General features: G+C 40.0%; 1 protein-coding gene across 1 annotated transcript; it reads right to left on the reverse strand.

Moving 5' to 3' along the window:
* Positions 1-17250: 17250 nt before the first annotated feature.
* On the reverse strand, positions 17251-52536 carry LOC148019987 (alpha/beta-Hydrolases superfamily protein). The gene is made up of 9 exons (XM_087700231.1): positions 51990-52536; positions 35303-35542; positions 35154-35200; positions 20190-20308; positions 19868-20028; positions 18483-18592; positions 18303-18402; positions 17875-17998; positions 17251-17749 (listed from the first exon to the last, which is right to left on the reverse strand). Exons 1-9 carry the CDS (start codon positions 52184-52186, stop codon positions 17615-17617), a joined length of 1233 nt encoding a protein of 410 aa, XP_087556357.1. The 5' UTR covers positions 52187-52536; the 3' UTR covers positions 17251-17614.
* Positions 52537-72089: the final 19553 nt, after the last annotated feature.

A 72089-nucleotide genomic window follows, 5' to 3' on the forward strand; every position in this document is an offset into this window, starting at 1 on the left:
GCATTTTGGATGTAAACATGGATACCTGGATGGCATTTTGTAACACCCTACCCTTCGAAAGGAATAACCTGACTTTCATGTCATATCCAAGAAGGGCAAGAGTGGATTTTAGTACAAGCATCCAAACCACGGCATATATGAGTTTCCATGGATCTATGATGCGAATGCTACTAAGCCCGAAGCAGCCCTAGTCTTCACGCCAGAGGACCTATATGCCTCAATAGTCTGCTTCATTGATGAATTCTCTTCTTGCCCCGATCCTGCCATCATTATCACGTGTAACTATCTTAGATTGCTTAGGATACTACTAAGGCATGACCTAACACCAGAAGAGCACTGCCTCCCAGCACTCTTTTTTGATTCAAATGGCATAGAGAGCTGTGCTATGGCTAGATTAATGATGCGAGCTACTCTACTCCCTTCTTTTTACTTAGCCCTCCTAGAAGATATGAATGATAGCTGCTTCACCTGCTGCAATCATCCATTTCTTTCCACCACCACTCTCCAAGTACATCTGAACCTCAAGGGGTACATGCAGAGCTGGAAATTCCTTGAAAAATCTCTTAAGCCCCTAGAACCACCCTCTCACGACTCTCAAATGATGAAGACTAGCTTCTTGTCATATTTATGTAACTCAAAAAAAAAAGAGAAAAAGAAAAAGGAAATAAAATAAAAATAAAATAAAAGAAGAAAAGAAAGAAAAAGAAAGAAAAGGAAAAGACTAAGTTAGTGAAATCATTCAAGTGCCACAATCACTACACCTAGATTTTTTTACCTAGCCCCAACCCCCACTTCATGCTTCAGGCACCTCAAGGGTAGGACTTCTAGACTTGTCTCCCTTAGCTGCACCCACTGCATCGCCCTTACACACGAACTAGGTCCTCAAGTGTGGGACAACATCGTAGGCTTGACCCAACTCCCAGTTCCACTGGCACCTGCACCATGCACTACACTGAGAGATAGATACACCCCTTAGGAAGTGCACAACTTTGTCTTGTAGGTTAAGATCACATCGTATCGACCTCGGAGGGCACGAGGAGGGATCCATAGTCCAATACCTACACCATGCACTACATAGAGAGGTAGGCACACCCCTTCGGAAGTGCACAAATTTGTCTTGTAGGTTAAGATCACATCATATTAACCTAGGAGGGCACGAGGAAGGATCCACCATCCAACACCATCTTCAATTTCAAGGACAGATCTGTCCATTCGCCATTCTCCAAGAAGGATCTGTCCAGCACCATCTTCAATTTCAAAGAACAAATCCACCCACTGTCAGCGTCAGGGAGAGATCCATCCAACACCATATTCAAATTCAAAGGATAGATCCATCCAACACCATCCTCAGCTTTCTACCCATCAGTGCCATGGGACTGATGGGGGTAATGTTAACCTTAGCATAAGAAAAAGTGGAAAAAGTGGAAAAGCACAAGTCGGGAGCTGAAAGAGGCAGCCCAGAAGGGAATCAGACCTAGAAGCACCCAAAAGTGTAGGCATGGCCCACAAGAAGTCCAAAGCGCAGCCATTGGAGGTTAAAAAGTGCTAAAAAAGAGAAGGCATACCTTTGAATGTAAAGGTGCAACCAAAATCCTTGTAAAAGAGCGCCAAGCTCCCCCATGTGCAAATTGTAAAGGTAGACGGGTGGTAGAAAGGAAGCTAGGAAGATAGGAGGACAATAGGAAAGAGGGCCTAGTGGCCATGTAAAAAAGGGGATGACTGCCTAAAAGGGATTTAGGGTTTTTTATAAAAGGAAAAAAGTGAATGAAGAAGCTCATTCTTTGGTGTGTGGCTAAAGTGGACTCTTCTTCTTCTCTTCTTTTCTCCTTCTTGCTTGCTTGTATGTGCTTGAGAGAGGGAGTGAGAGTGTGAAGGTGAGGGATCTTGGAGAAGAAGTTCTCCATCATCTCCTCTTTTCTTCTTCTCTTCTTCTTCTCTTCTCTTCTCTTGCGCGTGGCTATGGAGAACGGAGCTTGAAGGTGGAGGCTTGAGGATGCTTGAGCTTGCATCATGAATTGTAGAGCTACTTGCTTGCTTGAGGGAGGAGGCTACTCATTCAAGCATCAAGGTAAGCTCATTACACCCCGGTAGGATTGAATGTGCATCGACTAGGTGAGAGATAGCCATTTGTGCTTACTTGAAATGCTTGAAGCAATAAGCGATCCATCAGTCTTGGTGGTTGAGCGTGAGCTCCCTCTACATCTAGAGGCAGAGAAGTCTAGAGATAGAGAAGTCCAAGGAAGAGGAGAAGCCAAATAGAGAAGTCTAGAGAGAAGAGGTAGGACATATAGAGACATGAAGTCTTGAGAGAGACAGGTCTATGTCTAGAGAGAAGTATAGAGAAGTAGAGCCAATATCTAGAGACCTTAGAGTGGTGGAGAAGGTTATGGTGAAAGAGAGAAAAGGGAAAATAGATGGTGGGTAGGTGATGAGGGTGGAAGTAGGTGGTAGAATGATCACATGAGGAGTAATGAAAGAAGTTGTGCTAGTGTGGGCCTTCTTTGCATGTTTGGACTTCTTCTCATAAGGACTTTAGGGCGATACTTGGACATTTTGGCTTTAGAAAAAGAGGGGTTAGAGACATATGGTAGTAGGGAAGAGGGGCGTTGAATAAGGCAAGTTAAAGAGCAAATAGAAGAAAAAGTAAATTTGGAGTTACTTTTCTTATTTATGTAGCTTGTTTGAGTATCTCTTGGAGTGACCATGTGAGAAAAGCTACCCAAGAATAGGTTTTGGCTATTGAAAGATGAATAAAGGCTTCTCGAGCTTGGGCACCTCTAAAGGGTGTGGGAGGAGAAGGTGTGGGATGAAGATACAAGTAGTAGCGAAAGAAGGGGTAGAGCTTAAGAGTGGAAGATGCGATTTTCAAGGAGATTTTGTACATGGCTATGAATGGCTGGATTGATGATATTGATGTGAAGAAGATGATTAGCAGCTAATGGTTCCTTGGGAAGGATGAGGATGGTGATGATGGTGTTAGAATCAAGCATCTTACCTTTGGGGAGTTGAAGATGCTTATGTGTGTAGTTTTTGCAAGGATTTTTATCACGCCAGGGAATTTTAGAGATGAGAGTATCAAGTTGTGTAAGAAAAAAAGAAGAAGTATAGCAAGGATGGATGGAGGAGAGAATAGGAGGGGATGATCTACAAATGTGTAGATGGGATTTGATTGAGGAGAGGGTGTTCAGCATACTTGCTAGTAGAGGGGGGTTTCCTAGGAGTTTGTAAAAGCTAATTGGTGAGATGGTCGATATGTTTTGTTGTTAGTGTCATCGCCTCTACCTGTAGAAGTGTCTGTGGAGGAGCTAATCTCATTATCATCTTGGTGAGATGAAGAACCATGAGGATGATGAAGTTTGGGGAGGGATTTGTGAGAGGGAACCCAATAGATTTTCTATCAGGCCAATTAGATGAGGCAGGAGGAATATTAGATAAGCAAGAGCAAGGTATGTGATGGGTTGAGTAGAGCATGCTTGCGAAACAAACACACTTAACTATGGTGCATGTGCGTAGAGAAGCAGTGAAGACCATGTGATGTTTGGGAGAGCTAGGATGTGCCACCAAAATTGTAGGTTGAGGAGGTGTCAACTGGCTTGAAGAGACTACTAGCGGTGTCATAGATGACATGGGAACTACATGGAGGTTGATTGCCTCAAATGGCTCCATGGATGATGCAATGGGGCTTATCGGGTTGGGTTGGGGGGAAGGGTAAGGAGGGTAGGTATAAGATGAGTGGGGAGCCGGGTGGACCTGAGTAGGAGAGAGGGTAGGGGAGAAGGTGAGTAGTATGGCGAGGGGTGGGGCCAATGGGGAGGTGGGGTGGGCCTAAGTAAGGGGCAAATCGAGGAAAGCAAGAGGGCAGGGCTGAGTGGGGTCGGGTAGGGGTAGGCCAGGTTGGTTTCGAGTAGGGGTAGCTTTTGAGTCGCGGTAGTGGGATGCATGGACCAAAGGCAAATCCGTTTTTTCCATTTTTTAAAAAAAATTGGTTATTTTCTTTAAAAATCCATCTTTTTTATTTTCCTTTTCTTTTTTGATTTTTTTCTTTTTCTTTTTTCCTTTTTAAATTCTTTTATTTTTTAAATTTCTTTTTAAATACAAATAAATAAAATTGAGATACATGCACATGCTCATATGGGTTATCAAGGCAAAGTGATAGGCATACCCCCAAAAGTGAATAGGGAGAGAGATGGTAGATGCTTCAACATATGGTATGGCAAGGTAATTGTTTTGAGAGAGAGAGAGAGAGAGAGAGAGAGAGAGAGAGAGAGAGAGAGAGAGAGAGAGAGAGAGAACACAATGAGAGTCATAATTTTATGGCACAAGAGAATACTTATTTACTTGAGATCCAAACACTAGTGGTAAGGTCATGCCATCAAGTGTTTGTAGTGCCACTTCTCCATTGAAAAGTATATCAATGAGTTTACATATGGACTTTCCCATCCTAGAATTGACTTGGGCTTTATGGCAAGGTAGTTAGCATTGTACAAACAAGACTAAGTCTCTAATGTGAAAAATTGGCTTTCGAAGGTGTCAATCATGCTAGGCATTCTATTGTTGTTTGTGGGAGCTTCCACTCAACTGCCAAGACCCACGGACCGCTTATTGATTCAAGCATTCCAAGCCGAGCACTAATGGTTACCTCTCACATAGCCGACACGCAATGCATACCTTACGGGTGTAGTGAGCTTACCTTGATGCCGTTCGAGTTACTGTGAGATAGAGTAGTCCATGAGATCTATCATGTGTAATGCGCATACCAAGTATATGAGAGGCCTGTCCCAGATCTTTCATCTCAAATCTCTTCTTGAGCTGAGCCTTAAGAGCATCTAGCTCCTCATAAGTTGTCCCTACTAAAAGCATGTCATTCGCATAGAGTACCAAAATCAGTAAAGAACCGTCACGGGCTTTCTTCATGTATAAGCACGGATCCATAGCACTGCGGCTGTAGCCCTATGACTGCATGAATGCATTAAACTTATGGTACCATTCCCTAGCTGCCTGCTTCAAGCCATATAGACTCTTCTTTAGCTTGCACACTAGGTGTTCCCTGCCAGGGTCTGCAAAGCCCTTAGGTTGCTCCATGTAAATCTCATCATGCAAGTCCCCATGTAAAAAAGCCGTCTTCACATCCATCTGGTACAAGTCCAAGTCAAACTGTGCAATCAAGGCTAAGACTAAGCGTAAGATGGTCATCTTGACCATAGGAGAAAAGACTTCATCAAAGTCAACACCGTGCTCCTGCTTAAAACCCTTAGCAACCAATCGAGCCTTGTATGCCACCTTGGGGTATCTAGGGGTAGTTTTCAGCTTGTACATCCACTTGCATGGCAAAGCCTTCTTACCCTAAGGCAAGGAAACCAAATCCCAAGCTTGATTCTTATGCAATGATTCAAGCTCAGAATGCATAGCCCTCTCCCAAGAGTGACAATCACCCCTATGCATAGCCTCATCATAAGTAAGAGGCTCTCCTACATTTGTAACCAGTACATAATCCATAGAGGGCGCAAAATGATTAGGAGGTCATCTCTCTTGTAGAACGCCTCAACCCAGGCTCTGCTACCTAACCGACATCATGTCTAATATCTGGGCCATGAGTATCAGGTGATGCTTGCATGCTGTCTAGCTGGCCGTGGAGCGGGCTGAATGAGAGCAAGTGTCTCCTCTTGAAAGATAACTATGTGTACCTCAACCACTTTCTCAGGTTGCATATGCATTTTGTCCTCATGAAAGATGACATCATGGCTGGGGATCACTTTCGCGCATGCGGATCCCATAGACGGTAACCCATCTCTCCTGCATCTCCATAGCCAATGAAAATGCATTTGACACTTTTAGGATCCAGCTTATTGCATTTGTCCTTGGGCACATGGCAGAATGCCTCACATCCAAAGGCACGCAAATGATCATAAGAGGGGGGCTTGCCTGCCCATACCTCCTCTACAACCTAAAAGTCAATGCCACTACTAGGCGACATGTTAATGAGATGCACTGCAGTAGTAACTACCTCAGCCCAAAAGTGTTGCGGTAAACAAGCATGGCTAAGCATGATATGGACCCTTTCCTGAATGGTCAGATAGATTTATGGTTTGGTTACTCTATTTGGATATATATATATATATATATATATATATATATATATATATATATATATATATATATATATATATAGAGAGAGAGAGAGAGAGAGAGAGAGAGAGGTGTGAGGTCTTTTAAACCTAAATATAAATTATCTCATAAGGTGCATAGAATTTGAGGCATTTGACATTTATGTCATCATTAAGCATTCGTTAAGTACATTAGTTAACGTTGTTAATTATGTGAGAAGTATTGTTTAGTACAATTGATGATTTGCTATAGATAATATGATAAGTTAATCTTAATTTAGTTTTTGTTGCAATGATTGCGATGTAATATGAAAAAAATCTTTATAAATCGTGATTAAGGTTTGTGTTTTAGTGTTCTTAATTACATACCCTTAAGTTTCTTGAATTTTACATTTGGTTTGACTAAAGACAAGGACCAATTATGCTCAAGTCCAATGCCATTAGGAGAAATATAGACTAAAAAATGATGATTTACCTTACAAGTTGTTTAGTGGCTTTCTTAATAGCAAGAGTTTTTAGAAGAAATAAACTATGTGGCCACATGGCCCTTGCCCCATAATTGGAACTTGTAGCTTTCTTTAGCCGTAATAAAGCCAATCAACAACCATAGGAATGGGCATTAGACCTGTTGGGAGTAAAGGCGCCTCCGCCTAGCCGCCGGTGTATTACTACACTGACAGTACCTACCACTGCACACTGCAAGTGGCGGGCGCTCGTCACAGTCACTTATTCTTTATTCTTTTAGTGACAGCTTGAATAAAGGAAGGCCGGCCACACATTGTGGTTGTCTCTCTCCCTTGGCTCTTGCTCTCCATCTGTCATAGCTCTCACCGCCAAGCTTCTTCCTCCTGGGTTCCACTTCCCATTCAACTGGTATCAGAGCAAATGCATTGGAGCTTACCCAGCATTCTCTTCAGCCCGGATTTGAAGAGCTTCAATGGTAGCCATGGCACCTTCATTTGCAGGTATGTTTTGATCTCCCGCCTCCTCCTCGAGCTTCCGAACCTTCATTGGCTTCTTCCTAGGTTGCATTGGAGTCCCCTCGACATTGCCAAGTGTCCTCAAGGACTGTTGAAGACCCCCCAGCCCCGAGGAACAACCAACACAAATTTCGGCGCATTTTTAGGGGGCTGGGCTGACTTGCTCCTAGCATTTCCCTGCTCTTCCTCGGCTTCCCGACACTCTTGGCAACCTTCCCGATCATTGTTTGACTCCCCGACATTAGTGCTTGGCTCCCGACGATCGATTCGAGTGCTTCTCCCTTCAACCATTGCTGGATACACAGTCCAGGACTGTCAAAACAGGGCAGCACTTGCCATTTACTGTTTGACGCTTCTTGGCATTGCCTGTTGGATGCTTATTGATGCCTGGTGATGCCCAGATGTTATTGGATGCTATGTCTATGCTTTGGGACTGATTTGGAGCAGATTTGAGCACCGTTTGAGCTTCATTTAACAATAAATTGCTTGCTGTAATACAGTGGGTTGAAGCTCATTTACTTGGTGTATGCATTGGTTCATGGATACGAGGTACGCACTAGAGGTTTGAATGATCATAGTGATGTATTTGGAGGTTGTCACACGCTTCTTCTTGGTTCCGGAATGCTTTTGAGCTTGGATTGGGCTTTGACTTGGTCGTTCTTCATTGGTATTTGGCTTTAGTTAGCATGCTTTGGACCGGTTTATGCTTATTGTCACTGGTCGACATTTAGGCTTCTTGCATTTATGCTTTGGTCAGATATGGATGCCACTTGGTTTGCCCATGCTTGACAGTTATTTGGAGCTTCTTCTTCAGATGTATTTGAGCATTTTGGATCTACTGGTCATTACATTTGGTTGTCAGTTACATGCTCTTTGAATGCTTTCAGGCTTATGCTTTACGGGTCTGAGATAGCTTGGGATTTATGCTCCGGATGTACCCTACTGGGATTTGGCATGTCTGATGCTATGTATTTGATGTATTAGAGTCTCTTGGCATATTCGGATGTACACAGAGTCTTATTTACACTTGAGCTTGAGCTTGTGGGACAATTGCATGCATTTGCTCTCTTGAGAGCTTTATGTCTGCAGTTAGTCTGTAGTGGGCTGATTTGATATGCCTATTGGGACTGGCACCTATCTCTGTCACAGGTTTGTCAGTTTTGTATGCATCTTGGATGGTTATGCATTAAGCTTCTTGCTCTATCAGTTGTGCTTGTGCTTGGTCTCTTCTCTTAACCCGAGACCCATTACATGCATGACTTTTAGACCTATGAGATGTCTCTTGCCTGACAGGTTATTGGTTTGACAGTTCTTGGTACCTTCTTGCTCCTGGACACTCACTATTGGATGTATCTTGCTATCTGGCAGTTGCAGTGACATATGTATCAGTGATTGCTTCATTTTGGGGCAATTTTACATACTGCTGGCATTTATTACAAAGCTGAAATCTGCAAATTTGGAGCACTTCTATGAGGGTAATGCTTACTATTTGATGTTATCTTGGTCATATTTGGTGGACAAGTGCTTCTCTTGGTGATATCCACTCTTTCAGCCAGTTTTAGTGCATTTTTTGCTAATTACAATAACCTGGAATTTTTCTTTTTTGCTTTGATTTGGGACAATATGGCTGGTCATCTGAAAGACAGCTCTCTTTAACATTGCCAAGCTGGATGGTACCAACTATGGGTATTGAAAGTCCCATATCTGGATTCCTGACTATTTTAGTATTTATGGCAGGTTTGGATGCAGAAATTGTAGATTGAACCCTTGCGTTTCAAGGGTGTTAAACACAAGGATATGGATGATGATGTTTGGATGGAAGTTGATGAGTTATGCAAGTCTACCATTATTTTGTCACTCTCAGAAGAGGTCCATCATAATGTTGTTGAAGATGAAAATCAGAGTGCATGGGATTTATTGGAGAATATTTAGGAGCTCTATGCGCAGCAGAGTCCTACATCACAGATGTATTGGCTGAAGCAGTTAGTGGACCTTCACATGAAGGAGGGGACCTCCCTTTCATCTCATTTCATTCAGTTTCATGCTATTCATGAAGAGTCTGTTGTCACATGGTATTGAGTTCAAAGACAAGTTGCACCCGTTGTTTCTTCTTGGCACCTTGCCTGAATCATGGGATGTCTTCTATACTGCCATATGCACGAACAAGCTTGATGGGCTGAAAATCAAAGATGTTGAGAGTGATTTATTGACTGAGGAAATCAATAGGAGAAATAATGATGCTTCCCGCTCTTCACATGCATTGACCGTTAGAGGTGGCAGACATGGCATGCATGATAATGGTCATAAGGGCAGGGACTCTCAAAAATCTAGGTCCAAGTCACATGGTCGCAGTAAGTCCTGTGAATGGAAGTTTGATCTTACATGTCATTATTGGGGAAAAGCAGGACATATTAGGCCGCAATGCCATAAAATGCACGATGATAAGCGCAAGGAAAAGGGAAAAGAAAAAGTGCAGGAAAAGTCTTTTGAGCGCAATATTGTACCCTTGTAAAGTCCAGTGTGAAGATAGAAGAGGTTAATGTCATGCAGGCCACTGATTTAGATGATGATTACATACTTACAGCTTCTTTGTGCGATGCATTACAGGCTTCTGAGATACATTCTATGTATGCGCAGTGCTAGCTCTTGGATTTAGGTGCGTCCTTTCATGTGACACCTTGTAGAGATTGGTTTCATACTTATCGTACCATGTCTGGTTCTGTGCATCTTGGTGATGACATGTCTCTTGACATTGTGGGCATTGGAGATGTTAGGTTGCAGTTCCCTTCTGGCAGTTCTTTTGTTTTGCATGATGTACGCCATGTACCTACATTGACTTGCAGCCTTATGTCAGCTGGATAGTTTGATGATGTAGGGTATTTTGTGTCTTTTGGCGACTCTGCATGGAAGATTACTCGTGGCAGGCTTGTGCTTGCAAGAGGTGCCAAGTCTGGCAGTCTCTATCCCTTGTATCTGGCGCTACATTGGATCATGTTTTGTATGTGGGTTCTATTCCCCATGTATCCCTTTGGCATGCTCGTTTGGGGTATATGTCTCTTAAAGGAATGAAAATGCTCCGTGCTTTGTAGTATCTTTCAGCTTTTAACCCTTCGCATTTTGATTCTTGTGATCATTGTTTGTATGGCAGGCAGACTAGAAATACGCATAAAAAGTCTAGTAAGAAACTCATGGGTGAGCCCTTGGCTCTTGTGCACTCAAATGTATATGGGCCCATGCCCTATCAGTCACTTGGTGGGGCAAAGTACTTTGTTACTTTCATGGATGATTACTCACGTAAGATTTGGGCTTATTCCATAAAGAGAAATTTCGATGTCTTAGACACATTTCAGCGTTGGCTTGCATTCGCAGAGAACCGGTCTGGGAAAATGCTAAAATGCCTAAGGTCGGATAATGGGGGTATGTATCACGTGCTTTTGAGCAGTTTTGTGATGAGCAGGGTATTAAGCGTCAGTTGACCGCCCCTTACACCCCTCCCCAGAATGGTATGGCTGAACGCATGTATTTACATAAAAACATTAAACCATACCTTGAAGCCATGGCTTTTCTCAATGACAATGTGGAGCAAAGAGTGTGTTTAGAAGAAAAGCAAGTAAATAAGCCAAGAAACATGAAATTTATAAAGGAAATCACTCTTACCATAATATTTATGCCGCCTTCATTCTTGCTTGCTCTCGATATAGGTATTCTCATAAAACGTGTAGAAAAAAGAAAAGTTTCATTGTAGGGTAAACTTAAACCATGCTGGTAATTTTGATGGAATATGAGCTACAATAATTAAGAACATGTGTGCACACAAAAGCAATGGGGAAGGCATTGGAATATGTCTCCAAATATTCAGTTATGTATTATCGACACATATATCAATGATTATTCTAGTGGTAATAGTAGAGAAAATATTGATGACTGTACTAAGAGTATTTTTTCTCACATTTTTGTCAAAAACTCTCATTGGTATCCCCACCATCTCACATTTTGTTATTAGAAACTCCCATTAATATTCCCACCATCTATTGTATGAAAATGAGATTAGTTTTATTATTTGTTCCCCAAATGATTAAATCAACCGACATGAGAATGAAGCCTAAGAGGTGATCAGAGGAGCTAAATTTAAAAATTGGCATCATCAAAGTGTGGCCATGTGTCAAAACAAACTAAATTTTTATATATCATGCCTATGATATTTAAGAATATGGGTATTGGATAAAATATAAAAACAGTGAGCATGCCAAGTTCAACAACATTGCACCATTACCCTATTCTAAAGATAAACAATAAAGGTGTTTGGTTCATAAGAGATCAGATGTTGATATTGATTGGAATGTTTATACTACGTAGAATGAGCTAATTAACACGGATTTCTATGGATGAGAATGTATTGATTTTAGTGAAAATTTTAGGAAAAAAGATAAGCTATGATTATGGGAATAAAGAGGGTTCAAATTAATTGCAATTTGGTAGACAAAAAAGGCTAGAAATTGGGCATTGTGATGTTTGAAAGGGGGCTCATTTAGATGTTTATTTGTTGGACATCATGGTTGAAATTGGGTTCATTGTAGCATAAAGAGTCTTGAAAAAAATTATAAAAACTAGCCTTGATTATTGATGAATAAGGAAATCAATATGGGCTAAAAATCGAATTTAAGGAGAATAGATTCTTCGATAAAGGAACATGAAGAGAGGGGTCAATCTTGTGATAGAGGAGAAAATGAGGTTAATTCTCCTCAAGGATTTGACATGGCTAAGCTAAATTCTCCTCAAGATTTTGACATGGATTAAGATGCAAGCAAAAAAGGAGCATTTGGTGGTGGAAGAGGAGAAGACTAGGAGGATCCCCCCCCCCACTCTCACCTGAATTTTTTAATTTGGGAGAGAGGAATCTTTTTATAGTAGCATCAATTAAGGTGTCAGAGAAGAGGAGTTGGAGGCAAATGAGGGCGCCATGTGTGTGGTATGGGGGAGTTGGAACTCTTCTATATTAAGAATTCTCCCCACTTCTCCATCGTACCTTTTGCATGTAGGATTTGCTACTTTGGTCAAAATTGTTTTTTTTTTCAAATGAGAAACATTGTATGTCTCCTTACTTTCTTTTTCATCAAGGTTGAGACCATTTTCTTTGCCTTGAAAATGAAGTGTGAGGATTAGAAGTCTTAGCTTTGGCGTGGAATTTTGACATGGGATCCTGTTTAAATATCAACATATGAAAATTGACAAGTTTCTAGAAACCCCCTAGTTTAAAGCTTCGCTCGTTTGTCCACGATCATCTTTTGTTGCTTCAATGAGCAAATTCCCTTCAATTACTTTAATGAAAGAGAGATGCTTTTGTTCCAAAAGCACTTCTAGAAGCACGCCCCCCCCCCAGCACGCGCACACACACACACACACACACACACACACACACACACACACACACACACACACACACACACACACACACACACACACACACACACACACACACACACACACACACACACACACACACACACACACACACACACACACACACACACACACACACACACACACACACACACACACACACACACACACTCAATAGTAGAAGGTAGGGCTAAGCATTGATGGGTGTTGAAATTATGAATGATCAATGGGTGAAATTGATTAGGGTTGCAGGTGTTTATAAAGGAGTATACTTATCTTCCAATGTGCCTTCATGTAGATGCATGTAGATCTTAGTTGATGAAAATAATTAATTCAATATTATAGTTATTTAATTAGTTAAATAAGTAGTTGGCTATTGATTATTAACTATGGGTTGGATGTCAATTAAGCTCTAGATTAATAATTATAGATTAATTATGTATTATACTTTAGTGGATCTAATTAAGTAGTGATGTATAACTAAGATGATAGTTAGTGAAAATCTAATTAAATTAATTAACCTAATTTAATTATCTTGAACATTATTTGATCGTAATTATGAATGTAAATTTTAACCAGCATATAAGAGAGCATTCAAGTTTATTGAATTAACATATAATGAAATTATAGTTTTATACTTATTAATATGTACTTAAATAAAGTTTTAAGATGGTACTTACTTAAGTTCTTCTTAAATTAGTTAATTAACATTAGTTGAACATTGTCTAATTATAGTTATTAGAGGGTATAGTTTAATGAAGTTATAAGATAGTATGTAAAGTAGTGAAGTTATAATTATTAAGTTGTATTAATACTTTTAAGCATAGGAATACAATATTAAAATAACTTGAGATGATTTTCTAATGAAATTTGCATTTAACAATGAAGTAATTGGATTATTTGGTTTATTCCCATGATCACAAGCTTCAGTACAATAAAAGGAAACTGCAATTTCCATAAGTATGATCCTTGCCAATGTTAGATTCTACTTTAAAAGGTATGTTTTGACTTGAATATATCTTTGGGATATTGAATAGTAAAGAAAAGTAAAGAATATATCATTCTGAAAAGCATACAGGGCTCATATGGGGAAACAACACTTGCCGCCATAACTAGCTCTTCAACATGCTACAGATATAGGATGTTCATGTCTTTTTTATATTATTGCTATATTCTTACAAAGTTACAATTTAATTCTTGTGAAAAAAATAATGAAATGTTAATTTAATTACACTAAATCTCGCCAAGGAGCTTGCTTGGTTTTTGTTTTATGTTTTGCAAGGTACCCTCCTCAGGAGAACATTTCATTCTATAGAATAGGATTTCGATCAAATCTTATTAACTTCAAAAACCTCTGTGAGTATTCTTCTTCTCATTCATAGTTCAAAAGGTACACATTTAATTTGCCTAGACAGAGTTAAAAGCATATTCAATTGGGTAAACTTAATATGATTCATAACATAAACATTTTAAGTTACTAGATTAAGATACTACATGCATTAGTCTTGTAGTGAAAGTATGTATTGATTATCTTTGAAAGTAAAAAACATCAATCCTACTTGGTGAAAAAATTCTAAATCAAGCACTTTTAGATATAGAGATAAAGATTTGGAACAAAATCTCATAGGCAATATCATTATTGTGCTACACTAGATTTATTATAGGCCAAGCGCCATAATAAAGCATCTTAGTCTTCTAGTTCTACCAAAAAATATAGGAGGTAAGCATAGCATACCTCTAAATGAGCCAAAATCATTATGGATAATAGTTGGTCTCTAAACACTTACATGGAAACACTTAGGCTTTTAGATAAAGGTAAGGATTTACTTTGATTTTTGGGTCTTCATTTTTTGTCTTTTGAAGTTTTTGGTTATATGCATAGATATTATTTAATAGATATTATTTAAAAAAGTTATAATTATTCATCTTCCACATAAAGTTCTACTAATAAAGGCTCTTGCATGTATTGATATGCTTTTTCTTCTCATGCACCCCCTTTTTTGTTTAATGATTTTTATTAGTTTTTATCATGTAATTTATACATGTTTTTTGAAAGTAACATAGTGCTTATTAACATTATATTCTACACTATTTATTTTTTGGTCCATTTATATGTCAATGTCATAACCAATCTTTGGATCTTGTTGGATCTACATTTTTTGTCTAATTCATGTTCATTTATCGTCACTATTAGTACCCATTATATGTGCCCAATGCTATTATTTTACCCTATATCATGTCAAAATGTGATTTCAGGTGATATAAAGGTCGTGTTGAAAGTGATCTAGGAGTCTACATTTGTAGCTCTCCTTATGCTAGGCTTCCCTTCTTGTCATTGGACCTCCCAAGGTTTGAATTTGACAACATGTAAGTGTGTGGTAACCTATAGAAAATCAAATGCACCTTATTGAGCCAAAGTCATTATGGTAAAGTATAATTAGGAGTTGAAAGTGTGGAAATTTTTTATTAGGTTGAAAAAACTATTAAGGTTTTCATAGTGACTAAAAATGATCTTCCACTATAATAGATTCGACCCATGGGCATGATTGCCAGTTGCACATTACGGCCCATGGACATGATTGCTAGTTGCACATTACTAGTGAATTTACAAGAGCATACATAAGACTCATTTAATAGCACAACCAACATGCAACCCCTAACAACAACTTAAACATGTAGATAAATACACAAAAATTTAAATGCATGTAAACATGATTCAAAGCTTTCACCACCTCATTTCAAATTTAAATCTTATTTTGAGATAAACAAGGTGAAAGAAGGGTTGAGTGCAAGACTGCGTGATAGACAAGATGCAAGATGAGACCCACAAGCTCCCATGTAAGAGATGACAGGGTTGAGCACTATCATGGAGGGTGTGTATTTTATTCCACACCCACTTGTCTTCTCCACACACATGAAGGTAAATTACTCTCACTACAATGCGTGAATGGTATATAAATGAAATACTCATGAAATATAAGATAAATATACATTCAAAATCGTTTTAAAATATTAGACCTTGCCATTAGAATAGGCAGTAGTAAAAGCTTTGGTCTATATAAGTCATTATAGATATCAAAATAAGCAACATAAGTGTCGTTAAAAAATCGATATAAAGTGACTATCATATCAATGCAAAATCTGACATTTGCAAACAACCATATCGATCGATATAGGCTTTAAAAAAGCAAGGATCTAGTTCTATCAAACATGGACTGATAATTAGATCTATATAAAACCCAATGCAAGCATACAAATAAAAGTGATTATAATCGATAGCTCATTTGTCTTTTTTTGCACCTTTTTATATGCTCATTAGGCATTGTTAATGTGAATAGAATCCACTTGTTATAAAAATTCACACAATGATATAGATTGAAGCAACAAAATGTTGAAATGTTTCTTTGAAAAGGAGAATAACCAAATAGTACTAATCTTTACTTTGCATTGTAGTATGTACATCAGTGTAGATGAAGCTTTAGAAGTCAAGTTTGGAATATCTACAATATATAATAACTCAAATACCAAAGCTTGGCTTATACTATAAAGTACAAATTTTATAGTCTAAGATGGTGTGTTTCATCCACTTCCCTTACTAAAGATATTCTATTCACTTGTTCTTGCTTCCAAGTGTCTCTCTTCAACATCCTCTCCTTACACAAATAAGATATCTTATGTATTAGGAATATGAAAAAGATCACAATGCTTATATTAGAGATACATAATTTTAAGCACATGAGCTCAAATATTTCAACACTATAATTAAGAATTAGTATTCACTAGAACTAAGAGTGTTCTTCTAAACTTTCAAGTGTGATTAAACTATAACCAATGATGTAGCTCTTAGAGAACAAAATCTATCTTGGATAGTACTATACTTTTCATATGCTTCCTTAGATTGAGAACTTGCCAATCATCATCATGTTCTTGTACTTTGATAGTATGTATTTGACAATATATTTTATCATTGAATGTGAGACCCATTGTCACTAGCTCAAACCCACCCGATGGTAGGCCTAAATAATATAAAGCATGTTTGATCCACCATTACTATACGTAAGCATTTGAAGATGGGCTAGATCATCTTTCCAATATGTTGTCTCGTAGCCAAATTGTAGGAGTCTACATACACTACACGTGAACCAAGATCAAGAGTCCAAGTATATCCCATGTGATCAAAGATATTAGGATGGAGAATGCACAGAAGAGAGACCCATAAATATTTGAAATTTTTACACTCCATGTCGTAACCTTTGTACACTCCATGTTGCAACCTTTAAAATAGAATGTACAGTTGATTCATGAAAATCCAAATATTTAAAATTACCTCATGTTGTAAATAGATAGGTAGAAAACAAACATACAAAACCTCCATGCACCAAACAAATAGAAGCAGACATCTTGACGTAATTAAAAGTTATCTCTACATAAACAATAACAATTTGTGCATAAGAATTGTCACACCCTACTTGCCTATTATCTGTACATAAGGAGCAGCTCTAAGTTAACCACTTTTTTGGGTATGGGATAAATACTTACTGACAAGGTTCTTTCTGAGGTTCCTACAATCTTGGTTTAATAATTGTACATAAAACAGCTCCAGCATTGTTGTAATTGCAGAAACTACACTGGAGATGAACCTGAAAGTTTAACGCTATATGAAATATACTTACTAACAGACCACTAGAATTGTTTCCAACTTTTACCAGATAAAAGTATCAAATTCGCCCCTCCATCTTTGTACTAGTCAGATCCCCTCCCAATCATTAGAAGTAAAAATCTATATCAAACCCGCCCATGAATAAAAGTCACCGGTTCTTTACAGGTATTCTTTAGCAAATGCTCTCATGTGCATTGTACACCTTGTATTTCTACAAACCAAGTTAGAAGATAAATATTGAGAGCTTTATGACTCAAGCAAGTGCAATAGGATATCAATCAAGAGTGATGTTGTGAACTGCATGTAGGCCAGTAAAAATATATTGTACATTTCTGAGATATAATATGACCTACATAACATAGATTCAATCAAGTGAACCAGTGAAGCCAATTTGAAGACTACTGAATCATGATACTGTAGTTCACCAAGTGATAGATGCCCTTGCGCAACAGACATAAGAAGATGTCCTTCTAACGAAGCTTCACAAGTCCTTCTGGCAGCTCAGAAAGATAACCTGGAACATTTTTCCTTAGATATTGTCGACAACTGTACAGGACAGCAGAAAGAAATCCATCCGCATTATCCAGAAATACAAAATGACCACCCTGAAATGACATGAAAACAAATAGATAAGTGAGCCAAAGACTTCCCATCTCGTATACCATTGGTTAGTACACACACTGGAATGCAATGATGGATGGCTACCCATACTTAACAAGAAACACCATACCCTGGGGACTCTGATTATCTCTTTCTGTACATTCATTCTCTCACAGGCACGTACAGCACCTTCGTAATCCATCCAATCCTCCATGCCATAAATGAATGAAGTGGGTACTTTCCAGTCAGGAGCACTGCAAAAATAACAGGCAGGTAAGCATGGGGCAAACTGATCCAACATCAAAGATCATCTAAGAAGAAAACTTGCACACAAAATACAAACCAATATCCATCCATAAATAAAAGCACCCTACACGTATGGCATTTTCATGGAAGTGACTGCATACACATAATTGTCATGCACAGCAATTGCCTAAACATTACAATGCTAAAATCCATACAGGAGAGCATCTGAGAAAGTAGTTGCAACGTACTGAAGAAAATGATAAAGAACCAAGAGAAACAAATCAATTTCTAAATTAACACAGCCAAACTAACCTGGATATAAGTGGGCTTCGAGCAAAGGCACCAAAGGCAAAAATATATTTTAAGCAAAGCTCTCCACTGGCTTTAGCAGCAAGGGTATGATAGATGTAATCTGCAGCAAATTCCACAAAGTTAAGAATGGGTTGGAAGGGATTAGCATGCAGTTGTTGAACTGTTAGGATAGATACAGACCAGAAAAGAGTCGTGATTCCTCATCATTCAACATATTGCCTGTAGAGCTGGTGACAAATCTAGCTGTTGTATACTTCTTGACTAGATCAGGACCCCAACGTCCTATAGTTCTGCAATCATCACAATACAAATCAATAGCAACAAAAAAAGTGAGACTAGTGTCACCAAACACTGCCATGGTAGAAAAGAATGACAAGATACCAAATGCATAAGGGAGTTACAATGCAATAGAGTAGGAGCCAACTACAAAGGGAGCCCTAGTGGAAATGAACTTTAACAGTTGCTGCTGGGGTACCTAGGTTAGGGACATCAAGTATCCCCTTGAAAATGACTTTCGGTGGCATGGGGGGAAGGGATTCACATGATTTAATACCCTATACTAAGGTCTGTGGAGTGTTTTAACACAATCAGGTTCAAAGAGGTTAGGAATTTGAAATTGAGGTTGGGCAACATTTAATGCTCTTTTAAATGAGGGCAGGGTCAAAGGGATATTCAACTCAAATTTGCATGTGGAGGCCCGAGTGAACATGGAAATTATTCAAATGTCAAGTTTGGGCCACTTTTGGGTTGCATGCAAGTTTATCTTCTAGGTCAGGCTCTTTGTTTCCCATTCTGGTTGGTTTCTTGGCCATGCAATGATGGAGGAGGGTGTGGAGATCAATTTTGGGTGAATTCATAGCAGCTGAAGGTCAATCTGGAGCAAAAGGTGTATTTGAGTAGGCGACAACATGTGGGAGCGTGTCATCTATTGCTTCTCTCTATATATATATATATCATTTTCTGACAACTCGACTTTGAACCTTTCAAGACTTTCTATCTTTGTAAACAAAACAGCATCAAATATGATAGCGTTTAACATGCATGTTCTTTTGTAGAAACTCTTTTCTATAGCTGCAGGTCACAGGTATAACTTCTGTGTCCTGCTAGAACAGCAAAGAGAACTCCAGCAACCACCATTGTTGCACCCAATCACATTCATTAACAGAGATAAATAACCTGATTACATTTCTGCAAGCGTCAATTGAGACACAGCAGCAGACTTACTAATGCACTTTGTTTATTGTAGGTCCAACTTTCTAGAAATTTTCCGATCAGAATTACAGATTAGTTTAATAACAGTATCCTATGTAAACACGTTCAAGAAGCAAAATAGGTACATAAAATATCAGCAACTCTCAATTCCATCCTGCACAAAGATGTTACTCTCTCCTCATTTTTCTATAGGAGAGAGTAATTTTGACTTCCTTACAGTTATTGCACTTGATCGTACTAAGGCTAGCATAAAAAGGTGTGCTGAAAGGAATAGGAAGCTCTAAAATCAAGTTAATACAATCAAAACATACTAATAAAAGAGAGAGATAAAAGCATGCAAGTCAATGACACACCTTACAAGAGTTTGGGGGGTAAAATTCGATTCCCAAAGATGATTAAGGATTGCCCCTGTCCAAGTGGATCGGAATTTAAGTAGCCGCTCATATTTTTCATCAGTTTGTGCTGAAAATCCAGCCGCACCCACTAATATCAGATGCTTAACATGTTCTGGATGCTGCAAGAAAGCATCACAGTCCAAACTCACTGAACCAAGCATTGGTGTATTTTAAAAGCGTCATGTAAGTGTACAGTATCATAAATCAGGTGAGTCACTGGTATCACGATTTATTGACAATAAAATGTGGTGAAACTTGAAAGTCCAAAAAGCCCACATACCTTTAAAGCATACTTTGCTGCAACATAGCCACCAAAAGAGTGGCCCAAAAGAATAAAATTTTCAAGCTTTTTTGCCTTCCGCCACTCTTCAAATGAGTCAATGAACCATGCCTCAGTCTCTGAGATGACAACAGAACCTTTTAAAATCTCTCCCTCCTCTATATAGGCGCGCACACTTATGTCGCATAAATATATGCATACTATTTTGTAATAAAGATCACTTTTTCTGCTGCAAATACAGGGTAGAGTCCCTCAATAAGAAAGATCATTTATAAGAATACAATCCGAAACAATCCCAAAACTAAACTATTGTTGACAACCTATTTGCTTAGTTTAAGGCACTTGAGAAGATCGGCAGAAAGATGAGGACAATGAATACATGTCAATCTGTCTAGTACAGAAGACCATGCAAATGCAACAAATCCAGTGTCAAGAAAGCCAGTAATAAGTCCATGTCAGCTGGGCAGACAGTTCCCCATACATTTTGCGAAGCCAAAGATTCATGGGAGGCTAATTCTTGCACATCTAGCAGCCAGTCGCACTGACATCTACTGATAAAAGTTTAGAGCATCTACACACTCCTCAGCCCCAATAGATTGGTAGCATCTTGTCAAATGAGAAAGCATCAAGGGAAGTGTGTGTAAGCTACACAACTTCTTGTACCCAACAGCTTTTTTGAAGTATGCACATTCAGAGATTGTTTGTAAGCATTTTAGAATGCTAGATCTTTTATTGTAGCTGCAACAAGCTTAGAAACATACTTGCAGAAAGTCAGCTGATTCAAAAGGTCTGTTCAATTGGGCAACACATGGCATCATTTAAATAGCCGATTGAGTCTTGATTTCCCTCCAAATGGATTTCAGCCTGCATTTCAAAATGCAAAATCCTTCATGCTTGCAAAAAATGATGACACCCCCTACCAATGCAAACCACATCCTAAATGTGGCAGATGCCTTTATTTGACAAAAATATGCTTTCAAAGTTACTTAGCCAATGGATTGACCACTCATAACTTGCAGTGAGTAATTTCTAACCCCCATATATGAACAACCAGGAATCCTCCTACCTTACCCACAAAGTGTGTTCAACATGTCAATGGCCACCTGGTAACCATTCCTTCATTGAATCAATCCTGATTGCCACTGCCACTCAGTCTGATAAGAAAAGTGGATGGCATCGTCACTTCCTTGCCAGCATCACAGCTTTCCTTGCACCTTTGGCATCTTTGACGAGTAACTCATCACATCAAAGCAATGCAGAAACCTTCTTCTAAATGGATCTTAAACATTACCTACATATTACTCGTATGGACATGACATGAAAGATATTCGCTGCTCATCAAAAGAGGCAAGAAAGTTCCATGTTACGATAGGAATTGGAGCTTAAAATTGCCAGAAAATTATCGTGCTAAGCACAATGAGCTAAACTAATACTTATTTGCATCCATAAGTTGAGCTAGAACCTAGAGCTAGAAACCAAGCTCATGTTTCATTGAGCTCTAGATCAAGTACACCCAAGACCCCGAGATATTAGTTGGTGCCAAAGGCAAAAGCTGTAATAAGTTATGCTTGACAAGTACTAGGTGGTACCCAGTGTCGGATTTGGGCCTAGACCAATTTATTGGCTACTAATGTCAATGGTAACATTAGAGACTCAACATTAGTTAGTTAATTAATGATAGTCTAAGGGTCAATCATTACTTAGGGACACTTGGGAGACAAATTGGCCTAGCCAATTTAATTATTGGCTAGTGAAAATTATTTTTTCGAGCACTAGAATAATTATTAAGCTGGATAATGCTGAAAAATGGTATTAGAAGGCTACCACTTGGCAAAACTTGCCATGCAAATGGAAAAAACGTTTTTGGGGGTTGGTGGAAGTCTATTCTAACCATTGTGACAAAGAAGGAAACTGTTAGAGAGCAAGAAGATGCTACTGATGTGATTTGCAACCACCAGGAACCATTCCTACAGCAAGTGACAGCAGTTTGGACCCCTCCAAGAGCAAGTGACAACAGCCCAAGGTGCTTCTGGTGTAGGTGACAACATACAAGAGGGGGCAACAATCTTTCTGGTGGTCATAAGTTGTAGGTGATAGCTTCCATGGCTGTTTGAGCAAGACAACAATAGTTTTTCAGCATTTCTCGCGGTGAGTCTCTGAAATTTCTCTCTACAATATTCTCTCTCATCCCCCAATCATCTCTTAAGTTATCTCAAGAAAATCCAGTCGTTTGAGTCATCATAGGTGGAGATATTGGAAAATCTTTGTTGCAAACCCTAATTTACAACAAGAATTAGGGTTTGGCAATCACCTCGAGAAGTATGCTCAAAATTGAGGGCCTAAGACTTAAATTCTACCATTTGAAATTGAGAACTTTTTGGGAGATTCAAGAGGCTAGTTAACCAATATCAAATTTGAGCTTGAATTTTTTTTTCAAGAAGCAAGGTAAAGGACACTCCCCGAGCAAACAAAGGGGCAAATTGGTTTGAACACTTGCTAATCAGTTTTGGCAACATACATTGATACCTACCTTAGCCCGCTCCCACAAGAGCCACTGGCTATTGGACAACTCTGCTCTCAAGTGTCTTGTAAATTCTTCCCTTTAGTTACAACATTGATTCATTCACTTCAGAGTTCTCTTTCTTCTTTGTTTGTGTATGTGTTTTTGCATTTTGTGTTTTGCATTAAGGGTTTGAGTTTTGTATATTACTATCTAAGTCTTTGTGTTTCTATCATGGTCGTACATTCTATGTTTTTTCAATGCAAACCCTACCATCTCTTCACATGATATCAGAGTCGATGCTCTTGTAAAGTGTATCCTGTGAATATTATGGAGGCTTGGTTTTGTGTGAGGTACACGAATGACACATAACTAATTCATAATGTCTCAGACACCTTCTTCTCGAGATCCCACGATGTTTTATCGAGCTTCTCCATCATTGAAGGCCCTAAGGAGACATTACGAACTTCACAAGGAAGACAACATCCCACCTTCACTTTCACCCTCTTTTTCTTCTCGTATTCCATATTTCAGTCTGTTGACAAAGGAGGAGTTTAAAGAGTACTTACGCATTACGTATAGTTGAGCTTACACCCCTCCTACCAACTTTGCTACTCCATCTAGACCAGTTGGTGAAGCTGGCCGCCTCTCCAATCATGAAGCTGAGTCGTATTAATCAAAATCCTCTTATATTTCTCATTTTGGTTTATAGGATCCAGATGATTATCAATATTTAAACTTCAATAGAGAGGGCTCTAGAAGTAGACATTCTTCATCAAGTACATCTACATCGTCTATTTCATTTGAGCATGTAAAGCACTCTTCTCAAATCCCTCCCATCCCACCCTCTTCTAATGCATAGCTCGATCTCCTCTCTACTTCATTCCAAAACCTCAGATTGCACTTCAGTTCCATATCCAACACACTAGGAGTTGGATCCTCCATCTCCACTCCTAGCACTTTCTCTTTCTCCATACCATATTCCACCTGCCCTCGCTTCACCGCTTCTTGGTATCACAACATATCATTAGGGAGAATGGCACCCTTTAACGCTTTGCCTTTCACATACCCACAAGTGAGCACTTCTTTTCACCTTGAAACCGTTATCATGGGCATTTCCATCAGTACCCCTGGACACTCATATCCCCATCCATCGACCTTCCAGATGCAAGGATTTCCATCATCACACACTACATGGGTTACTTCCACGCAAGAGTTTCCACCCTCTACCCCACGAATCCCTATTCCTCCTCCATGGGCTACTCATGCAGTCACCATACCCATATCCAATCAATCCAATCTCACTTCTAGATCCACTGTATACACTTCACGCATCCTACCCTAGGTACACCTTGCCACCTAATTAGACGTTTCATTGGTAACAATCTGATGATGGATATATGCAATGGTGACCACATCCTTAGGTTCTTCCATTGCATTTAATTATACACACACACATTCATTGCACGTCCTTCATTTAGATTTACTTTCTCCTTTATTTTACTTTGGAGCATCTCACTACTAGCCTCTATTTTATAGATTCCGATCTCTTTTGCAAGGTTTTATATTTCAATGTAGGGCAAACATACACATTTACACTAGTCCCTCCCGGGCTACAGATATGGAATGCACAACATTCTTTTCATGGTTTCATCTTCCTAGGAGATTTGCTCTTCTACCAAAATGGAGGGTTCCCCTCTGGAGGCGGATCATGCAACATCTCTCTTGATGCTATCATGGTAGTGACTCCTACCATGCACTTCTAATTGAGGTCTTTATCCTCATCTTCATCTATCATCATGGTTCTCAATACCACACAAACACAAACGTCGGGCTCCTCTTCCTTCTTCGGCATTGACATCCAAGATTGAGAGAGATTCCTACCCTTCTTGGTAAATGGATTCAACACTTGTCTTCGGCATCACAATATCAAGCTCTTCTTCCTCCTTCGGCATTGATATCCATGGTTAAGAGGGGGTTCCTACAACTTCTTGGTGTTCTATAAGATTTGACGCTTATCTTTGACATCAACAAACCGTCATCTCTGTAGTCTTGGTAGGCCACTGGGCAATCAATATAGACCCTTTGTTCGATGCCCTAGCTACTTTGGGGTGGGACACCTTGAGGTAACACCTAGCTTTAGTTTTTCTTACAGTCTCTTTCTCATTCCAATTTTGGCGTGGGAGGGAATGTCTAGAGAGTTTGTGTGTTCCACATGCAAAACCCTAATTTGGAAGGATCCTTCCACATCTATAATTAGGCACATTGCCCACTATTCAACCCAATCCTTATCTTGCAAGATTCAGCTATCACCCCTCCTCTTTCACTAGTTGTCCAACCCCCAACAACTGCTTCTATGTGGTCTACCACTATCACCAACCTCCCACTATTCCCGATGATTAACTTCAATCATCTACATTAGGTCGTTTTTGTGCTTTTAGCACTTTTCTTTATCAACCTCTGTTTCAACTAGTGGTTACTGCATTCAAGATCCGTCTCTAGTGGATAACACATATCGATACCTTCCTCTGCCTACTTCCACCAAAGCCGCCAATTATTGGACCGCTCTACCCTTGAGCATCTTGTACATTCTTCCCTTCATTTACACCGTTGATTCATTTACTTTAGAAATCTCTTTCTTCTCTATTTATGTTTGTGTTTTGTGTTTTACATTTTATGTTTAGGGTTTGAGTTTTGTACATCATTATCTGAGTCTTTGCATTTCAATCCAGTCGTGCATTTTGTGTTTCCTTAGTGCAAACCCTAGCATATCTTCACAAAATGATATACCAAATGATACTCATGTAAAGCATACATCAGCTGCAAATCACATGTAACTTCAATAATCTACTTCTCTTGCATGACCTATAAATGTACACTCGTACCAAATAATACTCGTGTAAAGTATACATCAGCTACAAACCACATGTAGCTTGCCCAATGTACTTCTCTTGCATGACCTGCAAATGTACATTCCATACTGTCCATATGTCTCATACAAGCCTTGCAAATGTACGTCACATCTCAATGCACATTCCATGTACTCCATACATATGAATGGCCTTGCGTATGTATAGTTTTAGAGCATGGGTGCAAACCACACATATTTGCATACCAACTCACAATGACTAGTACACTAAATACTAAATAGTAATCCCAATGGTAAAATACTATCATCATACAATACCCGAGATTCAAACCAAGTATATGTGAGATCCAATGCATAGCCGACTTGTCCATCACTAGGGGAGTGGAGCTGCAACCTCCCCCTAGAGCATCAAGCAATACTTTGGACTTCTGCTCTATTGAGCTTAAATGAGCCCAATCCAAAATTGGCTCTAACTAAAACACATCAAGGTAAAGTGCATCACTGAGGATGATCTATCAAGTCACCACCCTCCATTCATTTGCATCTATCATAGGTGAAAAAATACTAAATTAAAACCAACCTTCCTCCTCGAATAAGGTGGTAAATAACCTGATTAATCACTAATTACAACAAGCATAAAATTCACAAATTTGAAAATACACACTTTATTGCTTTAATAATTAGACATTTGACACCCTATTGGTCCCAAAATTAGCACCCCTTGCAGTATTTCTTCATCTTACATTGCAAATGAAAGGAGTACAGTTGAGATTCTCTAATCTCCTCTCCTAATCCAAGTGCCTCTTAATATCAAAACCGACAATAAATGCAAGCCTCCAAACCAATTTGCCCCTTGGTTTGCTTGGGAATTAGCCTTCACTCTACTCCTTCAAATACAAATTCAGCCCCAAATATTATATTGGTTGGCTGACCTCTTGAATCTCCTTGAAATTCCTCAATTTTAGCTGCCAGAATTCAAGTCCTAGGCCCTCAATTCTGAGCACGCCAGGCGGCTATCAAACCCTAATTTTAGTGATAAATTAGGCTTTATAGTAGAGAGTGACTAAATTCTCTTCCTTTGATGGCTCAAATTGTTGGAAAATACTGAGATAACTTAAGAGAATGCTGTAGTGAGAGAAATTTCAAAGTTTCATCGCAAGAAAGAGTGAAAAGCTGCTGCTACCCTACTCTAACAGCCATGAAAGCTGTCACCTACAGCTTAGGAATACCGGAAAGACTGCTTGCCTCTCCTATATGTTGCCACCTACACCAAAAGGACCTTGGGCTACTGCCACTTACTCCTAAAGAGCTCCAAATTGCTGTCACATGCTGTAGGACTGATCTCTAGTGGCTACAAACCACATTAGTTGTCTCTCCTTGCTTTCTAGCGGTCTTCTTCTCTCTCACAATGGCTGGAATAGACTCCACCAACCCCTAAAAACATTTTTCCTACTTGCATTAGCAAGTTTTGCCAAGTGGCAACCTTCTAATTTCATTTTTCAGCATTATCTAACTTATTAAATTGATTTTTAAAATATTAATTTTGAAAATTAATTTAATAATTATTCTAGTGCTCAAAAATTTAATTCCACCAACCAATAATTAAATTAGCTAGGTCAATTTGTCTTTCAAGTATCTTTGAGCACTTATTGGCCCTTAGACTAGCATTAATTAATTAATTAATCATGAGTCTCTAGTATCATCACTAACATTAGTGGCCAATAAATTAGTCTAGGTAACACCGAGTATCACCTAATACCTATCAGGCATAACTTATTACAACTTTTGCCTTTGACACCCACTGCATCCTCAGGGTCCTTGGCCTGTTACCATGAAACAGCTGCCATGTGCATCACATGTGTTAAACAACCTTACACATTTGATTAATACCTTAATCAAATGTTATTGGCAAGATTAGAGCATCTCAAACATCCCTATGGCAGACCTTCCACTTGAAATCACTACACTCATCGTCGATTACATTGCATTGTGCCAAAGGAAAAGCATAGTGCGCTGAAATCTCCATAAGGCATCACAATCACAACATTGGCCATTGTTGTCCAACCACGCCATATGCTCCAAACTCGCTAAAATTTTCCAGCCAACATTTCAATAACATAAAACTGAAACCGTTGCTAGAAAGCCATTGGATGTATCCATAACTTATATTTATTTTAATTGTTCCGACTTCAAAACCATAGTAAAGCATATTCTCAGCATAAACCATGGCTGAAACTGTTAATGGCATTTACTAACATGATGTTGTCCATGGAACTAACTATAAACCATTGAAAACCAAGTATCAACTAATCATAAACTAATCAATACAGAAACTGATTGCAAAACTGACTGGTTAATGCAAAAACTGATTGCAAAAACTAATCAATAATTAATTAATTTGATCAGTGACCAATAATTAATGCAGTTTGATCCTAATTATCAGTTTATGATCCTAATTCTCAGTGACCAATAATTATTACAGCTTGAATAATTAATACAACTTCATCCTAATTATCAGTGATCGATAATTGATGCAAAACTGATCCTAAAAGTGACCATAATTAGTTCTCAAATTGATCAAGAACTGAGCTGAAACTATTCAAAAAATTTGTCTCAAAACTAAGGTAAAAACTCATGCCGAACCAATCATAAACTAATTCAAAAGTATAGTTTCAGTGCCTGGGTGAAACTCATACTCATCTGCATACATCTCACAGTGACTAGTACACTGAGTAATGACCTTATGGGTTAGAAATTGTCAACACAATACCTTGGATGCATGCTGAATATATCTGAGATCCACTACATACAAGAGTTGTCCACAACTAGCGGAGTGGAAGTGCTATCTCCCTCTTGAGCATCAGGCAATACTCTAGACCCCTGCCCTGTTAAATCTGATTGAGCCCAAACTGAGATCGGTGTGACTAAAAGGCATCTAGGTAAAGCAGCAACAACTAAGAATGGTTTGCCAAGTCATCCTCTTCCATCCATTTTGCATCTGGTTGTAGGCCTTTCTTCCCCTTAAGCATTGCAATGCTTTATACTTTCACATTGCTGCAATTCCAACTTAACTAATATGCAACATTGCATCCAGTTGACTAGCCCCTCATGTGTATCTGACATTCTAAGAGCACCAGATGCATTAGGAACCATTCTTGTTTGCATACTTTGGACCATTGCAATGTGATTGTGCATGGGAATTTGCAAACTACCATCCATACCAAGATACATTTTTCCATACATTGCATGCATTACTAGCAACATTTTTCCTATACGGAGTATTTGCATGACCAGCATTAATACCATGAGTCCCAAACACAATTGGTTGCATATATGCATTGCCAAACTTGCCACTTTGTGCCCTAGCATCATGTCAACAATGCTATACATGGGGTTATGCATATTACCAGCCATACCCGGATACATTGGGCCTTGCACACCACGCATTGTTTGCTACATGTGATGAGGAGTTGTGTCATACATCCCCATATGCGGTCCTTGACCAACCATACCATGGAAACTAGTGCCACCACCAAAGCATAATGGCTGGCCCATCATTGCATACATGCCCTGCTATTCAAAAAGCATTAAATTGGCACTTTCAAGTTGGCCTTACTATGCATCAATTGCCTCATAAGTACCAATTGTTTTGCTTCATTAACATCTTTGGGAGCTTCAAGTGAAGGCTTTGACATTTCCTTCGGTGCACCTTGTTGTCTCGAAGCTATAGAAGATGACTTCTTCTTCTTGCCCCTGCTATCCTTCTTCAGAGCATTCAAAAATCATATAAATTGAGGATAATTTGCCAATTGCACAAACATTTTAGCTATTGTCATCAACTGATCTTTAAAATGATCATCGAATTCCTCTTGCTTTTATTGGTCATCAGCTTTTGAAGGACTAGAAGAACCCACATTTTGATCTAAACCCACATTATCACCTTGCTATCCATGTTGTCTGTTCAAGCATTGCATTTTCTCGAACACTCTGTGAATTTTCTAATTGAGAGGCATCATCCTTGCTTGATCCCATCTCACTATCTGAAGACATTCTTGTTGCAATGCTCAACTGAATACAATTTCAGCACTAGAGCAAAGCTTCTGACCTTCAATGAGATGCCTCAAGCCCATCAATTTAAGGAATTGATCGTATATCCCGACAATAAAACCTTACAAACCAGCCTTCCTTCTTGGAGAGGATGCTAAATAACCTGATTAAGCACTAATCACAACAAGCATAAATCCACAAAATTGAAAATGCATACTTTATCACTTTAATAATTAGACATTTAACACCCTATTGGTTTCAAAATTGGCGCCCCTTGCGGTATGTCTTTATCTTATATTGCAAATGGAAGAAGTACAACTACGATCGTTCGATCTCCTCCGCTAATCCAAGTTAATAATTAGACATTTGACACCCTATTGGTTCCAAAATTGGTGCCCCTTGCAGTATTTCTTTATCTTATATTGCAAATGAAAGAAGTACAACTGCGGTCCTCTAATCTCCGCTAATCCAAGTGTCTCTTGCTGTCAAAACTCACTACCAAGCCTCCAAACCAAATTTCCCCTTGGTTTGCTTGGGGATTGGCATTCACCCCGCTTCTTGAAAAACAAATTCAGCCCCAAATCTGATATTGATTGGCTAGCCTCTTGAGTCTCCTTGAAATTCCTCAATTTTAACTACTAGAATTCAAGTCCTAGGCCCTCAATTCTGAGCACTCAAGGTAGCTGTCAAACCCTAATTTTTGCTATAAATTAGCATTTACAGCCGAGATCGATTGAAATCTCTTCTTCTGATAGCTCATATTGCTGGAAAATGTTGAGATAACTTGAGAAATGGCTGGGGAATGAGAGAGAATGTTGTAGAGAGATTTCAAAGTTCCATTGTAAGAAATGCTGAAAAACTCATGCTATTCTACTCAAACAACCATGGAAGCTATCATCTACAGCTTAGGGCCACAAAAAAGACTGTTGCCCCCTCCTATATGCTATCACCTACATCAAAAGAACTGTAGTAGCCTTCTAATCTCATTTTTCAGCATTATTTGGCTTATTAAATTAATTATTAATATATTAATTTTAAAAATAATTTAATAATTATTCCAATACTCCAAAAATCAATTCAACCAACCAATAATTAAATTGGCTAGGCCAATTTATCTTCCAAGTATCCCTGAGCAATTATTAATCCTTAGACTTGCATAATTAATTAATTAATGCCTAGTCTTTAATGTCACCACCCACATTAGTGGTCAATAAATTGGTCTAAGCCCAAATTTGACACCGAGTACCATCTATTACCTATCAGAAATAACTTATTACAACTTTTGCCTTTGATCCTCATAGCATCCTTGAGGTCCTTCGCCTATTACCATGAAATGATTGCCATGTGCATCACATGTGCTAAACAACCTTCACGTCCGCAAGATTAAAGCATCTCAAAATTTCACATCCTCGTGACAAAACCTTCACCAAGAAGTATATGAAAACTTTACTTCTAACTCTTCATGCCCCAAAAATTCCACTAAGTTCTAAGCCCTTTTTCCCTTTCAATCACACAAATCCTTGGAACTTTCACATTGCTCTCAAATGATACATTGGCTGCATTTTTCTCGTCACCAGCCCTATAGGAACAATTTGGATGACCAACATTAGTAGCACAAGTCCCAAACACATTGAGCTGCATATATGATTACCAAACGTGCTACCTCGTATCCCAAGCACAATGCCAACATTGTTATACATAGGATTTTGCATTCCACTTGCATGCTCGGATACATTGGGCCTTGCATAGTGGTTGCATACCAAACACATTTGGTCCTTGCCTCCCATGGCTAAAGCACTATTAGCCATTGCTTGGAACATCAAACCACCACCAAAGTTCCCCAGGTGATCCACATTAACATGTATACCTTACTACCCAAAAAGCATTGGATTGGCACTTCCAAGTTGGCCTTGCACATGCATCAATTGCCTACTAGTATCATTTGCTTATGTTCATTTTCCATATTTGAGATATCATGCTATTGGATTGGCTCTTCCTTTGATGCATCTTGCTATCCTAAAGCTTTTAAAGACGATATCCTTTAATTGCCTTTGCACCTCTTTTTTAAGGGGTTCAAAAAGCGCATAAAATACAAAACCTTTACCAATTGCACAAACCTTTTAGCTACTATTCTCAATTGATCTTTAAACCGGTCATTAAATCCCTCTTTCTCTTACTAGCTATCAACTTTAAGAGGCCTAGAAGAACCCTCATTTTGGATTACACCAACATTAACTACCTATGCTGAGTGCCTTATCCAAGATTAGGCATTGCATTTCCCCACATTTTCAGCTTGAGAGGCATCATCACTACTCGATCCTATCTAACCATATGAAAATGTGCTAGTTGTAGCACTTAATTGAAGCACTAATTCCAACAAGCAATAAAATTCAAATAAATTGAAATACAAATATTACCACTTCATTTTGGGCAATGGAGACCCTATTGGCCCTAAAATTGGCGCCCCTTCAATCTTCAATAGATATTGTTGTTTGAAGCAAACAGCAAGTCTTTAAACCAATTTGCCCCTTGATTTACTTTGGGATTAGCCTTCAATTTGCTCCTTTAAAGACAAATTTTGCCCCAAACTTAAGGTTGACTAGCTGGCTTGTTGAAATTCTTTAAAACTCCCAAATTTCAGTTGCTAAATTTCAAGTATTAGACCCCAATTTCTAAGCACTCTTTCCAAGGTAGCTAGTAAAGCCTAATTTCTGCTGTAAATTAGTAAATTAGGGTTTAGCAGCACAAATTCTTCAATTGCTCCCTATTGAACTAAATTTAGCTCAGATCTCTTGAGCAAAGCTGAGAATTGCTTGAGAGAATAGAGAGAAAACTGAAGAGAGAGAATTTTAGAGTTTCATCGCCAAAATTGGCTGAAATTTAATGTTGCCCTACTATGATTGGTTGATTGACTACAGCCCACCATCAACAAGAGCCCCACATCCAATCACTTGCCCTTGTGGACCCCAAAATTGCTATCAATTACATGTGGACACCCTATAGGGGTGGGTTGTCGCCTACATCCAATGGCCTCCTAATCAACTGGGGGTAGCTCTTTGATGACCTCCAATGGCTAGCTTTATTATCAATGGCTAGAAAATTGCAGAAATAGCTCTCTCCTCCTCCTCTCCTAACCTCCACAATGCTAGAGTAAGGACCCACCAACCTCTAATAGTTGTTTCCTCACTTCCATTGGGCAAGTTTTGTCAAGTGACAGCCTTTTAATTGCAATTTTTAGCAAATCTTTGGCCTAATTAAATTAATTTTTAAAATAATTCTAAGAATACATTTATTATTCATTCTTGCTCAAAAAATTAACGATGCCAACCAAAAATTAAATCAGCTAAGCCAATTTCTCATCCAAGCAATCATGAGCATTTATTAGCCCCTGAATGAGCATTAATTAATTGATTAACGCCTAATTCCTAACGTCACTGCTGTTGATATTAATGGCTAATAAAATATTCTAGGCTAAAATCTATCACCACACTAGTACCTAACTTATATAATTTATTACAACTTTTGCCTTTGACACCCACTGATATCTTGAGGTCCTTGGTGCATCATTGTGAAATAACTAATGTGCACATCACATGTGCACCTCGCATTCGCACATCTAATTAACACTTAATCAAATGCTAAGCAAAGAATCAAAATTTCACATCCCCATGGCAAGTGAACAATATATTTAAGAGGTGGGGGGAAACCCAAGGCTAGGTTGAAGGTGCTCTCCTAACATGAGCACAAACTTGCAAAAGACAAGGGGCTATCCATGATTTTTTTTCTCAAATTTTAGAGGTGATTGGCTTACCAACAATATTGAAACTAGCCTTGCTTCTTGGATGGATATTAGAGCAACCAAATATTTCACAAATCTGAAACAAATACATTACCACATTAATCTTAGACACGCGACACCTAATTAGCCCCAAAATTGCCACCCCTTGCAATATTTCTTTAACTTGTTTTGCTTCGAATGTGTAGTACACTAAGATGTAGGCTGATCTCTCCACAAAATCCAATACTTTGGTCTGTCAAAAATGACAAGCAGCATTAAGATCCAATTTTCCCTTGATTCTAATACAAATTGGACCTGAATTGGACCGAGAACACTAGTATGCAAACCAATCTCAATGTTGGATGTGCAATCCCTTCAGATATGCTGTAACTACGTCAATTCCACCAGCTGCTCTCATTGCCAAGTTTCAAATCATGGACATGCCTCCTAAGGTGGCTGAGAAAACCTAAATTCTGCATAAATTTAGGGATTTCCAATCTACTGTAGAAATGGAGAACTGGAGAGAGAGAGAGAGAGAGAGAGAGAGAGAGAGAGAGAGAGAGAGAGAGAGAGAGAGAGTCAGTCAGTTAAAGAGAATCTTTCAAATGGTAACTGTGATGGCGATTCTTATGGCACCAACAGCTTCAAAAGGGGGGGTAAAACCTCCACACAACTGACCAGCCCTCCTCTTCTATTGCCCCCTCTCTTTGAGGCAAAAAAATTTGCTGCCCTTGTCCCACATGATTTGCTCTATCACCTGTCTCCAAGCTGATCTGCCAGCCCACAAAAATGCACAAAATAGCAGTCTCCCTGCTAGAATGAGCCTTCCTCAGTCTCAACCAGCCCCAATGGTCTCAAACATGCCTTGTATGTCGAGTTCTCTCTTGGCAAGTGGCACACCTTCCAATGCAGTCTCAGCCTCTAGACTCTAATCCACAGAGACTACATGGTTCTAGAAACTGTTTATACTTCCAAAAAATATATGTAGGAAAAAAAGCTGGGTGATGTAGGTTTGTGGCCATTCGTGTCAGTTTTTGCTTTATTCATGGCCATTCTGGCTCGTTTTCTGTCAACAAGCTCTAGAAACAGTGCATAGGTCTTTTGTCAGGAGGACAATTTGTAAAGCATTAAATCCCAAAACATCTAGATTCCAACATTAAAATATTATTTTTTCTAGGACCAGTATGCTATTTTCTTCATGCATCCTTTGTTTCAGACATTTGCAAATGTTGGGTTCATGAACCATATGGGCACAAAGAAAACTATGCATTGAGGTGCATCCTAATTGTTTGTGGAGACACTCCATATACTGAGAGATTGACTTGGTCTATGTACTATGTGCAATCACACATGTTTAGAACAACTTTGTTGGAAATCTTCTGCAAGTCCTCAAGCTTAATGGCATTTCCAGAATGATCTGCTATCTACTTGTTCACGTTCACATCATTTACTCCAAGGGATTTGTATATACATTTACCCTTTTGGTCATTCTGATGTGGAAATACCTGGTAGACTTCAAGTATGAGTTGGCCCTTTTTTTAAACACAGCAAAAACAAAGAGGCATCTAAGGCATGATTGATAACTGATATGTCTTACATTTGCTGAAATAAACTCAATAGACCCAAACAACAATCAAGACAGAACAAACTGTTTGATTCATCCACCTTTTTAAAGTTTTCATTTGCTCCATTCATTTCTAAAAAAAGCTAATCAAGTCGGAAACAACAAATGATAAAAGGGCAAAGTGTACGTGTTTCTCAGGAGACAACCTTCAGTACTCTTGCAAGTGAAATCAGGACGGCTTGAAGCACCCCATCTGAAGACAAACACATGTCAAAAACTCCAGCCTTGTGCACAAACTGAGAGCGAGCACATGATACACCAAAAATGAAATAGCAAAATAATTACAATTGCTCACCCAAGCTGATCTATAGCCACAACAGTGAAGTGTTTGGCAAGGGCCTCAAAATTGCGGAAGAAAAAACCCTGAGATGCCCCATAACCATGTACCAAAACAATTGTAGGAGCATCTTCAGATTTATTTTCGAAGGTTACTGTATTAATATATCTTGGATCAGGACTTGCTGACCGGAACCATCTAATGCTTGAGCCGGGTGGGCCTGATCCAATGTTCACCTGCTCCTGACAATAGGGTGTCCTGCAATTCGATAATGAGCAAGAAATGAGCATGTTGGAATACTTAAAATACCTAAAAGAGAAACTTGTCCTGGTATAATATTCTAAATGAAATTCTTACTAACCAATATGAAGCTTTTAGCACAGAAAATATTAGCAGATGTAGGAGGAAGGGCCAGAAGTTATACACAGCACAGTCAATCACATGGAGAACAATAAAGACCAGTAGAAGTAAGCTGTTTTAAAGCTTGTACCCTGTTACTATAGGAGTTACAATGCCATTCATAGGTGCAGTCTCATCACCTTTCTACATAGTATCACTATCTTTTACACGACTAATGTGAAAAAATGCAATGCATATTGATGCTTACTAGATACTTCAAAGTGTTGGGCTGCTTTACCTAATAAGCACATACCATATTATCAATGCTTATGGATGCTGCTTTATTCTTGCTCCAATAACAATTCAAGAAAACCCTTGGTCTCTACTCTAGCATTGCTACAATTGCACCCTCAGATACTCATAGGAGTGTACCTCAACAAAGGAGTGTGAAATTAATCAACCAAACAACTCTATCAAGGTCTTGTCAAATTGGGCAATCTTGATATAACACCCTTGTGCGTAGCACCTGTTGAAAACTATGGCAAGAGGGAAAAGCAAGAAAGCAAGCAATCATGAAGAAGCAATGGAGGAGCAAGAGGAAACTCACAACTCTATTGTTCAAGATAAAGAAAATGAAGAAGATACAAGAGATAAGTCACACCCTAAAATGGACTAGGGTAAGGTGTGTACAAAAGCCCAAGGGAAAACCTCTTAAAGAGCGATTTGAGAAAAAACCCAGATCTTGGATTGGCTCTTAACACTACACCCTCCTAGAAATCCATGCATCCTCTCCAACTCATGGGCAACTAATAAATAATACGTGGAGATTGACATGCTACACCTATGTGTGTTATCCATATGCAAAACCTCCAATGTAACATTCATGCCCCTAAATTTCCAATTTTGCACTACATGGATTTGTTTATCCTTCTCCTTTTCATGACCTTCATCTTCCCCTTCTTTTCCCTAAGGAAGTTCCAAGCAAAGGGATTCCATGACAAACAATTAAATATAATTTATTTTCCTTTGCCCTCTTGTACTATTTCTACCCCAATGTTTTATCTTCTACAAAAGTTGGTGGCGTTTATATTGATTAACACACAATTTTCTTGTCAATTTCCCATGGGTTCCAAGGTTTCCAATTCGCCTTGGACTCCACATCAATGGGGCTCATAAATGCACCCAAAAGTGCACTATCTTCATAAATTGATCCAAACTTGATCACCTCTTTAAGGGACTTGGGCACACACTACATTGGACTTCCCTTTTCTATACCTTGTCTAGTCCCCTAACAAAAACCCTAGTAATTTGGAAGTCATCAACTCCTTCCAATATGAGGATTATCTTGCGATGTATGTTAGCAAGGTCTATCCTTTTGCATGACCTTATCTCAATTCTCCCAAGTTCTTTGCACTTCAGTTTCGAAAAGGAATTCCTTTAAAAAGATGGTTTAAAATTGAGCCCAATCTTCAAGAATTCTATTGGCCTCTTTTAAGACTCGCCACAACTTATATGATTTAGGCCCCAATGATAATCTTGCCTCAAGCACCTAGTACTCTCGTGGTGTGTTCATTAGTCTATAGAGGTCTCACTATTTTTTCATGGATAATATTCTCTTTATTTCTATAATTTCTTCCTTGTTAAATTATAAAGATTTCATATCTTTGAGTATCGAGTTAACCCTTATCTTCCTTGTTAAATTATAGAGGTCTCACTATTTTTTCATGGATATAATATTCTCTCTTTATTTCTATAATTTCTTCCTTGTTAAATTATAAAGATTTCATATCTTTGAGTATCGAGTTAACCCTTATACTTAATAGTCATTCCTTGGGCCACATGTTAAGGAAATAACTACAAGGTCTTGACTCACACCACCTATATCCTTTGATGTGAAAGGTGTCTTTAAGTCTATGAGTATGACCTTGCTAGCAGTCTAGTCACCTCATGTGTGAGTTTGGGCATGAGGTTCGATGGGCCATGCATTCTAGATATTTTAGGTATTTTTTATATGCCATTTTGATGGTGATTTATGCATTTCTTGCTGGCCGACCTGATACATTTATTGCATTATTTTTGGTATATTTATTTGGCCCCCTCCTCCACAATATGGTCATTCATCACTTGTAGATTCTTGTGCATGCCTTGTTGGATAGAGGGAGCTGGTGCCAGTGCCCACACAACCAGTGACTCACTATTGTACGCGATTGACTTGTGTTTGGTATATGGATTCCATTTCCTAACCGTATCTCTGAGTTCTCCTTTGCAATCTTCTCGTGTTTTCCCTTCTCCCTATCTTCTATCTTGTGTTCCGCAATTTGTTTCAGCATTCCTCTATGCTTCCATTGCTACACCAACTTCTAACATGGTATCAGATTTCAGAATCTATGTTCCTATTGCTGTCTACTGCTGATTATGGATCATCTTTGTTTGCTGACTACTTTTCTCAGCCTGGGCAACATTAATCGGCCTGTCTACTGCCCAATTCTATGTTTTCATCAGCAAAACCTGTGTTTACTGCATGTGATGCAGTGGCAGCCTGCATTTTGACATTGTGCACCTGCATTTTCAGTTTTCTCCTCTCCTGCAGGCTGGGCAACAATGTTTTCATGATGTTCTTGCTGATTTTAATTGATTTCTCCCTATATATTGTTTTTGTGATCGGCTTCTTTCTTCACTACATGTGAGCTTTGTTTAGATGCAAATTGTACCATGCTTTGGCTACTCTCTCTCTCTCTCTCTCTCTCTCTCTCTCTCTCTCTCTCTCTCTCTTCATTACTCTCTAGATGGCTCCTCCCTACCATTCTATTGACGATAAACTTCACGGGCCTAATTACTTAACATGGAGTGCTGTTATGAAAGCCCTGGCTTGTGCAAAAGCGTCTGTGGTGCATTGGTTTTGGAGCTATTGAACGTCCTTAGCGCCCCATTCCTCTTCTAGCTGATTTCTACAAGGACAACCACGAGGAAGCTAAGCTTACATTGGATTCATCGTCCATCTCAGTGATAATGGCTACCCGTACGTTGATAGGGGATGCTAGCATTGGGGGCTCATGCAGTGGGTGTGTGGAAGGGAAGTACTTCTTTACGCGGCTATCGTTGAAGAAGCCTATGCCCTCACCTTTTAGGGGTTTGAGTTCTACGTTGCCAGTTCCGCTGATGGTTTGAACTTTGAAAGACCTGGACCAGGCACTCTGTCTATGCCTCCTTCCCATCCCATCTCTCTTGAAGGGCTATCCTCAAGCTAGGGACAAAGAACTCTAAGGGTAGAATTGCCTCAATTCCATAGGTCAACCTAAAGGGAGTCCGATCCATATCCATTTTATAAGCCGTGCGGTAGGCCCACAAGGCCGCCATCAACTTGTTATCCTAGTCACTGTGCGAAGCAGAGATTACCTTAGTCAAGACATTCACCAAGATTTTATTTGTGGAAGGGACTGCAAAGAGTTAGCAGCTTTGAGGAAAAAGAAGGAAAAGAAGAAGAGTCAAGATATGGACGACTCCACCAAGTCACCCACCTCCTCCAACTCCGACTCGCATCGACTTGCCAAGGCCACGACCAAAGGGTGAAAGGGGTCCTCTTCCTCAGATCAAGAGAAGGGCTTGGTAACCCCTCTTGCTACTACTTTCTAGTGCAAGTGATGCAGTCATCCCTCATGACTCTCCTATGACAAAGAGCAAGTGTGAAAGGGTGGTGCGGTGGGACCGATAAGCCTCATCTATACAGGTATACACGTGCACCTGTTCCAAAGAGGGGCTTCCCTAATGCATCAAAGTAAGTCTGGCAGGTTTTCAAATCCTAGAGTTGGAATTGACTTCCAAGTTCTCGATGGGTTGTTTCTTAATAGAGAATGGGATTGGGTCCTAGTCCGAGTTCACATGAGGGGACACTTTGGCGATCTTGGCCAAAGGCAAGGAATCCATGTTCACGTATGCTCAAAGGCATTTTTGATAGGATAATCATGTATTCTACTACAAGGCATTGTTGACAAAAACAAAGATGTTGTGGTTCTTCTCTATTTTCAAGTGCTCATATACTCAACATTGACATCAAGTTCTCTCCAAGGCACCTTGGTGGTAGCTTGATCACCCCCTACCTTCATATCAATGATTCTATTCTGGTGATCTTTGTTGTATGGACTATGATGAGTCATTACCATTGTATCATTATATTGTATCAAATCACCCATGATCTGAGAGAGGATGTTAGCAATCCAGTCAACTCATGTGTGAGTCTAGGCACAAGATTCAGTGGGCCAAGCATTCTAGATATTTTAGGTATTTTTTATATGCCATTTTGGCGGTGATTTATGCATTTATTGCTAGCCAACCTGATGCATTTATTGCATTCTAGATATTTTAGGTATTTTTTATACACCATTTTGGCGGTGATTTATGCATTTATTTCTAGCCAACCTGATGCATTTATTGCATTATTTTTTGCCTATTTATTTGGCTGCCTCCACCACAATCTAGTCATTTTTCACTTGCAAATTCCAATGCATGCCTTGTTGGAGAGAGGGAGCTAGTGCTAGTGCCCATGCAACCACCAACTCACTAGTGTATACAATTGTCTTGTGTTTGGTATATGGATTCCATTCCTGGAGCATATCTCTAAGCCTTGTTTGCAGTGTTCTTGTGTTTTCTCTTCCCTCTCTCTTTTGCCTTGTGTTCAGCAATTTATTTCAGCATTCTTCTATGCTTCCATTGCTGCATCCACTTCTAACAAACCTTGTGTCCTAAATTTCAATCTAACAATTTTTCATTGTGTCCAATGTCTACATGAACACTTGCAATTGCATCACTATATAGTATACCAAGTCATTAATGATCGATGTTACTTCTAATTTAGATTTTGGATCAACTACACATCCTTTTCAATTGATGGTGGTGTCATTTTTTTCATCCCCATGTGTGAACACACCTTAGGTGTGTAAGTGTGTGTGTTACAAGTGAGAACACCTTTTGCACCTCCCGAAATTAAATAAGAATCAAAGGTTTAAGGGATAGGTCCTAAGCATTGTTCTTATATAAAGCATCTATCACATCAATCCTTTCAGCTTACTATGTAGTTGCAAGAGTTCCTACTCTCTCTTTTCTCTGACTCTTCTTGATCAAAAGCTCCACCCACCATAGCCAACTGGTCACATGCACGAGCTCCACACCTAATAGTATACGGCTGAAGTAGAGTTGGAGATATTCATGGTGGCCATTAAGGAAGTGTGTTCCTTAACGCAAGAAATATCCACCACTAACTCATGGGTATTGGATAGTGGCCCCTCCCATCACATTACTAACAAGAAATGTATATTTAGTTCTATGAAGCCTCTACAAGAATCCATCATTGTGACGGTTGGGAATGATGCAAAATGCCCTACTGAGGACATGTGTGAATGCATAGTGAAAAGGAAACACGAACACAAAGACAAAGGAACAAAGCAAGATTGCAAGAAAAGAAGAAAGAAATCTACGCTGAACAAGGAACAAATGCTGAAAACAGAAAGAGGACTAATCAATCCCTACACGCAACCCACAGCGCCAGTAAGCGCACCAAATCAACTAGCCATAAATGCTAGGAAAATGTTTGGTGACACGGCAAAAATGCCCAAGGTGGCTGGATACTATCTGGTAGATGGAGACAACCTAGGAAATGTAAAAACTGCTCAAGGAAAGCACACAAAAAACCGACAAAAGGAGGAAATACATAGAAATACACTCATATGGCCACTCTACAGTGAGATATCTCCTCCGTCAAAACAAGTGATAGACATGTCAGAGCTCCTAAAGTCCTCGTCTAACTCGAATTGGGTATCACTATTAGGAGATGACAAGGCATGACAATCATGACTGTTAACACCCCCTCACACATCCTGGATGGGACTGAAAGCCAAAGAAAAAATGGATCGTGGGATGGCAAGAAGAATGCCAATACCGATGAAGTTCGTCAATGGACTGCTGATGAAAAAGCTCCTCATGATCCTAGAAAGTCTCTCCTCTAAAGCACTAGGAGCCAAGAAACCTACAACCACATCACTAAGATCATCCGGGATGGGGGGTTATGAGGGAACCACTGGAGGAGAGGGTGGGGGATGGGAAAGAACCTATGGAATAGATGGTACACAAGCGAGAATGGGTGTGGCAATAAACAACTACCTCGGAGGATCCTGCATTTAAAAAAAGGGAATGGGACCTATAAAGCCCCTATCCCTGCCAACCTATCGCTAAAACAACTTCGAAAGAAGAATCCTCAATAAACACGACATGCTCGATGAAGACAACCCAAGTACCGATTCTAGTAAGGCCAAAAAGTGAGAGGAGTAAAAAGTTGGAGTATGGAATGGACTTCCGAAAGGGAGTGCGAAGTATAGTCTAGCAATAATGGCAAAGTGCCAACACTACTAATAGGCACTGAACAAATGTCACCAACAATGACTAAATTCTCAGATGGAGGAAGATCCTGTAAAAAATAACCTCATGGAGTCGTATGACTTGAAGCACCATTGTCCACCAACCAAGGCTGCTCAGAAGACATGGCAACCACTTAAGAAAGCTCCCCCTCCAATGCATGGATGTGAAGGAACATGAACTCATGGGTAACAACAAATATAGAGGCAGAAGAAGGCTTCAATGTAGATCCACCCTTCACTCCCAATCCAAGGTGGGGGTACCTCTTCCAACATTTCTCCTCTAAATGTGTCCCCTTCCCACATCATGGACATTTAGGCTTCTCCAAGTCAAAGTCCGAACCTAAAGAACTCTCCTATTGTTTAGCCTTTGACTTCCCTTTCTTCTTCTTAAACCCTCCCAAACCTACAATAAAATCTTTGGTGGAGTTGGATCCCCTGGCTACCTCTTTGGCTTGCTCATCATGCTCCAAGACAAGCGAGGCAAGCTCCTCCCGTAGAAGCTTCTCAAAGGTTCTTAATGTAAGGAGACTGGTGTAGAAAACATCAAACTATGGAGATTGTGGCTAAGTCAAAAGAATCATGGCCATATTCTTTGAAGATATCATCCGACCAAGGGATGCAAGCTCATCCCTCATATCCTCCAACCTATTGATATGATCCTTCAGGGAAGGAGAGTCATCAATAACGAGCATCTGCAATTTCTTCGCAAGAATAATCCGATGAGCAAATGTCTTTTGATGGTACAAGGAAGCAAGCTTTCTCTGCACCTCCACTGCCTTCTACAACCTACACACATGCACTAGGACAAAATCTTGTAAGCTCATAAAGAAGAAAGATCAAGCTCTAGAGTTAAGCCAATCCCATAGTGCCACATGATTCATTGATGATTCTACTATGGGATCCTCCACTAGGCAAGGAATAGGGTGAGTAACAAATTCCCAAAGATAGAAGATATCAAGGATACACTCCACCTTACACGACCAAAGCGAATAGTTTAAACCATCAAGCCGGTCTTCTTTGGGCAAAGAAGGGAGTACGGGCACCTGTATAGAGGGTGCCATAGGTGGCATTTTGAGGCCAATAGAATGGGCCTTCTATGAAACATGGAGAGAACGGGAAGGAGAAGGATCCCATACAAACGGGCTAGGTGACCTCCGTCTTTTTTCACGATCATTGTCATGTGGTATCTCCATATGCTCTTCACAATAGTCTTCGCGATAATCTCACTACCATTCAGAGAAGTGATGAGAATGTTCCTCATCTATATCATCAAAGCTACAAAATTGGTTGTAAAATGTCTTTGATATTGTATAAGCCACCTTTTAAAAAATGCAATTTGGCTGTAGACAGCCCCAACATAGGAGAAATCAGCTACAGGATCACAATGGAGTCGATGTGGCACTTGGGGGAGATATACTGTAACCGTGAGATCTATCGCTTGGCCAAAATGAACTTGCATTTGCAGCAGAGGACTATCGCCTAACTAAGGAGGCCTAACACCTCCAGCAGGAGAGTGTGTTTGCCACAAAACGATGATGGAAACTGACACCTAGCACAAGGAATATTGTCGCCTCCAAGCAATAGGAGGCGTTTTCAGCAAAATGCTGATATGGAAAGGCTGCATGGCAGTCTAGGGTGGTCTCCTCTGCAATAGATCAGCTATGTCTCACTTAGGTGATGATACCATGTGAGTGTGCAACAGAATGGAAACACAAACACAAAGACCAAGGAAAAGAGAGAGACTGCAAGAAAAGAAGAAATCTACACTAAACAAGCAAAAAATACTGAATATAGAAAAAGAGGACTGATCAAACCCTGCACACAGCCCATAGCATCAACGAGGGCATGAGATCAAGCTGATGATGATGTGAGAGTGTGCAATGGAAGAGAAACACGGCCACACAGAGAAACAAAGAGAGAGAGAGGAAGCAAAAAATGAAAGAAGAATCTTGCACTGACTGAAGAAGAATGCTAATACAATGATGATGGACTGGTAAGTCCCTACATGCAGCCCAAAGCCTCTATGAGAGCACCAAATCACACTAATGACGATGGCAGCACCAAGCACAAAGAGTTGGAGTGTTAAGTGTGCACCTGCAAAGGGAAGACTGAAGATTGAAAAGTGTGTGTCTACCAAGTGAGGGGACTAGCTATAAATAGCCATGAATTCCCAAATCTAGCCAACATGCACCAGTAGATGCCAAAAAGGCTGGCCGACCAGCATTTAATCTTGGTCATTGAGGAAAAATGCCCAAAAAAAAAAGTGATGACCCCAGAAAAATCCTAAATGATAATGACAATGTCTAGCAAGTGTAGGCAAACTATGGAAAATAGAAGCTAGCCTAGGAATGCACACAAAAAGCCAACAAATAAAGAAAATGCACCTAAATTGCCAAAGCTCCTATTTCTCCGTGAGACTCTGATAGGAGCTCACAACCAGGAGATGACAGACTGGCATAACTAACCTAGGTAGGCTAACACTCTCTCTCACATCCTCGGAGTGTCTGAAGACCCAACAACCTCATGTGATGAAGCATAGAAACATGGGGCAAAGGCTTCATGAAGAGATCAACTGCGTTGTCCTGCCGGACAGTAGGCCCGCTAACTTGGAATCCACGATTACCTCTCGAACCTAGTGATACCGAACCTTAATGTGCTTCGTGCAAATATGAAACACAGGATTCTCTGCTAGAGCTAGAGCACTCTGGTTGTCAGCATGCAACTCCGTAGATCCAGGTTGAAGAAAGCCAATCTCTACCAACATGTGGCTAAGCCAAACCACCTCCATAGCTATAGAACATAAGGCATGATACTCTGCATTTGTAGAAGAAAGCACCATAGTAGGCCACTTCTTGCTACTCTGCAAGACAACTCCCAATCCAAGGGAGAAGGCATAACCTATAGTGGACCAACACGAATCCACATCACTTGCCTAATCAGAATCACTACAATCAAAGAGAGTAAACCCCCTCTCCATACATGATACCATAGGATCAAGTCCCTTGTAAATAATGAAGAACGCGCAAAGCCATTCTCCAATACTCCTGAGTGGGAGTCTTCATGAAGCAAGACAACAAAGCCACAACAAAAGAAACATCCAGTCGAGTGTAAATAAGCTAGATGAGGGAGCCAACAAGACACCTATAATGGGTGGCATTTATAAAGGAAGCTCTAGCTGTGAAAAGCTTGGACTCTGGATCCATGGGGCAAGAAATAGGCCGACAATCTCCTCCTCAAGGACACCATTCAAGAAGGCAGACTTTAAGTCCATTTGATAAACAGGTCAGCGGTGGTGGGCTGCAAGAGCCAAAATAGCCCAAATAGTAGACATCTGAGCCATAGGTGCAAAAGTTCTAAGTAGTCCAAACTTGCCCGCTGAGCAAAACCCTTGGCTACAAGCCTAGTTTTGTGCTTGTCCAAGGAACCATCTACAAGGTACTTGGTATTATAGATCCACTTCACACCTATCATCTTCTACTTCAAGGGATGCAGAACCAACTTCCAAGTCTGATTATGCCCCAACGAATCGGGCTCCTCCTGCATGGCCTAATGCTAAATATCCTGTGTAAGAGCCTCCTCAACTATAGTAGGCTCACTGACATGAAGAATCTGTGATATAAGAGCGTAGTTCACGCAATGTGAACTAGTCTGCTGGGCCTGTAAGCAAGCGGATCTTCGTCAATCAGTAGAAGTAAGAAAGTGAGAAATACCTTAATCCTCCATGAGATGTCAAAACCAACGAGAAATCCAAATAGGCTCGTCCGGTAGCAAGGGAGACTAAGTAGTCTCTCGTACTTGTAATGCACCTATCTATGAAAGGGACTTCCCCTCTCCACGGGAAGGTAAATCCTCCTCAATTGAAGAAGGCTCCCCCTTTAATGAAGAATCAGCCTTAGAAGACTCCGAAGGGGAGATTGAAGGGATAGAAGTATGCAATGAAGAAGTAGTAGTAGTCGCATCTGTCAAGACTCAAAGGTGGTAGGGTAGCCAGAGTAGAGGGTGGAGGAGGAGAGGAAGGAGCCAAAGACAAAGAAGGGGTGCGAAGAGGCAACTTGGAAAAAAGTAGAGGAACTAAGGGTGGGAGAGGGTCGATCAATGATGAAGAATCACCTTCAAGAGAACCATCAATAGGATTCTCAAAGACTGAAGCCTCGTTGAAGATCACATTCCTGCTCACCTCAAGCTTCCGTGTCATTGGGGCATAGAGTCAATAGCCCTTTGTGGTAGTGTTGTAGCCCATGAAAATGAGCTTCTTGGACTTGGAGTCAAGCTTCATCTTCCTCTTCTTCTTGTCCACATCGACAAATGCATAACATCCAAAGATGCAGAAGTGAGACTCTTAGAGCTTTCGACCAAAAAAAGTCTCGTAGTGAGTCATGTCCTGTAATGCAGAGATCAGGGAGTGGTTGTGGATGTGAACCGTAGTAGCCACCGCCTCACCCCCAAGGGTATGAGAAAGGCCCCGATGCTCCAACATCGATCAAGCCATCTCTAGCATGGTCCGATTTGCACACTCCACCCGAATGCCATGATCCTTGCAAAACTAAGAAAAGATATTAAAAGTAAATTTTCCACCATGATCTACTTGTATGCCACAAACTTTAAAGGTAATTTGTGTCTCCACAAACACCTTCCACTTGCAAAAACAGGGGTATGTCTCGCTCTTGTACTCCAAAAAATAAGGCCACGTATAATAACTGAAGTCGTCTATAAGCAGCACCAAATACTTGGCCTTCCCAAGGGAGGTCGTGCCCATAGATCCGCAAAGGTCAGCGTGAACTAACTCAAGCGGTCAAGAAGCTCTTCAAGTGGCAGCTTAGAGATGAGGTTGCCTTACTACTTGCCCCTCAAACAGCTAGGGCACAAAGTGTGAATAGAAGGGAAGTCAGGAAGTCCCTCCACCATCTTCATCCAATAAGCCCGTCATATAGCGCCAAATTTGAGATGACCATAACGAACATGCCAAAGCAACCCAAGCTCATGGAAGACCTCATAGCTAAGGTTGTGAGCGTCTAAAGCCCACCCTCTTGGGATCCTATCCAAAGAACAACACCTGTAGAAGCATCCTCCACTGTCACCGCATCCTGTGTAAATACCACGTGGCTACCAAGCTATGTAAGGCCAAGAACAAACAAAAGGTTAAAACCTAAATTCAATACATAGAGAACTTTGGCCGAAGAAACTACCTATCTGGCAATAAAGAAATAGTCCCTACTTCTCGAATGGAACGGTAGAGTTGTCACCAATGGCGTGGTAGCCGTGAAACGTGTTTCATTGGCACTGAAACGCGAAATGCCCATAGTGAAACAGCTGACTGAAACAAGATTTATAAATGAAAACAATTGTTTTTTTGTGCTTTTTTGAAAGTTTTTAAACACTCTGCATATATGATAGACATCATTTATTGACATGAAAGGGTCCGCATGGTATAAATGTATATGTTACAACTCATTATTTATAAAGAAAACTATATCATATATATTGTTCAACCATTTCACTTGGCGTTTCGCTTGGGACTTGTTCAAAGGTGAAACGTTTCAGGGTGAAACACAACGTTTCAAGGGTGAAACATTTCGCAGTTATCTTGATCAATGGTGACTATGCCCCCTCTATCACTTAGATCCTAAAGCCAAATCCTCTCTATAGGTCATGTGAGAGGAGGCCCCACTATCAACGAGCCAAGCCTTCTCTCGAGCAGAAGACGCAAGGGTTGTATCCTCCTCGGAAAATACATGAACAAAGATAGACTCTCATCACCACGGCAGCCGTTGTATCCTTTGAATCCTTCAACTTTGGCTTGAAATGGGGGTATTTTTAACAACACTTCTCCACAGGATGAGTACCCTTCCCATAGTGTGGGCACTTGGGCCTTCTCTCCTTCTCATCCTTCCTATCCTTCTACTTCTTGTCCTTGCCCTGTATCTTTTTCTTCTTCCCTCCACCTGTAACTACAGAAATTGCCTTGGTGGAGCCAAAACCATTTCCCCCAACCTCTCTAAGTCACTTGTCATGCTCCAACACAAACGGTGAAAGCTCCTCCCATAAGAGTGTCTCGTGCATGGTCCATGTGATAAGGCTAGTATAGAAGACATTGAACCCAGGAGATGGCAGCTGAGTCAGAAGGATTATAGCCATGTCTTCAGAGGATATCATCCGACAAAGAGAGGCAAGCTTACCTCTCATGTCCTCCATCTTGGTAATGTGCTCCTTCATAGAGAAGGAATCATTAAGACTGAGCATCCGCAACTTCTTCTCAAGGAAAATCTTGAGGGTAAAAGTCTTGTATCAATACAAAGACACAAGCTTCTTCCACACTTCCACCGCGGTCTTCAACCTATGAACATGCACAAGGACAGAATCCAACAAACTCAGAAAGAGAGAGAATCGGGCTCAAGAGTTGAGCCAATCCCACAAGGCTACTCATACCATAGAAGGTCCATTTGCTAGATCCTCCTTAGGACGAGGGATGAAATTTGAAACAAAAGCCCAAAGATGGAAGGTGTCGAGTATGCACTCCACCTTACATGACCACAACCAATAGATCGAACCATCAAGTTTGTCTTCTTTGGGTAATGAAGATAAGACAAGCACCTATATCAAGGATATCAAGGACAGCATCTTCACGTCAGATGGAGCCTTCTACGATAGATGAATAAAAGGGGAATGGGTGCGAGCAGGTAACTCTCGTCGACTATAATCGTGTCTCCGCTCAGAAGAGTGTCTAGAAAGAAGCTCCTCCTTTGAGTCATCAAAGCTCATAAACTTGCATTTGTAAGACATCTTTGATCTTGCAATCACCCAGAAATTTGCACTTTGATGGAGACAGTGAGAAAGACAAAAGGCAATCAACTACAGAGATGTGTCATCTATCAAGAAAATGATGTCGCTTGCCACCAAGAAGTTGTCGCCTACACCATGATGTGGTCACCTACAAAACACAAATTTGTGTTTTTTACAAAATGCAAAAATAGATGCCACCTAATTCCTGAATGCTATTGCCTGGGTCTTCGAGACTGTCATCTGATTGTCAAGAAGAGTTGGCTCGGCTCTAGACCACCTATACAAGCTATAAACGCAGTAAACATAGGCTGAAAATCTGCATTTTGAAGATCCGGGCTGCTCCATGATGAAAAACCTACTCTTCTGCAAAAAATCTCCAAATTGTGTCCTCACTTAGGCAATGATACCATATGAGAGTACGACCCAATGAAATAGAAATACGAACACAAAGAGAAGCAGAGAGAAAGAAGAAGCAGAAGATGAAGGAAGAATACTACATTGACTAAAGAAGAATGCCGATACAATGATAATGGATTGATCAATACCTACACGACCCAAAGCGTCTGTGAGGGCACCAAATCAGCCTAATGACGATGGCAACACGAAGCACAAAGAGTTAAGAGTCCGCACCTAAAGAGTTAGTGTGCACTTGCAAAGGGAAGCCTGAAGACTGAAGAGAATGTGTCTACCAAGTAAGGGTGCTAGGTATAAATAGCCATAAATGCCTAAATCTGGCCTACCTACACCGGTAGATGCCAAAAAGGCTGGCTGACCGGCACTTAATGCTGGACACTCGAGAAAAATGCCAAAAAAAATACGGGTGACCCCGGAAAAATCCTAAATGACAATGACAATGTCCAACAAGTGTAAGCAGACTGTGGAAAGTAAAAACTAGCCTAGGAGTGCACACAAGAAGCCAACAAACAAAGAAAATGCACCTAAATTGCCAAAGCTCCTATGTCTCTATTAGACTTTAACAGAAGCTCACAACCAAGAGATAACAAACTGACATAACTAACATAGGCATGCTAACAAATGACGGCAACATTGGAGATGGAGGAAGATGATAGAGTCAAAGTGCACACCTACCAAAGAAGAAGTTGACCTAAGAGCAAGCAAAGAAGTGCTGGAAATAAGATTAATTAGTTGTTTAGTGCAAGAATTGTTGTCAAAGGAGGAGGAAGCTGCATTTTCAGCCTTTTGTAGAAAATTTCAGATTTTAATTGCCGTGATGGTTAAGATAAGTTCAATACAGCGAGTAAAGAAAGACCTTGCAAGCTATCTTTTCAGAGTCAAAAAGGAGGCTACCCATTTTCTTGTGCATGGAGTGACCATGTCAACCAAAACCAATGTGGGGATTTTGGCTATTTTGAACTGCAAGGCTTAGGTGCTTTCAGCTCTTCCCAAGGAACATAACTTAAAGGGACAATTACTACAACTGGCGAGTAATGATGCTTGTCATCTTGGAGTTTTATGATTTGGTGGAGCTTGTGCCCGAGGCCACTGACCCTTCGATAATCAAAAATCTCCCACACTTTCTCAAGAGGAGAAGAGACAGTTGGAGATCATCCATGCTCAGCTACACAGCTAGACACACATTGCTCCATCCATCCCCCCATATTCCCTCTATTGTATCCCCGAATGGACCTTTTTTTTGTGCGTGTGACACATATATATACATATACGCATGTATACATATAGGTACACACACACACATGTGCATGTGTGCATGCACGCTATTCATTTAATTTTGGCTGCAAATTCTCTAATTTTCAATATGGGGAATACAATGCTAGGTTGAAGTTAGGACAGCAATCAATTTCCTACTCCAATCATGGAGCAATTGGGTAACTATGTATCCATCAGCAAATATCGCTGAAGATTCTAATTAAAAAAAACTACTTGTGATTTGTTTCTACAGCACTTCAAGCTAAAATTCTCTCTTCTTCTCCGAGATCTTGAGCCTCATGCACTTTTGGGACACTTTTTAGTACACAAAGCACGTTCCTCACAATTCTATTGTGAGAAACCTCACTTTGTGAGAGAAACAGTGCACATATGCACCTCACTATTTGTGAGAGAAACAGTGCACATATCCATGGGAATTGTGCAAGACAATTTACATGAGCAATGCTCCATGAATTTAAGCTTAATTGCTTGCTGAGTTTTCTAGGGTTGGAAAGATGTCTCCATGTGGACATTTGAGTAGTCCAAAGTTGGTTAGAGTCCAACAATAAAAGTGACAAACTCATTGAGCACTTAAGATGGACTTATATCACAAGAAATTGCTGGAAATCCTGTGAGAATGCACAACCGAAGGACAGGAACATGGGGGGGGGAGAGAGAGAGAGAGAGAGAGAGAGAGAGAGAGAGAGAGCATGAAGAAGAAAGAAGAAAGAAATCTGCACTGACTGAAAATGAATATTGAATACAATAGTGTGCACTGATCAGTCCCTACATGCAACCCGAGGTATCACCCAGGGCACTAGATCAGGCTGAGAATGATGATGGCAGCAGTAGCACCAGAGACAAAGGAGTGCCAAAGTGAGGAGTAGACAGCTGTAAATAGTTGTAGATCTCCAAATCTGACTGACCTGCCATAAATGGCCCAAAATCTGGCTGACCTGCTGAAAATGGAAACCTTTTGCTCTATAAGACAGCCGAACTGCCCTTTTGAAGCATGGTGCTCCCACATATCTCGTACTCTTAGCCCTGCCCTTCTCTCTATAATCTCTGTCCAGCTGCTACCCCTTGTGTTAAACATGAGTAGATCTCGCAATCCCCCTATATGCTACTATTGTAGGGAGAGGTGGGCTAGATACTCAGTCCTCTAGCCTTGCTACCTACCCAAACACCAGCAAAATCGTTCTGTCTCATTCCCAGAACATGCACCAAGATTGGGAATACTTCAAACCGCCAATGTGTCATAAAAAAAAGGAAACCAAAGCCTTGATAAGTGTCTCAAATGCTCCTTTAGCTTTGTTTAAAGCTCCCGATCAGTATTCTTGACAGTATTATTCTCAAAATATGCATCCAGATTTGGGAATACTTTCAACCACTATCGTATCATAAAAGGAAAGAAACCAAAACCTTATTAAGTGTCTCAAATGATTGTTTAACCTTCTTTAAAGTTTCAAGCAGTGATGCAGGTTTTTAAAGACGAATGGAGAGAGACTTACTTGACCAAAGAGAGCAATCTGCGCTCTGAGGCGATGATGGCTTCCTTGCTTGTTGGAATCCAGCGGAGGACTTGCTGCCAGTTGGTTCTCCGAGTTGGAACGCTGCCGTCAGAGGCGGAGTTCGCTGCTGCTGACATAATGTCGAATGCCACTCTAGACGACGCTTCTTTCCTCTTTAGCAGAGAGAGACGGCGCATTCTCCCATGAGTAGCGCCTTCTGTGGACCTCTCAGGCCAATATCGATATCAAACCAACAGAAATGGAGGTATTGAAGCGGTCTGGGGATGGGGCAGTCAGGAAGTAAAACTGCTTCTTCTTCTTGTCTGACTGATTATGTATTCAAAAATGGCAAATCTGTAAAGGCCCGTCCGTCGTCCTCCTCCTCCTCCTCCCACTCCTCTTCTTCTTTCTCTATCTGCTTCTTGCTTCTCCTCCAGAGAGTCCTTCCTGAGGTCGTCTGGCATATTACGGCAAGAAGAGAGAAGAAGCGTGTGCGTGGCTCCGTGGAGGTCAATGGAGCAGATGATGTCACGGCTCACGTCAGATTGGGCCGTCAATTTGGAAACTCTTAAGAGTAATGACTCCAGAGCGACTCGCTCCAGCAGGAATAACAGCTTCCTTTATAAAAAGGTACAAATTTGGACTTTCAGCAGCCTACCTACCCAGTTTAGTGGTTGTCATCTAACAATCTTCCATTATAAAAAAAAAATTACAACTGAGTTGCGTAAATATTTTTTATTGGTCAAACTATTTATATTATATAGAGTTCAAATAAAAAATATTAAGATATTTGGATATTTTTTCAAGTAGCCTTAGTTACAAATGAAAGGTTCATAAAAGAGGAAGAGTGAGGGGCCAATAGAGTGACACTCGAGGATGCATTGCTTTAGGGTCTTACAAAATCTAAAATATAAAAAGTTTCACATGGCTCAATTGTTTGACATAAGTTAAGCTCATTTGTAATTTTAAAAAATTCATATTGTATTGTTAAGTGGCTAAAAAAACCACATCTCTCTTGTAAAATTGTCACTCAATTGGGGTGGGGTGTGTTTTCCTTTTGCAGGGTGCTACTTTATTGGCCCCTTTACCCTAGTTAGACTTTTATGAGGGGTCTTCAGCGCATGGTGTCCAAGGACCAGCACTTCCTACTATGAGACCTACCTGACCTTTTACATGTCAAATAAGTAAAGTTTGTTGGGTGTGACATGCTTTTTTTCTCTCTTACTTACTAAGTATATAGTCACCTTTACTTTTGAATGCAAGTAGAGACTAGACGTGTGGTTGCACTCTATTGGGCTTCGAACAGGTGTTGAAACATGGCCTCTTTTTTAGCCTTCTTTCTTGATAGACCAAAAATTTCTTGGCCCTAGCTTGTCATCATCAGCTTGATACAACTTGATATTCTCTCAAATAACAGTTACCTTACAGTAATGCTGCCGCGAAACCTTTTGACAACAAGGTATAAAACACTCACTGCAGCTTGCCACTAGAGCCCTTTCCCACCCAGTTTCAATGGGGATTCAACGCCCCCACTAATAACACTATCTGCATGTCCCACCATAGTGGTACTAGGTGCCCATAAACTTAAGGTCACTCTAACGTTTCTAGTAGACCCATGAAAAAGGGGGATGGCAAGGAGTATCTTGGAGTGCTTACCTAGAACAACCTTGTAGCTTGTCAATGTAGCCAATTGTCATGCATGGCCCTGCCATCCTACCTTCCTATAATGGCTCCTTCTTCCTCTTCTCCAATCCATGGCAACCATAGTGGATTACATAGCAAGGCCTTTTGGTTGTTTGAGAACATGAGCCTTATAAATGAAACCAAGTACCATCCTTTTTAACAAGTCTTGTGGTATTCCCCCTGTTGCACTGTCCTACTTTGAAGGTTGCATTGAAAATTTATTATTTTGCCTTGCACAAACACAATTTCAATGGCAACCACATTCACACGTGCACATTAATGAAACCCTTTGAAGGTTCCACTGAATTTTGGTGTGTTTACTGCTTTCAAGGTTGCATTGAAAATGAATGGTTTTTCCTTGCATAAACATTCTTTCAATGGCTCCTACATAACAGGATAAGAGAGCTTTCCTGCCAAATGTTCTAAAACTAAAGTCCAACTAGGTTAATCTCTCTCCTTGAATCAAAATGTATATCCTAACTTGTAATCCTTTGATTTGTGTGCTTCCTTTGAGTAAATTTGAGAAAAAAAAAAGTAAAAGGGGTAAGTTACTAGCCATTGAGTCATTGAGCTACTAAGGTAATCCCTTCTAAGCCCACTTCCCTATTGCTCTTGCATATTTTTGAAAGCAAAAGGCTCTTTCTATCAACCTTGCATTGCATGTTGTTTGATTAGCACAGTATGCTATTGCCATGTCTATTCTCGTTGAGGAAAAAGGTTGATGCCAAGCGAGGTGGTAAGACAAGAGTGAAGTGACCCTTCCTTACCATTAATGACCTTGAAGGGATTCATAACCTAGCTTGAGGAGGAGTTTTGCACACCCCTGAAGTCTCAGAGCCCAATACTTGTTTTTGCAAGTGTAAGTATACTCCCCTTTTGCCCATGCACGTTCCCTTTATCCCATTTGAAGTGATTGACAATGGCAGTTGGTTCTTGTAAAATGTATTGACAAAGGGTTAGATGTATGGCATTCTCGACTTATGTATGAGTTGCTCAATGAGGCGTAGATATTTGTAGTCCATGTGTTGAGTTTTGCAGTGATATGTATGCCTTGCAATAGGTCCCATATGGAATTCAACCTCCCTAAGGAGATCAAAGAGTGGAAATTTGGTCATCAACAAATGGTAGACAAGGTGTAGGAATTTCCAAACATCCATAGAAATCTATTTACAAAATTTTCTATATAATTTTTGTTGGAGAGTTCTATAGCTCATTGTGAAGAGGGCATCATTCCCTTTGATTCAAATGAAAAAACTCTACAATCTGAGTTACGAGCTAATAGTTATAGTACTTTTCATGCGTCAAGGTCTTGTGGATTGCACTAAAATGGTAGGACATAGAGGGAAAGGAAAGGCTTAAGAAGAGGTTCAAAGAAAAATTAGAGACTCTTGGGCATCCATGAATGATGAGCCTAGCTTAGCCCAAGAGGACTATGGAGAAGTGCTAGATGTGGACCCCTATAGTACGCTCAACCACACACTATGTCAGCACGTGGACTTTGCCTTATGGAGAGACATAATGACATGGTAGCTAGCCACCACCAAATGCTCTCTAAGATAGATCAAGTGATCAAACAAATGGCCCTCTCCATCACCACTGTTGTCACCTAGTCCACTATTGTGGTGCAAGAAAAGGTAAATGCGTCCAAGCTTGAAGCACAATGGCCTCCCCCATTGAAGCAAGTACATGGAGCTAGGGGTATCCCATCTAGAACTTATGAGGTCAATGAGCCCTCGCACCACAATGAAGAGCCTCTTTTGATCTCTCATGTTATCCATGTAGCCAAACCCCCTAGTGTGACCGCAACCTGCCATTAGTAGAAGTCTACCTAGTTACCCCAGGAGCCCTTCCAATAATGGTGCTCCAAATGGCACTTATATAGCTTAGCCAAATCATGGACATCATGGCATTCATGGGCAACATGGCATTAATGGCTAGCATGGCATTCGTGGCCACCATGGCTTTAATGGGTACATGGCATGTATGGGCAATAGGGCCCTAATGACCTCCGTGATGAGATCATTCTCATCAAGTATAATGGATAATCACCATCCCCACATGATTTGGAAGAATGAACCTCCAAACTAGAGTCATACTTTGATAACTACTTGCACCCTGATGATCAAAAAATCATATTTGAATCACTTCAGTTGAAAGGATATGCCCACACATGGTGGTGCTACATAAGTAGAAAAAATCAACAGCTTGATTAAAAATATTTTAAAATGCATATGGTTCAAGTATTTGTGTCTTCAATGAAAAAAGAGTGGTCAGCAAAGGTGGTGGTACCAACTTGACCATTGAATCTCACAGTACAAGAATACACAAATTAGTTCATGAACTTGACTGTATATGTTGAGAACATAACTGATGATGCAAAGTTACACAAATACATCTATGGGTTAGAGCCAAGCCTCTCTACTTATGTAAAGCTCAAAAACCATCTACTTTATTTGATGCCATGGAATTGGTTGAAAGATATGCAAGAAGATACCACAAAAATGAGGGGTTTTAGCAAGGTTTTGGATAGCAAAGAACTTCCATAAGGTAGGGCCAATATGGTGGCATGTATAGAGGAAATTCCATGCCCACTACCAACCCCAAAATCCCCACTTACCTATCCTTTAATGCTAAAAGGAAACAAGGCAGTTCTACGGTAACACTTGGTCCATGTGGAGATGGTAAGTATGCTAAAAATAGATCACAAAATGCATGAGCCCTAAGTGGTCAAAATGGTAAAAAATTTATTCCATTGGATTGAGTGAACAACAAAAAAGAAAAGGGCTTATGTTTTAAGTGTGGGGATAAGTACACAATAGATCATGCCTCAAAATACATTTACAAAACAATCAAGGTCAAGGTTGATAGCATGTATGTCATGGAAGATTGGAAAAATAAAGATGAGGATTTGAATGTTGTAAATACAATGACATATGCTGAAAATGGTGAGTATGAAGAGGGCTTAAAGCAAGAGCAGTATGACATGTTGAACGTGTTTACCCACTACAAGATATACGCCTTATACCGACGTTAAAAGCGACGAAAATGTAAATAAAGAAATTTTCTCCCGTCGTCGCAAAAGGCATTGTTATTGGCGACGCCATAGAACAATCAGTATTAGCGTTCTTATCAGCATAACGACGCTTTGTGACGCTAATAACAACGCCAATAACGACACATGTATGTAAATTTGCGATGCTAATAGTGACGGTAACATGGAAAAAAAATTTGTGGCAGGGCAGCTTGCACTATGTGCTTTATTTGGGCCATACAAAATAGTTTCTGCACTGTGTACAATGCTCCTGTAAATAAAGACAAAGTGTACTTAAATCATAACACTGATACATGAAATAAATACATGATCGCATAATGAAAGCAACTATTACAATCATGGCAAGATATCACTACTATCTAGAAAATGTCTACATAGATCACGTGACCAAAAAAGAAGGGTGTGTGAGCTCCAGGGATCCAAGGGCGAGCTATAGATCCTGGCTATCCGAAACCTCGTCCCGCTGCAAAGGAGCATCGAACGGACTCTGCAAAAAAAGAAACAACTACACATCAATCCACCATACAATAATGCATTCTAATTAAACATGGTAACTACGGACAAGAAAGATGAGTGACTTACAGGGCCGCCGCGTCCATACAATCGGTCAATCAATGCAGTGAGACCGTGCCTCTATGCATATCGAGTCTCAAGGCCGGTCGGATCGTGATTTTTAATGGAGTGCTGCAAAGGAAACAAAATACTAACTGTTAGAAACACGATTGTTAGTACAAAGGATATTGCAAAAAAAAAGTAAGCAAAACAAAAGAAAAACTTACAAAGTCCTCCAGATATATCCTGTGGCCGCCACTCCCAAGATGATGGACCACTTCGGTCTCTAGTTGTGCCCTTGCCGCCTCGCGCTACTGACTCCAACGTCCTGGAGAATCTGTAGCCTCCTCCCTCAGTCGGGGTCAGTCGTCCGCGTCTAGCCACTCGAGCTTTGCAGCCCCACTCTTGAGTGCCTTGCGTGCGTCCGATCGTCTGTGTGACATATATGCACGCATGCACTCCATCATCTAGCCCGTAGAAAACCTATCTGCTGGGGCTAGTACCGGAAACACCTCATGTAAGGATGCTACTATGTAGTCCTTGCTCCCCTCCGGTATGTTTTTCCAATGATCCAAGACGTTGTGCCGAAAAACTTGTTGGCACAACTCTCTCATGCGAGCCATCACCCTCCTCCCCTCATCATTCATGATGATGGCTCCTGACCTATCATCTACAAGGTAGGTATACCCCTCTGGGGTATACCTAAGATGGGTCCTCTCCCACTTGCGACCACGCTCCTGGGTATATCCAGGAGACCCTTGTACATTTGGTGTACCGACAGAGGTAGTATCTATTGGAGTAGCGCCCATAGGGGTGCCACGTGCGGACGGCTGAGCAAAAGCCGAGGCGACTGGAGTAGACGTCCCCACAGGTGTGACAAATCCCAGACGTGATGCAACTCCAACAGAACGATGAGACAGAGACATTGCATCCGTGCCTCCACAGCAACCACTTGAGCCACACTCTTTGGAACCGCCACGAGAGCGAGGAGTAGCACATGTATCCTGAACCAAGACCGCGGGTTCACTGCATCCGTATCTCTGCAGCATCTCCCTGACCCTGAAGCACTCCCTCCGTCTGGCCCAAGTCTGGAGCATCGACCTCGTCTGCTCGAAGCTGAAGCATCTGATCGCACTGAAGTAGATCTAATAGAGCAGCCTGACGATGTCCGAGACAGCTCCTCGTCCGCCATGTCTCTGAATCTCGCCATCTGATCTGGAGACATGCGCGTCAAGATAACCTGTAACTCCTCATCGCTCATCCCTCGACTCATCCTGATGATCTAAGTATCCACAAAGGTCACCTACATAAACAAAAAATGATGTTAGCATAATCAATTTAAATCATACAAAGCACGGTAATATAAATCTTAAAAAATGATCTTAAAATGCATATCTTATGTACCCTTATAAGTGATTAGTCAATGAATTGAGTAAGCGGATGCTCCAAGTATGAAGTATCCTATGGTCCCATGTCAATCTCCTGACACAACTTGGCATAAACTGGAAGGTCGATAGACATGTCACCACAAAATAATGAGTCCACCTCGTTCTCAAAGAATTCTTGGACTCCTGTATTTCCATCATAGTTACCCGATGCTGGCTCCTCTACATACTCCAAGCTTTTAGTGGCCTCCACCCCTTGCAATATCGACCCCTCTATTTGCATATTGTCCTCATCTATGCTCGGAACATCGCTTTGATCATATACTCTCGCACTTCGGGGAGCTGAAGGTATAACATACCACCATCGAGGTTGTCGGGGATTTGGATAGAAGATTACCTGTTCACAAAAATGTACAAGAGAGATTTAACTATTGTGGCATGTACCATGTCGTAATACAATTAACAAACAAATGAGTTCATGCACCTGTTCAAAATGGGTCAGCAACACAAAGGTGTCGCGCAAATCCGTCCATTTTTTTTCGAAATCTATTTCGAGAAATCTAGATGGACCTCGTCGAACTGTTGCTCCAGCTCCTTCAAGTACCACTTTGAACCACTGCACGTCGAATAGTATCATGGAGAAGCTACGGTAATCCACCGTAACAATACTATCCAGTGAATACAAACTTGGACAAGCTATGATAGATATTACCAATGAGAACAGAAGCCTATTTACCTGCACTCTCCGAATCCTGGAAATTCATGCATCGTCCACATGAGAATGGCTTGAATATTGACGGGCCGTTGACCATTGCGCTTGCTTATATCTTGTACGGTGACCCCCTCCTTCCACAAAATCTTAAGCTCATCGACTAATGAACGAAGATACATGTCCATATTTTTGACTTTGTAATGGCCAGCGACGAGTAAGCTAAGGATAAGATGTCCTTTCTTTGTAGAAAGCCATGGAGGGATATTGTAGTTGATAAGGACTATAGGCCACACATTGTAAGAAGTTGAGCACAGACCGAATGGGTTCACGCCATCCATTGCAAGATCGAGCCGAAGATTCCTTGGCTCTCGGGCAAAGCCTGGGAAAGTAGACTCAATGTGGCTCCATGCGCGTGAATCCACTGATATTCATTGAACTCCATTTGTGGACCTATTCTGCGCATGCCACGTTGTCAAGCTCACCATGTCGGACGTACGAAACATGTGGTTTATGCGGGGGATAAGTGGAAAGTGTCTAAGAACTTTTCGAGAGATGGTTTGCCCTTGCAAGTCCTGTCGATACCCGTGAGAACCACACTTTGAACATGTCTTTATAGTCTCGTATTTTCCTCGAAACAATATGCAATCGTTGATACATGTATGGATGCTGTTGTAGTCCATGCTAAGCTTTCGTAAAACATGTCATGCATCATCACGAGACTCGGGCATGGTATTTGCAAGTGGTAATATATGATACTTCAGTAACCTGAAAAAAATCATAAAACACCTTGAAAAAGCACAAATGTTTTTAATGATAGTGTCGAAAAGAAATCAACGAAGCGTACGTACAAGGTACCTGATCAACTCAGTCACACTCGCATCGCTCCACTCGTATTTTACTTGCACACTTAGGAGTGCAAGCAGTGTCTTCAGGCAAGATACTCGGCACCCATCATATAATGGTATGGATGCTTCCTCTCTAAGTGGATCAAAAGTCTCGACATCCATGAGAATCAATGCATCGATCATTGCCTCCATCTTAGGCTCCAAGATTATTGTAGGTAAGTCTCAAAGGCTGTCTGTCTCCTTTGGTATTGACAATATAGATTGGGTAGTACCTTCCAAGTGGTGGAAAGGCTCAGGCACTCCATCCATCACACGCCCATAAACTCTTCTAATTGGCTGCAAAGGGTGCACTCCTCCTTGGGACGAGACGTCACCTCCCTGGATAGAAAATTTGCCAGCCACACCCAATCTTTTTGTATATGGTATTCCATTATCTTGCGAGTACAATGCATGATTGATATTAACTTTTCTTACCGTTTGCTAAAAATCCAAGATCGCCTGATCAATGATCTCAGATTGAAACTCGTCGAAGCGTTGTACGTGTTCTATAGACAATAGACAATCGAATTGCCAGCTTGCATTGAGAGCAAGGACATGGGACACGTTGATTAAGATACGCCTCGCGATCTTGAACATTAAGACCTTCATCGTTTTCCATTTTGTCTACATTATGACAAACAATTTGTTTTTGTTATCATTCTTTTTTTCTTTCTTAAATTGTTTGAGAAGGGATTTCTTCTCTTGTAACTCAGCAAAAATTAACGTATGTAAAGTCTCCACCCACCCACCCACAAATTAACGCATGTCAGAGTGTTTCTCGTCTCGTGGTGTTGCACCGGACCTCGCCACCACTCTCTCTCTCTTTCTCTTTCTTTATTATGCTGTATGTTTATTCCCTCTCTGTCGTTCCTTATTCTTTTTTCTCTTCCTCTCCCTCTCTCATTTTCTTTAACAAAACATCTCTCTCTCTACTACTACTACTACTACTACTACTACTACAGCAACAAACAAGAAAAGAAAAAAAAACTACTATTACTACCACTACTACAACAACAACAACAAATAAGAAAACTAGACAACAATAAACAAGAAAACAAAAAAAACCATTACTACTACAACAACAACAACAAACAAGAAAACCACTACTACTACTACAACCACGACTGCAACAACTACGACTACGACTACGACCACGACCACGACCACGACTACGACTACGACTACGACCACGACCACCACCACGACCACCACCACCACGACTACCACTGCCACTACCACTGCCACTACCACTACCACTACCACTACCACTACCACTACCACTACCACTACCACTACCACTACCATTATAATAAACAAGAAAAGAAGAAAAAACGACAACAACAACTACTACTACTACAATAAACAAAAAAAGAAGAAAAAACTACTACTACTACTATAAAAAAAAAACAAGAAAACTAAACAACAATAGACAAGAAAAGAAAAGAAAAAACTACTACTACTACTGCTGCTACAAACAAGAAAACAATAACCTCTCCCTCCCTCTCTCATTTCCTCTCTCTCCCTCTCCCTCTCCCTCTCTTTCTCTCTTTCCCTATTATGTTTAATGTTTCCCTCTCTTCCTCTCCTTCTTCCTCTCCCTCTCTCATTTCCTCTTCCTCTCCCTCCCTCTCCCTCCCTCTCTCAATACACATGAATTTTAACAAAAACAAGTAAAAGAGAAAGAGAAAACACAAAAACAAAGCAAGAAGGAACAATGCACTCATCGTAAAGGCTCGAAGAAGGATTTGGTGGCTCCTCTTCGCGATGGCGGCTCCTCTTCGCCCTCCGTACACTTCCTCCTCTTCTTTGCGAACGGCGATGGCGGCGATGAGAAGCTTTCTTTCTCCCTCTTTCTCTCTTTTTCTCCCTCTCCCTCTCAAATGCAAGATGTTCGCTCTCCCTTTCACTCTCTCTTTTGTGTATGCACGCAAAATAACGCACTCGGGTTTCGGCCCGCGTTTTTTTCGTCTGAGTACCGTCGCTATTTGTGTCGCTATTAGCATTTGCGACGCTAATAGCGACGCCGCTATTTTCCGTCAGAAACTGCTGTCGCTATACCTCCATATCCTTGTAGTGACCTTTGACCTAGGTGCTTGCTTGGCTTATGACACTAGTTTGATTATCTCTACTATTTATTAGACATACATGAAACAGTAGTGGACCCTTGCAGCTTGTTCACTCGGATGTATGGGGACCTGCACATAATGTATCTCTTGGAGAGTCTTGGTATTATTTGACCTTTGTGGATGATTTCAACAAGTATACTTGGGTATACATTCTAAAGTATAAAGATGAAGTTTTGGACAACTTTATGGATTTCAAATGTCATGTAGAGAACTCTCATGTTGCCATTCCATTTGCTCCATCTTTATGGATGCATAGATGTAGGAGTCCTAGTACATTGCACATTCAAGGGAAAATCAATGGAAAGAATGTATTCATTCTAGTGGATAGTGGTAGCACACACATTTTTGTCAATAAATTGGCCATTGATAAGCTAAAATGCTTTCCCACAAAATTATAGCGCCCCCTCAAATATCAACTAGCCAACGGTGAGTAGATGAGGAAATCAATACACACATATGCTCTAAGGTACCCTTATGCTTTGTTGAAAATTATGTGGCATCAATTGATCTTGCACTAGAAATAGGCCCTATTGATGTTGTCTTTGGATGTGATTGGCTGAAACACATGGGGAAATTTTCTATGGATTTCTCTCAATTGTATATGGAGTTTATCATGGAGAGACAACTTATTTGTTTAGAGGGAGTTTAGGATAATGCATATTTTTAGCTTTTTACAGCAAAGCAACTCAGATGCGAATTTATGAAATCCTCATAAATATTTATTTTGCACTTGAATAAGGAGATCATAGATCAATCCTCGAAAGTGGCCAAGAATTCAACATTGAAAACCTTACTAGAAGAGTATAAGGATTTGTTTTAGATGCCTACAACCCTCCCTCCTAAGAGGTAGATGGATTACCACATTGATCTAAAGCCCCATTCTAAGCTAGTGAACAAGCCATCTAACCCAAAGATTTTGCAAAGTAGGTCGAGGAGTTGCTTGAGATGGGGTATATTGAGCTGAGTTCTTCTCCTTATGCATCCCCAATCCTGTGAGTCAAGAAGAAAGATGGATCTTTCAAAATGTGCTTTGACTACATAGACTTGAACAAAATTACAATCAAGAATTGATATTCCATCCATAGGATTAATGACTTGCTTGATGAGTTGAAAGGAACAATGTACTTTACTAAGATTGATTTGAGGTTTGGTTATTATCAAGTATGCACAAGAGAGGGCGATGAGGTAAAAATGACATTTAGGATTGACCATGGGCTTTACCATTTCCTAGTGATGTCATTTGGTTTGAAAAATGCCTTGGTCACATTTAGAGCCTTATGAATAAAATCTTACACCCCTCTCCTTTCAAGTTTGTGCTTGTGTTTTTTTATGACATTCTTATTTACAGCAACTCACTAGAAGAGCACTTGGCACATGTCAAAAGGAGAATTTTGATATCTCGAGAGAGCATATGTTATCTCCTAAAGAAAGTAAGTGTGTATTCATGTTGACTTTAGTAGAGTACTTGGGGCATATTATGAGCGAAAATGGCATGCATGCTAATCCCAAAAAGGTGCAATCTATAAAGGATTGGCCCACACCTTCCAATACCACTTTCTGATGTAGTTTCCTTGGTCTATCATCATTCTATAGTAGATTCATTGAGCATTATGTAACAATTGTAGCACCCTTGAGAGATAGGCTAAGGAAGGAAGCATTTTTTTGTGATGCCATAACTGATCGCAGCTTCAATCAATTGAAGGAGATGCTCCCTTTAGATCTTATCCTTGTATGCCCTGATTTCTTAAAGGAGTTCACCATTTAGTTTGATACCAGTGGCAAGACTATAGGTATTGTTTTGTTGTAAGAGCATGGTGTGATTGCTTTTGAAAGCCATAAGCTTGATGAGAAGGAAATGCTGATGAATGTTTATGACCAAGAGATGTTAGCCATCCTTCATGCTATTAAGAAATGACACCATTGTCTCTATTGGCAACCAGTTTAGAGTGAAAAGTGACCATTGAGTCCTCAAGTTCTTCTTAACTCGATCTAGTTTGACTTCTAAGTAGAGGAGATGGGTGGCAACCTTACAAATTTATGATTTTGCATCTCTCACACTAGGGACAATGATAATATAGTGGCTAATTCACTCTCACTGATGTGGGCATGTAGAGTGTTTTTTTATACCAGAGTTGCATAATGATTGGATTGAGGAGCTCCAAGAAGCCTAGTTACTGAATGAAGAATTCAGCCACATAATTTAGAAATTATAGCATGGGGTAATGGAACAAAACTCCCAATATCAGCTTAAGAATGGACTCATATGGTCCCATGGCAAGATTCTCATACACATGATTTCATAGGATCCTTTTTCCAAGGCTTGATAAACTAGAATATCATCCATAGTCGGAATGTATACATCTAGATTTTGAGAGTCAACAACAAGAGTATATACTTCACACTACCATCAAACGGTATATATATGGGTATGGGAGAAGTAGAACTAACAAGATAATCATAAACTAAACAAATAAATCATATTATCTTATTAGTGATGCTATTGTATTTGAAATCACATCTTTAGGTATAGGTTCAACCTTATCCAAAATTTTCACTTCAAGAAAGGCTATGAACTCTGTCTAGATGCCAAAAATTTAATGAATTCACCAAGTAAAAATCTGTCTCAAATATTAGGAAAGTTAATTAGAAGAAAATTGACTAACTTACCTTCTTTAGGGGGCCCTTTCTCTTCAAACACTTCCTATCATCTTGCCTTGCACTTTTCCACCAATACTAAATATCACGCTTTCTCCACAAGTACTCACATCCATGAAACTTCAATGGTAAAATTTCATGGTAATTTTGAGAGATTATTAACTCAGTACGTTCTTTTTCATCCTTTTTGTAGAGTAGATAATTTGACTTTGAGGAGTCAAACCATCTTCATACCCATCGATGATTTTCAAGTATAACTACATGTTGGCTTTTAAGGCATTCATCAGCCAATAGTTTTTTCCAATAAAATCTATCATTTTCTCTCTTTTTCAAGGTGGATGGTCAAAAGACTTCATCATATGATGGTAGGTGGATTATACATGATGAAATTTAAGATATCAAATATCCCTAATTAGATAGTTGTTTATGATAATTGATCATTATCTACAAAAACAAGGTACCTATTTCTAGACTCGATGAAACATCCAGACAAGTGACCTCCTTATCTTCCTTTCGTGCATTCTCTCTTGTACCATCTTTAGTAATATTTTCTTCTATATTTATACATAATTAATCAAAGTTTATGCTGATATTAAAGTTGTACACTTCATCCCTACCAAGAGTTAGTATATAGCATCTCAAGTGGCCACTTAGTTTATGGAGCATGTATTTAAATTGGATGGATTATTACAGGTCATATGATATGACAGAGATGTTAAGTTTATGAGCAACTTTTAGCGTGCATTTTTTAGCCTTATGGGCACCAAACTCACTCCATCCACAGCATAACACCCCCAAAGTAATGGCTAGACCAAGAGGGTAAATGGCTTAAGATCTATTTGAGGTACTTCTACCATGATATACAATACAATTGGAATGCATGCTCCACTTGGCTGAGCTTGCATACAACAACTCCACTTGGGTATAAGGTCCCTCTCCCTACAGTCTTGTTCAATGATAAGATAAACCCTCAAAGCAAAGAAGAGTTAGAGCATATGCATGCCTTCCTTCAACAATGTAAGGTGAATCTTCGGAAAGCCCAATATCATATGAAGCTCTATGCCTATGAGAGAAGTCAGCACATGGAGTTCCAAGAAGGAGAGTTGATCCTTTTGAAAGTTCCAAAGTCCCATTACTCCACTCTTGAGGATGGCAGCAACAACAAGCTCACCCACATGTTCTATGGCCCATATTCGATCATAAAGAGGATCGGTAACTTGTCTTATTGATTAGAACTCCCCTCCTCAATCAAGGTTCATAATATATTTCATGTCAGCCCAACTGAAGTCCTTCGTTGTCACCTCAATGGACTATGTGGAGGAGTTACCCCCCCATAGATGAAGAAGGCATCATTTAGTATACCCCTGAGATAATCATTAGGCAGCGAGACAAGCATATATCCATCAAAGAATACCTTATCAAATGGGAAGGCCTACCCTCAAAGAAGTCTCTTGGTGACCAGCTACCATTTTGGAGGAGTTTCTCCACTCAAGAGAGGATTAGTGGGTTGAAGACTAGCTAGACATGCCTTGTTTTAACCCCAAACTGCATGCGAACATCACTCTATTTTTAAATGATTTTGAGCATGTATTAATTACAACAATGAGCTTCATACATGGCTTGAAAGTACTCACCATAAGCTTTGTTTGACATGTGGCACATCCTATTCGGAGCAGCCCATCAAAAGTTATGGCCGATTTACCCCAGCATGCCTGTAGTGGACAACATGCTATCCATAGTCTTCAAGATCCCATTTGTGATGAATTGGTGGCCAAGGCTCTTATCGATCCCTATTCCATGTATATAATTCATATTTATCCATACACTCCAATTCCACTTGGATATGAGCTCCCTTGTCCAAATTTTCTCTCATTGTAATGCTAATTAGAGTAGTACTTTGCAGCCCCACTTCTGAGCCACCACAATAAGTCCCTCTCGTTTGTTTTTTTTTTAAAGGGCAAAAACCTTTGGGGTCTGAATGGAGTGTCAAGATGAGATTGCATGGGAACCATGGGAAAATACCCATTCACACTAATAGGGTATAACGGGTGTAAATGGCCTCGATTAGGGCACCCAAAAATTATCAATCAACTAGTCTCTTCACCTTCTCCAAGCTTCCATGGCTTCTTCTCCTTCTTTCTCTCTCGTCCTACCTTTCTCTCTCTTTCTCTATCCTATTCTCTCTTTCTCTCTCCTCTTTGTATTCTTCACTCTCTTCTCTTCTCTCTCTCAAGTCCTCTTCATTACAACATTAGGACATCAAACATTATGTTAAGGAATTGTTGATGAATGTTAAATATACCTTGAGTAATCATGTTTTAATTGCCATAACAATTGCACCATGTCTTGTTGGACCCATTTGGAGCTAGATGGAGGTTAATGTGTGTGTAGTCAATTTTGCCACAACAATTAGGCAAACCTCCTTTTTCTTGAAATCCTTGTTTCACTTTAGTTAATTTGAATTTCACCCTAGGCCACCTAATCAAGTGTGGCCCTCTTGTTATGAATGTGAGTACAATTTTTTGAGAATTGTTGATACAATAGACTTGCCACATCTAAAGGTATTGGCTACATATGCTCGCACATTGCATGATGCCACTACCATTATTACAATGGCAATCTTGTTTTTAGGAGAGAAGAGCCTTTCGAGTAGATGACATAATTTTTAAGTATGTCCTCTTGCTAGATATCCTCATAAAGCATGTCACACAATGTTATAAACAACACATATAGCAATCTAAACAGCTCTTGCCAATGTTCATCATCATCCCATGCATGGAAAACAAAATAGTTAGACCAATGAATGTTGGAAGACAACTGTATATACTAAAAAACAAAGGGCTTAGCATAATGCACATGATAACGAGGTTGATAATGCATGGACAAGGAGGCCCACAAGATCAACAAGAAAGGGAAGAGAATATTATTAAGATGATAGTCTTCTTGTCTCTATACCACCATACTTTCAGCATGCAAATGCAAGCAGCCACCATTGTCTTGAATTTGTTTCCATCCATCAAATATGGCAACCATCATAGTAAAAATTGTAATCATGCTAGAGAGGCTTGCTGTGATGATTTGTTTTAGCTTCTACATAAGAAACATCATCCATGTCTATCTAAAAAATCAACAAACAAAGGTCGATTTCACCAAAAAAGAACTTGCTAAATTTAATGTGACAGATTGATTTACATTATATAATGCATGTAATTCCAATCTTCAAAAAGAATTGCAATTACATGTGTTTTATACTGAAATATATATTAGATTTTGTGGAGGGAAATTTTTGAGAATATGCCAATTGATGGCCCATATGCAAGGACTATCTAATGGCATGTTAATACTAGTAGATGTTTATCAATTTTATATTTTGTGTAAGCTCTTTTATAATTGTCATCTTACAAGTTGCTTTGACAAGTACTTGTAGCTCAAGCAACATCCTTACTAGAAGTTTCATACTACAATATGTGAAAGTGGATCCTCATGATTCATTTGTGTAATTAGCATAAGAGCACAAATAGACCTCTTATAAAGTACGGTTGATAGGCTTCTCATGATTCGTCTATGTAATTAGCACTGGTATCTCCATCCCTATTGATGATATCAATAAATGGGCTTCTTCTTTATTTAACAATGCTATATTTGGTCTTTGTCACACGAGATAAGACCACCCCAATTGAATTCTTAAGAAGTTGGACAAAGTATAATTGTGGATACTCGAGGGTGGATTGTTGCTATGCACAATACCTACCAAACAACTACTTCTTCTTTCTTTTCAAAGTAGAGGAAATAGCCCTAAATGTCCTTAGCCACGGTCAATGGATGATAAGGGATACACTCTTTTAATTGTTTGAATGGTCTCCAAAATTTGATCCTAATGGTCCCAAACCATCTAAGATGATTTGTATGAGTAGAATTCCCAAATTTGGTCATGCATCTACATCACTTCTTGAAAATAATAGCATCTCCATTAGGTAAAATTTTTGGGTTTTAGACATGTAAATTAGGTTAATTCAAGATTGTATCCACAGATCCTTATGGAGATTGACCAAAACATGGAACTTCCAAAAATACTAGAAATCTCATAAAAAAATTGTGTACATGTTGTAGATGAGTCGATTATCTATTAAAAACTTGCATAACTCATTTCCAAGTGCTTTAATAAGGGCAACAAGGCCTACAATTTGATCGCATCAAGATGTGCCAAGGAAGTGAACCATTCTTGCAATGCTTCCTCTTCACCTAAAGAATGATTCAAAGCAAATCTTATTGTAGGCAACTTAATCTCCAAGAGTAAGATACATTCTTTCCCATAGATTAACTTAAATGAGGCGTCGCTTGTTGCTCTTTTGAATATTGTGTTGTAAGTCTAAACAACCCGATAAAGTTTTTTATCCCAATCACTCTTGCCCTCTAAAATAGTCTTGGACAGAATCCCCACAAGTTGCTTATCAGTACTCTCTACTTGCCCATTTACTTGGAAGTTATAAGGTATGGATTTATTATGCTTAATTTTTAGAGTTTCAATCAATGCTGCTATGACCTTACTCAAAAAGTGTGTCCCACGATCAGACACAAGCTCTTTGGGTGGATTGAAATGGCAAGCCATCTAATCTAGAATGAAACTCATAGTTTCCTTGGCATTATTCTTTGTCGTAGCCTAAGCTTTAGACCACTTTGTAAAGTAGTCTATCACCACAATAATATATTGCTTCCATGTTGTTTATTATCAGCCATTTGTGAATAGTCATGACATCCTTTTGAATAGGTGGACCTAGCCTCTCCAATAAATCCATGCTCATAATGTTTACAAATGAGCTTGAGTCACCACTGTGCTTTTAATCGAAATGCCATTGACATAAGCTTGCACCTAGGGTAGAGTTTCTCCACATGCTGCCACCATTCATAGCCCACTTGATTGACACACAAAATGCTCTACAACATAACTCATTCACATGATTTTCTTGAACTCCTTGTGAATGTTTGGTGACAACCAAATTAATTGTAGCAAATTCACATCCAACTTGACTTCACATACAGCATTTGCTAAATCAAACCCTCAAAAGTTTGATATTGCTTTCTTCTCTTTTCACACCATCCTCTCTTTTGGTTTCTTAATGGCCTTACCAACCTCCTTCACTTTTGATTTGTGTTTTCTTTTAACCACACGCTCCTCTAAGGCACCATCATGTTTAATAGGATCCACCTAGGTATTGGCATCCATGACCTTCTTGTTAATCACACTAGGATTAGGATTAGCTTTGGTTGTCCTAGGGTCATCCTTTTGATCTTCTCATTTTCTGACCCCTAGTATCTACTCTAACATTGTTAGAAGCTACACACAGCTCTAACATTGTTAGAAGCTACATTCTCACTAATTAGCAGTGTCTTTACCAAGCTGACTCCACTAGGCATTTCCTCTAGAGTGGTCTTTCTCCTTTGCCAAATTTTATTAGGGTTCTCCTTGAGAGTATTCCCATCATTAGCACGATGGTTCAATGGCCTAAGGTGTTGACTACCTTGTTGGAGTAAACTAATCCTACTCCAGCTTGTATTGGCCATATGTCTTGACTTTTCACTATGTCACGCTTCACATGAGGACATACTTGTAGCCAAATCTTGATGGACATGCATCATCAGGCTTCCTAGCGTCCATCAAATTTTATCGACGCTATAAGAAATTGACATCCACTGCTATTTGTTGATATTGTTCTATGATCATATTAGTATAATGTTTCATCATGCCCTTGACTTCCTCTACAATATTGGATGCAAAGGACTCATAACTAGTGGCCTCAAGAGTCACCTCCACACTAGGCTTTACAGTTTGCAATGGGGTTGCTACCTGTGGAAACCCTTGCTTGATGAATAGGGACTTGTCCACTGCTCATAAATGTCTAGGCCTTGCATGGAGCAACATTTGGTCCCCAAGGAGCGAGTAATTAAACCAACCCTTTAGGGCCCCTTGACTTTGACCCAAGGCATTACTGAGTAATGTAGGTAATGGATTGTAACCCATTAACACCACTTTTGACACCATCCTGGTAACTAAGAGGGCTTGCTCTCTTGCCACACAGGCCACTTGGATACTATACTCTACCCCCTATGTTGCTACAATTATGGTAGTGTCAATATCATTAAGTGTAGTATTACTCAAGTGGAGTTGGATTGTAAAGTCCAACCCTCTCAAGAAGAACTACAATCTAGCACCAAGAGGTAGTGAAATGGCTGCATCGAAGTGCTGAAAGACCTCCTATAGCTTTTGAGCATATCCTTTGACACTCTCATTGAATTCTTAACAAGTCTTGTTAAGGACACACAACTAGTATTACCCACCTTGTAGCTCTTGCTTCTACTCACATGCTCCCACTCAAGGCTTCTCCCTTCATCTTGGTTTAAAAAGGAGGATTGCATCATTCTAATGCTAGGTACCAAATTGGAGGTAAGGACCAAGGAGCCCATCAAGGGACTAGTAAGATTCAAGGAGGTGAACCTCACCAAGGAAGAAGAGCTTCCCAAGCTTGTGTACATCCCTAAGAATCTCTCAAAATGGGACACGTAAAAGTTCATCAAGCTATTAATTGACTTCCAAGATGCCTTCATGTTGAGTTGTACTAACCTTAAAGGGTTACTACTCTGCTTACACATATGATACCTATGGACCTTAATGTCAAACACACTAAGCAAAGATCTTGACCAATGAATCCCCAAATAAGAAGAATTAGACAAATTTCTCAAGGCAAGGTTCATTGTAAAGTGCCTCCTCTAATAGACCAGAGGAATCCTCTAGTAGTTGATCAAAATCCGTGTCCATGTACATCATTGCCTAGTCAACCCTTAGGAAACATTGGACTCAGTTGAGCATGGGAATCCTAGTACTACTTCATAGGGGAAGCACAAGCAGGTCACCTCTAATAGCAATTCAACACCTGCCTAAGAAATACCATTTTCTAACCAATCAGAGGCTAGAGTGGGGTTAAGGCCTTAAAGGCAAGAGTAGGGCTAAGACCACACTTAGTTCAAAGAGAGCAATAGACAAGGGGGAGTATAA

This window comes from Lygodium microphyllum, chromosome 19, assembly GCF_053477565.2.
Source record: "Lygodium microphyllum isolate KBCC chromosome 19, Lygodium_microphyllum_v1.1.10, whole genome shotgun sequence".
NCBI lineage: Eukaryota > Viridiplantae > Streptophyta > Polypodiopsida > Schizaeales > Lygodiaceae > Lygodium > Lygodium microphyllum.

Bases quoted from the DNA above. Each gene is read 5' to 3' on its own strand.
- LOC148019987 (XM_087700231.1), bottom strand. From the start codon at position 52,186: ATGCGCCGTCTCTCTCTGCTAAAGAGGAAAGAAGCGTCGTCTAGAGTG. The intron at 35,543-51,989 runs GTAAGTCTCTCT...ATCGAATTGCAG, and splicing joins AGATTGCTCTCTTTGGTCAA to GACACCCTATTGTCAGGAGC. The intron at 18,403-18,482 runs GTCTGTATCTAT...AATTTGCTGCAG, and splicing joins GGAATCACGACTCTTTTCTG to ATTACATCTATCATACCCTT.